This window comes from Peromyscus eremicus, chromosome 3 (genome assembly GCF_949786415.1).
Source record: "Peromyscus eremicus chromosome 3, PerEre_H2_v1, whole genome shotgun sequence".
Lineage (NCBI taxonomy): Eukaryota > Metazoa > Chordata > Mammalia > Rodentia > Cricetidae > Peromyscus > Peromyscus eremicus.
Window position 1 is genome coordinate 102,303,512 of NC_081418.1, and position 63,209 is coordinate 102,366,720.

At 52.3% G+C, this 63,209-nt stretch overlaps 1 protein-coding gene across 2 annotated transcripts; it reads left to right on the forward strand.

Annotated features, from left to right (window-relative positions):
* The first annotated feature begins 5,948 nt into the window (after positions 1 to 5,948).
* Positions 5,949 to 58,453, forward strand: Aldh1l1 (aldehyde dehydrogenase 1 family member L1). 2 transcript variants are annotated; one of them, XM_059258186.1, is made up of 23 exons: positions 5,949 to 6,045; positions 11,406 to 11,555; positions 13,722 to 13,956; positions 14,589 to 14,754; positions 17,219 to 17,320; positions 17,965 to 18,054; positions 18,957 to 19,094; positions 21,428 to 21,553; positions 24,270 to 24,361; positions 28,961 to 29,108; positions 29,931 to 30,050; positions 31,090 to 31,217; positions 34,765 to 34,915; positions 36,357 to 36,427; positions 38,921 to 39,026; positions 39,950 to 40,037; positions 47,103 to 47,196; positions 48,733 to 48,832; positions 50,216 to 50,314; positions 52,778 to 52,943; positions 55,216 to 55,321; positions 56,483 to 56,682; positions 57,211 to 58,453. In XM_059258186.1, the coding sequence occupies exons 2-23, from the start codon at positions 11,429 to 11,431 to the stop codon at positions 57,264 to 57,266; spliced, it is 2,709 nt and encodes a 902-aa protein (XP_059114169.1). In that variant the 5' UTR covers positions 5,949 to 6,045; positions 11,406 to 11,428; the 3' UTR covers positions 57,267 to 58,453. The 2 variants fall into 2 exon arrangements, with proteins under 2 accessions (XP_059114169.1, XP_059114168.1); XM_059258185.1 differs by having other exon boundaries at positions 5,960 to 6,118.
* Positions 58,454 to 63,209: the final 4,756 nt, after the last annotated feature.

Below are 63,209 nucleotides of genomic sequence, written 5' to 3' on the forward strand. Positions count from 1 at the left end.
CCCATAGCTCTGGCATTGGCTGCCATCCTGGGCTCCTGTGCTGGTGCTACATCTCATCTCTACTTGCTAGGTTCCTGCCTCTACCCCTGCATGATTCCGTCACTGTTTCTGCTCTAGGGATGGAGGTACAAGGTCAAATGGATCCTTTATGCTTTTTCTTTTTAAATGCCAAGTGGTTGGTTTGCTTAAGGAAATTAAAGTGATGGTCAGTGGAAATTGAGAACCTAATGTTAGTTACCGAGATGCTTTGCGAATTATCTTACAAAATCGTAAGTATTGCCACTGGGACACAGGGTCCAGTGACACTGTTGCTGGTGACCCCTGACCTTTCCAGCTCCTCCACTGCTGCCTGGTGAACTAGATTTCAAACCTCCCAGCTGACCCGCCCCTCCCTCCATGCACCCTGAACCCTTCTGTCCGTTCCCCTGGCGGAGGTGTCCTCATTTCTTCTTGATTCCGCTCACTGCAGCCCTGCCAAACTTGTGAGGCAGACCCCTCTCCCCTTTAACCCCTGCTGTATACCCCCTCCCATCTTCCCTCTGGGTAGGGGAGGCAGCACCTACCTCTCTATGACAGCCCTCCGGGGTCATCTGCTGGCCTCCTGCTCTCTCGGGCACTGTGATGTCCAGAACAACACGGAGATTTGACCTGGTGTGGATCACAGGCTCTGCCCAAGGCTGCATGGTGTAAGAAGGGCCTTGAACTTCCTGAACATACCTCATCTCTTTAGAAAGAGAGATGTTGTGTTTTCGGGTGGTCACATGGCTGTGGTTCAAGGCAGAGTTACATCGAGGCCTGAGGCTGACACCCCCTTTTACCTTCTATGTCTAAGCACAGGTTGGGCTCTTCCAGGGAGAAATGCAGTGGACCACTGTGACCTCTGAAGAAAAGTTCCAAGGAGCGGGGTGTCAGATATTGTAGCTAAAGTTTTCCTGTGTGCCAGCCTGCTGGTGGTCAGGACAAATCTCTCACCCACCAGTCCTGCAGCCACTCAGACCCAAGTAAACACACAGAGGTTTATATTAGTTACGAACTGTATGGCCATTAGCTCAAGCTTATTACTGACTAGCTCTTACACTTAAATTAACCCATAATTCTTATTTATGTTTAGCCACGTGGCTTGGTACCTTTTCCCAGTTCTGCCTTTACATCTTGCTTCCTCTGTGTCTGGCTGGTGACTCCTGACTCAGCCTTTCCTGTTCCCAGAATTCTCCTCTCTGCTTATCCCGCCTATACTATACTTCCTGCCTGGCTACTGGTCAATCAGCATTTTATTTATTAACCAATCAGAGCAACACATTCACAGCATACAGAGTGATATCCACAGCAAGATGTGGCTCACAAGGTGGGATGTGGGTGTCTGAACAGGAGGTCCCAAGAGAGGAGAACTCTGCCCTCAAAAAGCAAGTTTGTAGCTAGCCAGGCTTGGTGACACGTACCTGAGATTCCACTCTCAGGAAGCTGAGCTAAGGGATCAGTCTCCAGGTTCAGGCTAGCCTGGCTGTACATGGTCTCCACAAAACCAAACAAAGTTTGGGTCACTTACCCTGCTCACCTTGACTTCCCAAGGCCATAGTCCTGGCTAGGTTAATGTTTCCTTGTATTCGGTGAGTTCCAGAACCAGCTGAATCATGCTTATACAACAAAACGAAAAGCTAGTCTGCCCATCTACTCACCTGCGCCCATGCCTCTGAGCCGGACAACCCCTCCTAACTACCTCAGGATTAAGCTGCAGCCCTTCATCCCACTGTCTCCTCATGCCCCCCATTCCCTCCATTCCCTCCATCCCCTTACCCGCAGCCTAGAAACAGGCCAGTACATACCATTCTTCCTGGGGACCTAGTCAAAGGGTCCTGCAGAGAGCTCTAGCCCACCCACACCCCCATGATGCCTCTAACAGAGATGGTGGGTTTAAGAGAAAACAGTGCCTCCCCTGCTCCCATAGAAAGACAGAAAGCAGCGTGGGAGCTGTGACACTGGAGTGTGGTTTACGCTAAGACACACACACCACCCCAATATAACTGCAGGGCACTGCTGGCATGGTGAACTGGGGTGGGGATCATTCAGTGAGTACCATACATGGGTGGCTCTGCCACTCTCTGACCTCAAGTCTGTTTCTCTGCCTGCCTGTGAAGGCCTGGATCCAGAATCCACACAATGTGCCTTCCACCACTTTTCATTTGTTAGAAACAAGTCAGTACACCCAGCCCACACTCATGGGAAGAAATGAGATGCCACAGGCCCTAAAGACCTCACAGGTCCCAAGGCTTTTTAAACTGCCATCGCCTGTGTGTACCAGCCCCAATCATTTTCTTTTTTTTTTTTTTTTAAGATTTATTTATTTATTATGTATACAGAAGAGGGTGCCAGATCTCATTACAAATGATTGTGAGCCACCATGTGGTTGCTGGGAATTGAACTCAGGACCTCTGGAAGAGCAGTCAGTGCTCTTAACCTCTGAGCCATCTCTCCAGCCCAACCCCAATCATTTTCATTCCCCCCCTGGGCAGAATCAACTCACCCAGCTGGGCACTGTGAGGTGAACCACCATCCCAGTTGGGAGGCAGAAGCAGGAAGATCCCCAGTTCAAGGCCAGCCTGAGAAACCTTAACTCAGACATTCACCCCTCCTCACGTCCCCGAAAACCCACTCAACTGGCAGGAAGTGTTGCAGATGCAAACATGGAGTACTTTCCACGGAGGAAGACAGAGAGAGGAGCTCAAAAAGCAGGACGGAGAGCAAGACCGAATCCACCTCATATCCCAAGCCTGCGTCTACTCGAGGCTCAGATACACCCAGCATCTTGGGGCAGTCCCTCAAGCGTGGCTCAGGTACTCTAGTCGTGGGGACAGGCCTAGGACAAGCACTCTGTGCCTCCTGTTCAAAGTGAATGGAGAAGGAGAAAGTGAGTCCTGTGCCCTCTGTGCCATCCTTCATGGCAAGCGGCCCAGGTTTGCGTATCTGAAGATTCCTGCCAGTTGAATTTGGGGAGTCAACAGTGTCTTGCTTTGGTGCTCCTGCTAACCCTGTGCATCCTTGCTGGCCCTTCTCTCCAATATGAGTCTTCTGAAAACTTTGTGTGTCTTTTATGGACCTCATCGGGGCAGCTGATCTCCATTGTCAACTTTATGGGATTTCAGATCTCCATGGAAACAAACCTCTGGGCATGTCTGTGAAGGAGTTTCTAGATTCAAGTTAACTGAAGACCCACCTTAAGTGTGTGTGGGTGGCACCACCCCAGGGGGTGAAGTTCAATATCGCATAAAAAGGAGAGAGCGAGCTGAGCCCAGAATCCATCTCTCTCTACCTCCTGGCTGCAGATGCAATGTGACCTGCTGCCCCGCATTTCTGCCACATGTCTTCACTGTCATAGTGGACCAGGCCCTCAAACCAGGCGCCTTAGTAGGCCCTTCTTATGTGGCTTTTATTGGGCATTTATGTAAATGAAAAAAGTAACATAGAGGTCCCGCCATTACTGCAGGGAACTCTTCTTATGTCCCCCACTTCCATTCAGTGCCTCTAAGAGGATGGCTCCCCTCAGATTTCCTGACACCTCATTGGAACAGTCAACTTCCAGGCTGCTTTTTGGGGATTCCATCACCTGCCCTTCTGCTGACCCCATTCCAGCTTCAGAGTGCCGAGCTCACTAAGACCCTGGCATTTAATCATGTAACCTGCAAGTTTTATGAAGCCCCTTCTATACACAAGCACGCCACTCAGTGTTGGAGAATTTTCAGGAGGCCAGAATCACCTCGGACTCCTGTGGGTGCCACAAGATTGATAAAGCTGCAATTGGAGGATCAAAAAGGAAAATTAGAGGCCCACACCCGACCCAGGCGCTGCAGCTGGGGACAGCTTCCTGAAGACCTGGTAGATTAATGGAAGCATCCTAACTCATGGGGAAAGTAAACAGCATGCAGAAGACATGCATGGGTCCAGAAGGTCGGTTTATATGAGGGACAGTAGGAGCCTGGAGAACAAGGCCACAGGACTCAACCAGGAACCACCATAATCCTGCCTGTCCATGCTGGTACAAGGGCAAAATATATACAATAAATCACTCAACAAACATTTGTTGAGCAGCTACTATGTCCCTGCCCTCAGAGAGCTTACAGTCTGGTTGGAGAGACAGATACAGAGAGGACAGGGAGTGCCAGGGGCATGGTTAGTCCTTTGCAGGCAGTAACTGAGAGTGGCGGGCATGGAGGAGCTCAGGGGGTGCCTTAGGTTGTGTGGAGGGGTACAGCATGGTTGGGCTCAGCACCCAGAGCCTGAGAGTGGCTGGCTGATGAGAGACAGAAGTGCCTGCTATTGCAGTCCAAGGGTCTGCTCAAGGCAGAGCCAGTACAAAGGCTGTGGTTAGAGTGAGCTTGGTGTACTGAAGGGGCAGGGGCTGGAGCTTGGGTAGAAAAGGGTCTCAGAAGTGGTTTGAGTGGTAGGGCAGGCAGTGGAGGGCATGCAGGGAAGGGAGCCTTCAGGGCACAGCTTTGGCCAGGAAGTGATGGGCATGTTACTGGACTCTATTGTTGTAGAATATTACTTTAAGGTCTGTTACTTTTGTTTACGTTGCATTTGTTTGACTCTGTGAAGCTGGGTTACCTTGCCTGTCTAAAACACCTGATGGTCTAAAGGAGTTGAACGGCCAATAGCAAGGCAGGAGAAAGGATAGGCGGGTCTGGCAGGCAGAGAGTATAAATAGAGGGAGAACTCAGGGAGGAAAAGAAGAAAGAGCAAGAGAACAAGGAGAGGAGGACACCAGGGGCCAGCCACCCAGCCACCCAGCCACCCAGCCACCCAGACAGCCACGGAGTAAGAGTGAAAGTAAGATTTACAGAAGTAAGAGAAAGGTAAAAGCCCAGAGACAAAGGGTAGATGGAATAATTCAAGAAAAGCTGGCTAGCAACAAGCCAAGCTAAGGCCGGGCATTCATAAGTAAGAATAAGCCTCAGTGTGTGATTTATTTTGGGAGCTGGGTGGCAGGCCCCCCAAAGAAAAAAAGAGTAAAAGAGCAAAGAGTAAAAAAACAACCAAGAACACTCTGTATTTCTTCTGACTTACCTAAACTGGGAGGACAATGACCCTGCTCAGGGAGGGATCTGTGGCACCTAGACAAGGTGGAAGGGCCCTCAGAGAACTTCTGAGAAGAAAACCTGAAGCTGTGAAGAGATGGGAAGGGCACGGGATTCAGAACCTCAGGCCCACCAGGACGCAGCCCCGAGTCCACAGCTGATGGGTGACCTTGCTTGTCTCAGTCCACAGCACAGGGGTGACACTTGCTTATCACTCTTGGGTGAGGGAAATGACCTAAAGCCCTTTTAACATGCTAGGGGTTATGGATGCCCCGTGTCACCATGAACAGGGGGACCAGGCCATGCAGCCAGGGCTAGCCCTTTGACTCCCCACCCCGCTGGATTTTCCATGGGTTCCTCCCCAGCAGATTAGGCCTGAGACATGCAAGACTACTTGTGGTGGGTCCCGCCTCCTTGCCTCTTCCAGCAGTGCGGTCCGTGCTATCTCCAGTCCCAGGACAGAGGGCTCGCTGAGGTCCCATCGTGCGGTCTGGTCTGCCTGACTCTGGACAGTGGGTGACCAGCTGAGCTCCGGAGACGCTGGGCATGGAACCCAAGCCTGAATTGGGGGTGGGGAGTTCTCCAGCCCAGCTAGGGTACTCAACCCTTTGAGGATGAGCCCGTGGCTGCACGGTGCTTTGTAGGCGTTGGCAGCCCATTTTGCAGAAGGGAAAGCTGGGGCCCTTTGGGTAGCGGGGCACCTGCGAAAGGACCGCCTGTGGGTGTTCGCTAGTCCATTTCCCAAAGCCCTCTTCCCATTCTTGGGACTGGGGAAGGATCCTCTGATTGGTCATATCTGGAGGCCTGGCCTGAGGGCGTCCTGTGATTGGAGAGATCCGGGCTGGGCGGGTCCCCGGTGTCTGCCCCTCCTCTGTGAGTGGAGGAGGCGCGCTGACCCCAACCGCTCCACCGTAGACCGGAGCTTGAGCACGGGTCTGGGAGCTCGCTGCCCCGTGCCGACCCTCGCAGCTAGCAGGTACTGCTGGGTTCCAAGCCCAGGGCTCTGGGCCGGTGACCCTGTTCTCTCTACTCCCCCTCTTTGACCTTGGGTAAGTTTCTTTTTGCTTTTGTTGTTTTGAACACTGCACCCAGAGCCTCTCTGCTGCAGGCAGGCGCTGAACCCCGGAACCATAGCTTCTGCCCTGGGAAGTTTCTTTTTCGTTCCTTTTCTTTTGGAGGGAGGGTTTCCCTGAGTAGCCCTGGCTGTCCTGGAACTAGCTCTCTAGACCAGGCTGGCCTCGAACTCAGAGATATGTCTGCTTCTGCCTCCGGAGAGCTAGAATTAAAGGAGTGCATTACCAAGCTCTGCTCATGCCCTGGGAAGTTTCTGAAGCGCTGCTAAATCTTGGCTTCTAGTCTGTAAAATGGGGGAGGAAGAGACAGGACTGGATTAGACGGGACACAACAGTGTACATCTCCTGAGGTTGCTGGAGAATTCTGGTCCTAGGCAGCTGGTGGTGAGTGTTGGGACTGTCTTCTGTCTAGATAAGTTCTCCATGCCCAGGAGACAGCACAGTCATACTTTCCCTGGGCCCTTGAGACCCAGGGAAGGTGACAGTTCACCCAGGCTTAAGCTGAAGTCTGCAGGCTTGAGAGCCAGGTTGCTCTACCTTTACCCTGTAGCCACACCCAGGATCACGGAAGTGTCTGATTATCTTGGCCCATCCCCTGCTGGGAACCACGGCAAAGACGCTGTCATAGGAGAGGGTCGGCCTTGGGCAGATGTGGGTGAACTATGACCACTACCGGTCTGCTCCCAGGCTGGATTGCAGTAAGCTATAGAACGAAGGGCCCCTGCTGCTGTTCTGCTGTCCTGACCCAGGGGCTGGAAGTGGGGACCCGCAGAGCAGGAACCCTCTGAGTCCCTGAAGGTCTGAGGCCACAGCAGCCCCTGTGCCCCAACACAAGACAGGGCTGGGAGGCGGCAGTCCATATCCTTGGGGCTCGGTAGGACCTCCAGCCCCTCCCAGGTTGTCTCTGTGGCCAAAGGCAAACTTTAAGTGAGGGTCCTCACTTCACGTTCCTCCGTCTACCTCCTTGTCCCTGAACTGTGATGATGGCCAATCTGCAGTGATCCCGACTGCCCCTCTGCAGCCTAAAGTGGGGTTTGGTTTTGTGGACTTGTAATTTACTCCTTTAATATTTCTGTAAATAATGGCTGTTCAGCAGGGGTGGAGGAGGCAGGTGTGGTAGCACAGATCTGAAATCTCTGTGCTCAAGAGGCTGAGGTGGGAGGAGAGATTCCAGGGCAGCCTGTGCTATGTACTGAAACTCCCTTGAAAGAAGACAACAAATACACAGAGGCAAGCACACACACACACACACACACACACACACACACACACACACCACATCATACCACAGACACACCACAGCACATGTGCACACACACACACACACACACACACACACACACACACCACATCATACCACAGACACTGCTTTGGGAAACTGCAGTGAGCTGTTATCTGCTGGAGCATCTTGGCTTACATATTCCCAGCTAGCAACAATTTGCCAATGGCAGTTTCCTAATGGCATGGCCTACGCATTCCAACACGCTGCAATGTAAAACCCACCCGCTGTCCTCTGGTCCTCCCATGGTTTATAAGAGAGACACCGAGTCAGGGCCGAGCCATCTTTCATGTTCCCTGCAGAGAAGTTTCGCTTGCTGCTGTTTTCCCAGAACCTTACCAGTGCTGGGTATCCGTACTATCTTCAGTACCTGTCAGTTTTACAGGAGGAATGTGGACTGTGTTTGTGGACTGTGTTTGCCTCTGTGTTTAGAGAAATGTTCCAATTTCATTAGCTGTGATTGCAACATGTTTTTGTCTGTTGGCTGTAAGTTTTTCCTTTTAGTAAAGTGTGCTTTATATGTGAAAAGTTAGCATGTTTAATCTGCATTCCACTGTTGGAGCCAAGCCTGTAAAGCCCACTGTTCACCAATATTTTCTAACATAGTCCCCCTTCTCTCTCCCTCTTCTCCCTCGTGTCCTCCGCCTTCCCTTCCTCTTCTTTCTTCTCCATTTTTGAAGCAGGCTCTCATTTAGCCCAGGCTGGACTCAAACCCTCTATGTAGCCGAGGATGGCCTTGAACTCCCATCTTCCTGCTTCCAGCCTCCGAGAGCTGTGCTTACCGCCTGCACCAGCACACTTGGACTCTGTGGAGCAGGTGACGGAAACCAGTGCTTCCAGCATGCTAGACAGGCGTTGGATCAACTGAGCTACCTCCTTACCCTTATGTTTTCTTCCTGTACCTGGTGTAAAAATGTTTATTTTGAACCCAGTTGGACTTTTTGGAGCAAAATGTAGGCTGGAGAGCTATATTTGTTTCTTTCAATTAATAATCAACTTTCAGAGTTTGTTTTGGGTTTGTGGAAAAACTGAGGGCAGAGCCAGGTTCCCATATGTTCATTCTGCCCGTGCTTCCTTTGTTAAACATTTACCACACCGTGTGAGCTGATGCCAGTGCTGTGTGATGGCCTCAGATCCATGTTCTGTGTGTAGGCTCTCTCACTGTGTGTGTGTGAGCTTCATGTGTGCGCAGTCTGTAAGACATGTCTCCACTCTTGTAGTCTTAGATGCCATGGGGGGGGGTGTCTCTCCTCAGCCCTGGCAACTGCTCATCCTTCACTGTCTCCCATGCTCTGGGTTGACTTTTCCCAGTGCTGAGCACTTGTGATCATAGTGGATGGCAGCTTTGCAGAGTCTTTCACTCAGAAGTTTGTGGTTACGTTTCCTGAGTATCTTTTCACAGCTTCCTAGCACATGTCCTCTCAATTCTGGCTTATGTTCTATTATCTGAACCCCATCACCACAGAGTTTTTTTTCCATTCACTCACTAATGGGTGTCATGGTTGCTTCCAGGTTTGAACAGTTCTAAGTAATACTGCTGTCAACATTTGCATGTGGGCATTAGTTTTCTGTCCACTTGAAGAAATACCTATGAGAGTGTGTCCTAGTGAGGGTTACTATTGCTGGGATGAAACGCCATCATCAATAGCAACTTGGGGAAGAACGGGTTTATTTGACTTAGGCTTCTTCGTCACTGTTCATCATTGAAGGAAGTCAGGAACTCAGATAGAGCGGCAACTTTGGAGGCAAGAACTGATGCAGAGGCCATGGAGGGGTGCTGCTTACTGACTTGCTCCTTATGGCTTGCTCAGCCTGCTTTCTTATAGAACCCAGGACCACCTGCCCAGGGGTGGCCCCACCCACACTAGGCTGGACCCTCTCCCATCAATAACTAATTAAGAAAATGCCCCATAGTCTTGCCTACAGCCTGATCATATGGAGGTATTTTCTCAGATGAGGCTCCCTCTTTCTTAATACTCTAACTTGTGTCAAGTTGACATAAAACTAGCCAGCACAGAGTGGTTTCTGGAACTGGTGGTTAAAATGAACTTTGCATTAGAACAAGAATGCTGGAGACTGGAAAGGTGGCTCCTGGTCAGGAGCACTTGCTGCTTTTGCAGAGAACCTGAGTTCTGTTTCTAGCACCCAAGCCAGGCAGCTCACAACCTCTTGCAGCAGCCTCAGGGGGATCTGATGCCACCTTCTGGCCTCCATGGGCACTGCAGTTTAATGATTGAGATCTTTAGCTCACATTTTATTTTTTTATTAAGGAAATTTTGTATTCATTTCACATACCAACCACAGATCCCCCTCTCTTCCCTCTTCCCACTCACCAGCTTCCCTTGCCCCAACCCATCCCCCATTCCCTCCTCTGACAAGGTAAGGCCTCCCATGGGGAGTCAGCAGAGCCTGGTACATTCAGTTGAGGCAGGTCCAAGACCATCACCCTGCATCAAGGTGTGCAAGGTGTCCCACCATAGGTAGTGGGCTCAAAAAGCCAGCTCATGTTCCAGGGATGGATCCTGATCTTACTGCCAGGAGGCCCCTTAAGCAGATCAAGCTACACAACTGTCTCACTTATGCAGAGGGCCTAGTCCAATCCCATGGAGGCTCCACAGCTGTTGGTCTAAAGTTCATGAGTTCCCACTGGCGTGGTTTGGTTGTCTCCGTAGGTTTCTCTGTCATGAACTTGATCCCCTTGCTCATAGAATCCTTCTTCTCTCTCTTCAACTGGACTCCTGGCTTAGCTCACATTTTAATTGAGTGTCTTCCCTCCTGACTCAGTCAGGAGGGTCCGTTGTTCACTCTCAGGTCTCCCAGTTTATGGATTCTCATTTTATTTTCTCGATGGAGTTCTTTGAAAGTAGAAATATTAAACTGATTGAAGTAGGACTTAAATTTTCTTTTCATGAGCCCTCCTGGGCTGTGCTTTGAAAGTTATTGATGAATCCAAGGCTGTCCACGTTCCTCTTTTTATCTTTCAGAGGTTTATAACCTCAGGTCTGTGATCCATTTGGACTTGATTTTTATGAAGGTTGTGCAACATTTGAGCCAGCCTGGCCTCTGATGACATGTCCACACACTGACCCCTGAAGGTTCACGCCCACAGGCCAGGGAGGGGAAGGGAAGCAGGCATGGCTTTGGGTCTGAAAGGCACACATGTGAGGCTGACCAAGACAGAGAGGCGCCGCTGCTCCGTGCTGTCGGAGTTCTGGGTGTTTAGTGAACAACAGCATCTCTGGGTCACAGCAGTGTGCTGTGTGTGTGGAAATTCATGAGGCTCCCCTGTGGTTTCTGCACTTCTGAGTGTGAGAAGTCCGCACGGCAGACTTTCCCTACACCATGCAGATGTGGTAAATGGACAGTTTAAGGAAAGATACCAGTAAGTACCTCAGGTTTTACAGACATGAGTGGCAGGAAGGTGCTGAACTTAGTAGCCATTGACCCTGAGTTCTGCTTCATTCCATCCACCCCTCTCCTCAGCCCTTCCCGTTGGTAGCCCCTCCCAACCCCGTCACCCTGTGCTGTGGAGGCTGACATTAAGCAAGGCTCCTTTTTGACCCTCTTGTGGCTTCTGGGTCTCTGCAATAAGCCTGGTGTAGCCTCAAGAGAAGTATGGTGGCTTTCTCACTAACTGTGAGGGAACAGAGGCTAATGTGGCTGGACCAAGGTCCCAGAACTGGTCACTTCCATGGTATATTCTAAAATGTCTCCTAGGACTTACACCAGGTTTGTGACAGTTTGCCGGGATTAATGAAGGGACCCCTAAAGCTACAGTCATCAGAGTCTCCACATTCACAGATGTAAGGGTTACCTGTGTCCATGTCCCCCCGGGGCCCTTGCACAGTGGCAATCTTCCTGAAGCAGCCTGCTGGTCATGGAGCCCCCAGGGTGACCAGGGCAGGGGACATACCTGCTGGAACCTGGATGGTTTCCCCTGACTTCAGAGAGCCCTTTCTGACTCTTCGGCTGCTGCTTCTACAGGTGCCGTCCACCCCTCTGTTGCCATGAAGATCGCGGTAATCGGGCAGAGCCTGTTTGGCCAGGAGGTTTACTGCCAGCTAAGGAAGGAGGGCCATGAGGTGGTGGGTGTCTTCACTATCCCTGACAAGGATGGGAAAGCAGATCCCCTGGGTGAGTAACAGCTTGGGGGCAAGGAGGAGGGTGGAGGGAAGCCCACCTGCTTGGCAGAGGATCCATAGCGAGCAGGTGGTAAAGTGTGGGGTCTCACGGTGCAGCCCTTGCTGGAGAGAACCTACACACCTTCCACTCTGTCCGCACTGATGCCAAGTGGCTGCTGGACTGTCCTGGAATAAAGTGACCACACACACACACACACACACACACACACACACACACACACACACGACTGTGGAGTAGGATCTGTGTCCTGAGCAAGGGCCATGGAGAAGCCCATCTTGTCCTACGTACCTCTATGAACTTCTCTGACCCCAAGCATCTAGGCTCTCAAGGGCACAGGGGACGTGCTTCATGTTGCCATTTCTGGGGCTCTCTTAGCCCGGAGTGCTCAACTCACTGGAATGTTCCTGGTACAGTAAAGTCAATGGAGCTAAGAGATTTCCATTTTAGCATCTTTCTGGTGCTGCTACCTCCTGGGGGAGGAGCCACTTGAGAATCACAGTCCTGGACCCTTGCCTTAGAGCAGGCGCTCAGTACACAGGATGCTGGAGCCTCCATATGGTGAACAGACCCTCCTGCCACTCATCAGCTCTTGTCAGACCCGATGGAGAAGGACTGTAGGGCACGGCTTAACATGGGAAACTGAGGTTAGCAGGGAGGCTCTGAGGGGCCAGCCAGATCCAGGGCAGACCAAGCAGCTGCATTCCGACCCCCTGGACTCTGCTCTAACACTGCTGTGGCCTGCCTGGCCTCAGCCTTGCACCTGACTGCAGCATGATACACATGACCCCACACCATGACATACATGACCCCACAGCATGACATACATGACCCCACAGCATGATACACATGACCCCACAGCATGACATACATGACCCCACAGCATGATATACATGACCCCACAGCCTGAGCTTTGCAAACAGACACTAGCCGTGACTAGACAATTCCTGTTCCCAGCACCAGCCCAAGCCTGGTTGGGACCACAGATGGCTGGCAGGAGTGTCTCACTGGCCACAGTGAGGCTGCTTTGGAAGTATATTCTGACCTCCTCTCCTCACAGCTGGTCACATTGCGTCTGAATCGGGAACAGAGATGCGTCCTGGTGTTCAGCTGGCTTCCTTTTTCACCCCCTTTTTATTTAGCCTGGGACCATACACCTGGGATGGTGTATCTACATTCTGGGGAGTCTCCTCTTTTCAGTTAACACCCTGGAAACACCCTCCTACTGATTCCAAACCCAGTGACCTTGACAATGAAGATCAGCCCTCACATCAGGACATGATGGCAGAAATGAGGATGGATAGCAGGGTCAGGCCAGTCAAGGGAGTTCCCTCGAGAGACTTGCGAAAGATGTTCATAAGTACTGAAGTACTGAAGGCCAAAAAAAGTCCTGCATGGTTGGGGCTGTGCCTTCCAGAGGCAGCTGCTACCACCAGGCTGAGGATAGGAGGGGCTGGGGCCACATAGGAAATGGAGCCTATGATTCAGGCCTGTCAGGAGGCAGGAGGGGCCCGGCAGGCCGGGCTTGGGCTTCTGGACCACAGGTGTGAGGAGCAGAATGTATATACTGCAGACTGGGAACAGGGATTCAGTGGCTGCTCTGGGAAGGGACTCCTGTGGCTGGGGTGAGGCATCGGGCTCGGGTGGTGGCCAGAGGACAGGATCCCCACAGGAAGGACCAAGCCTTTCCCAGCCCTCTTGTTCTCCTCCCTCCTGCCTCTTCACCTCCTCCTGGTGAGGGAACAGTTGACAAGACAGAACTATGGCTCCCAGGGACCCCAGTGTCCAAGACAGAGATCTGAGGAGGAGAGCGAGGGGAAGAGAGGAAAAAGAGAGAAAGACACAGTGTTGGACATGGCTGGGCCTCTGGAGAAGACTGTGAGGACAGTGGCTATTGGGGACCCGTGGGGCCTGAGCAGGGGAGGCACACAGAGGCCTTAGTACTCAGCAGGAGGCAGCATCCAGGCCGGAAAGTCCCTGCCCATCACTCACCCTTGGCTAGCAGTGCCCCACCCGAACCCTGGTAGAACCTTGCTGGGCAGTGGGAACAGGGAGGGAAAGGACACCAAGAACAGGCCAGGAGCCACTTCTCTGGGTAGGCACAGCCGACAGTGTGTGGGTAGCATGGAGAGGACAATTTCTTGCCTGCTCTCCCCGCAGGCCTGGTGGCTGAGAAGGATGGCGTGCCTGTGTTCAAGTTCCCTCGGTGGCGGGCTCGAGGACAGGCTCTGCCCGAGGTGGTGGCCAAATACCAGGCTCTGGGTGCCGAGCTCAACGTACTGCCCTTCTGCAGCCAGTTCATCCCCATGGAAGTCATCAACGCCCCCCAGCACGGCTCCATAATCTACCACCCATCCCTGCTACCCAGACACCGAGGGGCTTCGGCCATCAACTGGTAAGATAGGACCCACTGCATCCGCCTGGCATGTCACCCTCCTCAGCCTGACGCATCTCTCTAGGGTGGTCAAGGGCGTGGCGCAGGTGCCTGCCCTGCTCTGCCGTGTGTCACCCTGAACCACACTGGGGGCATGTTAAGACAGCACGCTTGCCAGGTGGGGGTGGCTCACGCCTTTAATCACAGCACTCAGGAGGCAGATCTCTCTGAGTTTGATGCCAGCCTGGGCTATATAGAGCAAGTCCCAGGATGGCCAGTGCTACATAGAGAAACCCTGTCCTGAAAACAAAAGAGACCACATGCTCTGCAGCAGGGGGGACAGCTCTGCTGGTGTTACACCTGCGACAGGACAGAGGGTGCAAGGGGTGTTGTACTAGGATGTCATGGAGGCTGCCGAGGGCAGGGCTCTGTATGCTCACCCCACCTGTCCCTGTCGTGGGGCTATTCCCTAAGGCAGCACAGCTTTTGGTGGTCATAAACAGTTTCTTTTCTTCCCTTTCCTCTAGGAGCAGGTGTCAGCCCTTCCTGGGGAGGAGGTGGCCTCCTGGAGGGTGGCAGGGGACAAGGGGCAGCTCCCAGGGTGCCCTCTGTGACACTTTCTATCAGACTAACATTTCCCTCCTGCCCTCCAGGACCCTCATTCATGGGGATAAGAAAGGGGGCTTCAGCATCTTCTGGGCTGATGATGGCTTGGACACTGGGGACCTTCTGCTCCAGAAGGAGTGTGAGGTGCTTCCAGATGACACCGTGAGCACCCTGTACAACCGTTTCCTCTTCCCGGAGGGCATCAAAGGGATGGTAAGGCTGGGGGCTGGCCACACCTGCCTTCCCATCTCATGCCTGTCCTGATACAGGTTCTCCATTCTTGGCTCCACTGGCCTTCCCTAGATGTAGGTACTGATCCCTGCTGGCCAGGCACCCCACCCTCAAATTCAGGACTCATGAAAAGGGAACTCTTCAGGGTCTCAAAGAGATGGGGTATGAACCTGAAGGAACTGTGGGCAGAGTGAGCAGAGCCCACCTCAAGAGGGCGTTAGCCCAAAGGGGCATGTTTGGTTGGGGCCGTTGACTAGACAAGACCAGAGGCAGCATCGGGCCAGGTGTTGTTGAGCCCCAAAGCTCCCTCTGTGTCACTGGGTTGTCACACCCCACAATTTGGTCCCTTTACTGTTTAGTTCATTTTATCCTCAGGTCAAGTGCCCTTCATGAGATGAAAGGTCATTGAATCCTAAGTCCAAGTTTTCAGTTCCCTATTCCATGGGGCGGCAAACCCCACTCCTCCAAGATACAAGGGGGAAAGATCAAGGAAGACTCCGATTGGCCAGCTTAGGGTCATGTGGTTTTCCTGACCCAGTCACTGGCCGGGGCAATGGAGTACTCTGATTTGTGGAAGTCTCCGCAAACACCACGACCATCAGAGTGTCGATCGGGGAGGCAAGAAGGAAAAACATGACTCAGTAGCCAGTGTTGAGAGTCTGACCCCGAATAGTTTATTTGAGGCATATTTAAGAACAGCACAATCTGGTGAAAATATTTTCTGGTGCCACATGTAGCCGGTGTCCCCAGGGACGTCCTACAGGCCATGTATATCTGCACAGGCTGCTGCTGTTCTAGCCTGGAGGACACATTAGTGAGAGAGGACCAAAGCCATTGATATTCGGGCCAGGAAGTTTCCAGACAAAAAGCCTTGTCATAGGGCAGTGAGCGAGGTGCCAGTCACCAGACACCACGACAAGCCCCGAGCCATCTGCCCCTCACCTCAGTCCTTTTTCACATCAGCTGCCTTTTCACCTTTAATGTTTTCATTGTGTTAAGCCCTGGTGAGCAAAGCTACCTTGTCAAATACTGAGCCTGAGACAAGAGGATTTCACAATCCATAGCATATGGCTCAGATAGCCATTAGAGTTCGAGTGTCCGTGGCTACCACGGCTCGCATGTGTCTATTTAAATTAATTATGATTAATTTCCATAGGACCGTAGGGACAGGAGGTAGCTCTGTGTAGTACAGTGATTTCTTTGTATGGGGGAGAGCCCATGTTCTATCCCCTGCATTGCACACGCACACACACACACACACACACACACACACACACACACACTCATCTTTGCGGTCCCCAGGTTCCTGGCCATTGTACAGGATTGTGCAAACACAGCCCAGGTTAATCACTATGGCATATTTCACAATGCAGCCCTGCATTATAGTTTCTTATACCCGATTTCTTTTCTTTAAATTTTTTTCTATTTATTTATTTTGTGTGTATGAGTGTTTGCCTGCATGTGTATATGTGAACCATGGACATCAAAAGAGAGCATCAGATTCCCTAGATGGTAATTACAGGAGGTTGTGAGCTGCCACATGAGTGTTGGGAACTGAACCCAGATCCCTTTACAAGAGCAGCCTGAAATAGTACCTTTTCATCAGGACCACCAGCCTGCAAATAATGACACAGAGACTTATTATTAATTATGAAAAGTTGGCCTTTAGCTTAGGCTTTTTCCCAACTAGCTCTTATAACTTAAATTAACCTGTTTCTATTAATCTGCTTTCCGCCACGTGGCTTGCTTACTGCTCCTCTGTACTCGAGTCAACTTGCTTGAGTCTCGCTGGCATCTCTCGGCCTCTCTTCTTCCCAGAGTTCTCTCTCTCTCTCTCTCTCTCTCTCTCTCTCTCTCTCTCTCTCTCTCTCTCTCTCTCTCGGAAGTCCCGCCTCTTCTCTCCTGCCTAGCTATTGGCCATTCAGTTCTTTATCAAACCAACCACGGTGACACGTCTTCACACAGTGGAAACGTATTCTGCAACAGCAGTCGATGCTTATGACTGCTGAGTTACCTCTCGAGCCCCATGACACTGTTTCTTGACAACAACAGCTCCCCTGGGTCCTCCCTCAGGGTGGGTTGCAGGCTCCTCGTCACTCCTCAGTCCCGACCCCAGAGAAGCTCCTTCACTGCAGACGCCCAAGCCCACATCAGGGCTTGGGATCTGTTCTCCTTCAAGACGGTTCTGGACAGCGGCACACAGGCTGTGTGTCTGTTATCCCTGGTGGGGCTTGGCGGTTTCCTCACCTAGAGATCTAGAAGGCCGATGTAAGCTAAGGCCGTGAAGTGTTGCTGATGGTCTGTGTGTCATTCCACCTCCCAAACCCTGTCACCCACACCCTGTGTCCATGCTGTAGGGTTTCTTGGGTCCCCGCAGTGTGAGCACCAGGGCCGGTGTGGGCAGGACCCTGAGGCTGGGGACGCTGACTGTGGAATCTCCTTGCAGGTGCAGGCCGTGCGGCTGATCGCAGAGGGCACAGCCCCCCGTGTCCGCCAGCCTGAGGAAGGAGCCACCTATGAGGGCATTCAGAAGAAGGAGACGGCCAGGGTGAGTAGCAGCCCCAGCTACCCAACATGCCTGTGAGTGGCTGGAGAGCAGTGGCTCAGGGAAGCAGGGTACAGCTGACAGTGATAGAAACAGCCGTGGAGGGTGGGGTCACAGTGGAGCACCTGGACGTGCAGGGAACAAGGTCCTGTTTCTCTTTAAGTAGAAGGAGCAAGCACCACTCCAGGGAGGGAGAAGAACTAGGGCTATGGGCATATACCAGCCATAGTGTCAGCATCTCCAAGACGTTGTCTGGGAGGTTTCTTGGAGCCACAGTGGGTAGCAGTCCCGTGGCTGCCTCTGCTTGGGTCTGGTTGTCTCTGTAAGGAGGTCTGCGTGAGCCCTGTATACATGAAGATGCTGTGGTGGGGCTCTGCAGGATGGGCCTGGGCACTCTTCCTGGGGACTCTGTGGGGGCCTCAGCCACCTTGACAACAGTAGATAGCCTCTTCCCAAAGCCATTCTACAGGCTGTGCAGCCTGGGAGAGACCTGGGGTCAGAGCCCCAAACCAGGGCACCCACTCTGCACTCAGGCCCAGGTCTAGGAGGAAGCCCAGACCCCACCTGCAAGGCTAGGCCCACTGTGCTACAGTCCTCAGGGGACTTCAAAAGGCTAGCTGAGGATACAACAACTTTGGTCCCTACAGATCAACTGGGACCAGCCAGCAGAGGCCATCCACAACTGGATCCGTGGGAATGACAAGGTGCCAGGTGCCTGGACAGAGGCCTGTGGGCAGGTATGTTCCCATGAGGTTGGTGTTCAGCGGGAGATGCTGTATGCTGCCACCCTGCCAGCTGGAAAGCTGCCCACTAGGTTTGAAATGCTTGAGACATTCTATAGCCCTAATTCTACCTCCTCCCAAATACTCCCTCCTCCAGGACTAGGAGATCCTGGACCATTCAGAGCTAAAATACGATGTCTGCAGCCATTGGTGGCCCAAGGCACCTGCTGCAGCCCTGGACCTGCTGAATTGGTTGTTGAGTAGCTTGAACCTCACCCCTGTGTTCTCAGATGCCATAGGCCAGGCTTTGACTTTGCCCCAGGGGAGAGACAACTTACTTTGAGCTAGACTGGCCAGCAGCTGGACTTAGGATAGGGAGGTGCAGGTTTTATGCACCCCTCAAGGTCAGCCTGATGTCCACACGATCGGCTGTCCAGTTCCCTGACCCAGCTCTTCACTTCCTGCACTGACACCCGACCCTTTGCTCTGGTGGATGTATCTGCAGCAGCGGCCAGCAGCTACCAAGGGTCAGTGGCCTCATGGTGTACCTTGAAAAGGTTTTCCTGGGGGTCTGTGCTCCTGAGGTCTGAGGCACTGAGTCAGTGCAAAGGTCTCAAGGATGCCTGAGGCTTAAGGTATCCAGGTCCTCAGGTTTTCTGGGTCTCATCTGTGGCCCCAAAGACTGGGTCTAGGACCTACTCAGCCTTCTGTGTAGATCACAGTTCCTCCAGGTCTCTCTGTTCCCCGCAGAGGCTAGTCTTAGGCCCAGTCAGCCTTGCACACTCTAGGGTCACAGCAGCCTCCCCGCCCCACCTGCCGGTACCACTTAGCCTTCTCAGCCCTATGGAGCTGTAGCTAGGCTTCAGGCAGCAGGGCCTCGTCTTACCTGTTGTCTCTTGGCTTCTCTGACTCCACAGAAGCTGACATTTTTCAACTCGACACTCAACACTTCTGGCCTGGTGGCCCAGGGAGAGCCTTTGCCCATCCCAGGAGCCCATCGTCCAGGCCTGGTCACCAAAGCAGGACTCATCCTGTTCGGGAATGATGATAAAATGGTAAGGTGACAGGACACTGTTGTGAGTCACTTGCCTGTGTCACGGGGTCAAGGTCACCCACACTACTGTCCTTGGGATAAGACCCTACAGGAAGACCCAAGGCTGCCCTGGAAGAAACAGGAAGAACCAAGAGTCAAGGGAACAGCCCCAATCTGAGCACAGGCTCTGTGGGGTGGGGCTGTGCTTTCTATGACAGGCTGGACACCCCATGTGACAGAAGGCCTTTTGAGTAGCCCTGGCCTTGGACTTTGCATGTGTTATCAAGACCAGGTCTTTAAATCCCTGGGCCTCAGTTTCCCTCTCACTGAATGGGGATGGCATCGTGACTGGGTACAGACAGCTGCTGGGCTCTGGTGGATATGATTGGACTTTGCACATCAGAATAGTAGCTGAATTGAATGGAGCGTACTTAGGCACCACCCACTGTTTCAAAACAACAAAAAGACACCACATTTCATCTTCCAGACAGCCCCATGAGATAATTATGAATATTATTTGCATATTCTAGAGGAACAAACTACAATGCAAAGACTTAAAAAGTTTGCCCAAGGTCACTCGAGCTAGTCAGTAGCAGAGCTGGGCTTCAGAGCCTACATTCTGGCTCTGAGGCTGTTGTGGCCCTGAGACCCTGTTCACAGGAGATGCTGGGCTGAGGAGAGGCAGGGTCTCCAACACTTAGCAACCTTGACAGTGTGGGTGGGGTAGCGTGGAGTGTGCAGAACTGTGCTGAGCTATGTGGCTCTCTCTCAGCATTTACATGCCGTGTTATGCCTCCAGAGAGGCCAAGGCTGTGTGACAGCTTCTGTTTAAAGAGGATGGGCATTCAGATGTGCATGATGGATATGTCTAGACTGATGCTCTCCTTCATGTTGAGGTCCCTAGAAATAGCATCTAAGAGGGTAATTCTCCTGCAAATGATTATTCAGAAACATTCTGGGAAAACCCATGAGGCTGTGAGGGGCAGGCTCAGCAGTCATGAGGTCAGGGATGGGCTTGTCTGATCTGTCTCTGAGGATACATTGACTTTGCCTCGGCCCTGCACGTGTACACATCAGCCAGCATCTGTTGTTCTTGTCCTTGGGGTAGTGTGGAGTCCGTGGCCTCTCCGGTCACAGGTGCTTTCCCATCCAGTGCAGGAACTGGGGAGTGTGCAGTATGCTGCCTGTGGCCAGTGCCTTTGCAGCAGCTGAGGCTGGTATTCACGTTCAGGAGGGGCAGGTTCCAGGGCCCTGGCTGCTTCTGCCACTCTAGCCATACAAACATCAGAGCACAGAAGCCTTCAGGAAGCATGTCTCAGGCTTGCTTGCTGGGTCTAGCTGCACTTCTGTTTGCCGAAGGTTCTAGAACATCTCCTAATAGTCTGTATCCAGCTCTGGTTGCCTGGACTATAACAGGTACAGAATGTGGCTCTAAAATATTCTTATATCTACCTCAGATTTACCAGATTTTATAATGTATTGTATGAGCTATTTGAACCCTGTTAGCTCATAAATAATTATTTGACAAATCTTAAAAGCGGAGAAACAAGATAAATAATTTTTGATGAGCTGGCAGCAGGCTGGCATGTCTCCATTGAAGGGTGACTCCATGGGCTTTGCACACGCTCCACAAGCTCCACAGAGCCAGAGCCAGGCTCTGTCTGGAGTGCTGTCCACAAGAGTACAGGCGATAGATAGGCTTATGGGACTCTCCTTGTATCCTTCTTCTCTCCCCCTGCATCCCAGACAGACATTTGTCCTCTAGATGTTTCTGTGGGCTTCTGGGAGTGATCACATGATTAATGATCCATCTTTTACTCAGTTGACTTTCACAATAGTTCTGCAGCTATTTTTTTTTTTTCTGATAAGAAGCTGTCCTTTTAATAAAAATAACATCACTCAACCAAAGAAAGCACCTGGCCTGTGGCACTCAGTGATGAGGGCCTGCCTGACATGAGGGAGACCCTGGGTGTCTGTCTCTGTCTCTCTTTCTGTCTCTCTCTGTCTCTGTCTCTCTCTGTCTCTGTCTCTCTCTCTCTCTCTCTCTCTCTCTCTGTCTCTGTCTCTCTCTCTCTCTCTCACACACACACACACACACTTGCACACATGCACTGCACACACAGAATCTAGGAAGCAGGCACAGTGTGGTAGGTGATGGACAATTAGGATAAAGGGCAGGCACAGGCTGTGTGGCTTCTACCATGTCCCTAGGACAGTGTGTCTCAGCTCCAAACACTCCTGTCATTTACCTGGGCTCCCTGCTCCCTCTTGGCAATGAGGGTTGGAAGGAGAGTGTGAATGCCCTACTCAGATCCCCACCCTGCCGTGGTCCTACTGAAGTTCTCTCTTTTGCAGCTGCTGGTGAAGAACATCCAGCTGGAGGATGGCAAGATGATGCCAGCCTCCCAGTTCTTCAAAGGGTCTGCCAGCAGTGCCCTGGAGCTGACAGAGGCAGAGCTAGCCACTGCAGAGGCTGTGCGGGTAAGAGACACCTCCAGTGGGACCACCCAGTCAAAAGGTTGTTCGCTGCACATGTGTTTTGTGTGTTCACATTCCCTGGAGTTGGGAATATGTGCTGGCCTTGGAGACGGCATTGGCTTTGTCCACTTTCTGATGTCCCTGGGCCCCTGGGATCTGGGTCCCCTGAATCTGGCTCTTTAGGGACTCACTCCCAACAATTAACAAATGAAACTGTCAGCTTTGTAATAAAAGAGGTAGGGGCTTAACCCCATCACTGGTGATCAGTGTGTGGTCTGGAACTGGCCCAAAGGGTACCAATACAGTAACACCCAAACGGTGATCAGCATAAGATTCATAGTCAGGTTCCCCTCCACCTCAGTCCCTACATGGTCTAGAGATAGCTTCCTTCTCTGAGCTTGGTTGTCTAGCCAGAAACTGGGTCAGTGGCCACTTCCCAGGGTGTGTTCTTGGCCCTTCACACTCTGTCTTTCTGTCCCTAGAGCCATGTGTGGTACTGAGCCTTGTGAGCACATGACACTGAAGGGTTTCGGTTGAGTCATCCATTCAGTCAGGGGTTCAAGGACAGCTGCTCCCCTGCCTGTGAGGGCTCTATCCAGATAAACCCATGTTGGACATTGAACCTACGCTAAGTGTGCAGAGCTCAGCAGCAGCACGTGCAGTGGAGCATGGTTGGTGTGACCATGGGGCTGCCTGGGAGTTACAGCTCACCCCGCTCCAGGCATTGAGAGAGGATCCCACCATATGGGTAGCCTAGAAAAAAGCCTCGAATGCTGAATTCCACGAGCTTCACAGCACGAGGAACCCATGTGTCTCCCTTCCCTAACATGTACTGCCCTCACACCACGTGAAGAAGAGAGTGGTGAGTCTTCACAAGCTAAGGGACTTAGGAACACTTGCTGAGCTCCTCTTGATTGCCAGGCGGTGGGTGGGAGGGCCGGGTGAAGCTGCCGTACATGTAGAGCTCTCATGGTACAGATGGTGAGACAGCTTTGGGAGACACTCTGCACAGAACGGGGCTGTGAGACAAGGCCTCAGAGCTGGGGTCGGTGTTAGATGTAGGAAGCTGAGAGCTGGGTACAGAGAAAAGAGCTGGAGAAACTTTAGAGCAGAGGAGTGTAAGTGCAGGGACGCCACAGGTGCAGGGATGCCACAGGTGCGGGGATGCCACAGGTGCGGGGATGCCACAGGTGTGAGGACCCCACAGGTGCAGGGACCCACAGGCGCAGGGACGCCACAGGTGCAGGGACCCCACAGGTGCAGGGACGCCACAGGTGCAGGGACGCCACAGGTGCAGGGACCCCACAGGTGCAGGGATGCCACAGGTGTGAGGACCCCACAGGTGCAGGGACCCCACAGGTGCGGGGTGCCACAGGTGCGGGGACACCACAGGTGTGAGGACCCCACAGGTATGAGGACCCCACAGGTGTGAGGACCCTACAGGAGCAGAGACCCCACAGGTGCAGGGACCCCACAGGTGTGAGGACCCCACAGGTGCAGGGACCCCATAGGTGCGGGGACCCCACAGGTGCAGGGACCCCACAGGTGTGAGGACCCCACAGGTGCAGGGACCCCATAGGTGCGGGGACCCCACAGGTGTGAGGACCCCACAGGTGCAGGGACCCCATAGGTGCGGGGACCCCACAGGTGTGAGGACCCCACAGGTGCAGGAACACCACAGGTGCGGGGACCCCACAGGTGCGGGGACCCCACAGGTGTGGGGACAGCTGTCTTTGAGGAAGTTACCACTGCCATAACCCAGGAACAAGAGAAAGAGCTGCATGAGGTGGGCAGGGTCAAGTCACAGCTGGGACCCATGGTGTTTTAGCACTGAAGAGCAAGATTCTACAAGAGACAGACATGAAGTGCTATGTGGACAGCAGAGAGCCAGCGTCTTCCCTAGGAATTCTGGGCACTGTAAATGTCTGGGAGGGAAAGGAGGAGGGAAAGAGGAGCTCCACATCACTAGCTTTAACATGAAACCAAGCAAACAAAGACATTTTCAGAATATTCCTGAAGCTGCTGTGACTCTGGCCCTGCCTTTGAGCCTGCCTGGGGTTCCTGGGCCAGCTGAACCAACAGGCTCCGGGCCAAAGATGCTTGCTTACGATGACTACCATGGAGGCCTGTGTGAGGGGGTGGAAGTCCTCCTGGTGGATGTTGTGATTGGGCAGTTCAGTCTGGCATCTGTTAGGAACAGCCATCCTACAGGACCACTGGTTGGCCTTCTGTAAATGAGAAGTAAATGAGAGCTGGCCGCTGGGCTGGTGGCCCTGACATCTCACTTGCCCAGTAGGCCCGTCGTTGCTTCTGTTACACCTCATAGGTCCCAGGTCAGAGGAGAGCTAGCCAGTATCTCAGAGCAGACAAGATTCAGGTTCACGAGGCCCTCACTGTGAGCGGCCTTCGTGTCACAAGCATCCCATGCTGCCATATCAGTGCTGTGCTGGGGATACCAGGACACTGACAGCCGCACCAAGGCCAGGCATGAGCCTTTCTGATACCCACCCATCTTCTCCTGCCTGCACTATTCTGGGAGACCAATCACGTGGCAGGAGGCCAGCAGCCTAGTGTCATGGTGGCCAGAGCTGTGGCCCACTCTGGGCCCTAGAGTAGATACAGTGCCTTGAAGACCATGAAGGTAGAACCCTTAGCCAGCAGTGAAAATGGCACCCTACTTCACCAAGCACCTCTGACCATCATGGCCTTTGTCTTCCAGAGCTCTTGGATGCGAATCCTGCCCAACGTCCCAAAGGTAGAAGACTCTACAGACTTCTTCAAGTCGGGGGCTGCATCAGTAGATGTTGTGAGGTGAGGCCAGGGGCACCGAGGTCTCTTCCAAGTATCCACTGTGTGCCCACCGAGGCCACTGTTGTTTGTCCTCATGTATCATGCGTGAGGAGATCAGAAAGGGCCCTATGGGCAGATAGGAACCGCTGTCGAGTCTGGGCTCAAACATCTAGCCCCAAGGGGGGTCTCTCATCCCAGAAGGGCTGCTGATGCCCAGCTGTCACTGCTGACCCTTGGCTGATTCAGCTGGCTATGGCAGATCCATAGACTTGGGCTCACATATAGTGGCCATCCCAAGCCAAGGGTGGAGACAGAGAGCTGCCCCCTTCTCCCCCCAAAAGGAGGATGTGAACATAATCCCAGGCTCACAGTCACCTGTGTACACACTACTGTGTGTGTGTGTGTGTGTGTGTGTGTGTGTGTGTGTGTGTGTGTGTGTTCAAGGGTATGGTAGCTAGGGAGGGGAGGTGCAATTGCTGCTTCGAACACTAGGGTGCAGTATACACACCACAAGTGGCACCCACCCTCCGTGACCAGCGGAGGATCTGCACTTGGACTCTTGCCTGTCCTTTGACTTTGCTGTAGTGGCCCTGCTTGTTGTTCAACAGTGGCACGTTCTGACTATAATGAAAGGAGGGAAGCAGGATGCATGACTGTGCCCTTGCTTGCGAGGAAGAGTAACTTGAGGCTCTGGAGGTGGTAGCACACTGGTAATCCTGGCACCATGCAGCAGTGGGGTGGGAGCAGGAGGATTGAGATTTCAAAGCCAGTCTTGGCAACGTAACAAGTTCAAGCTGGCCTATGCTGCGTGAGCCCCAGAACAGTAAGGTGATCCAAATTGGCTTAAGGAACCCAGAAAAATGACGCAGTAGTTCAAGGCACTGGCTGCTCTTGCAGAGGACCTGGGTTCAGTCCCCAGAACCCACATGGTGACTCACAGGCATCTGTAACTCCACTTCCAGGGGATCCACTGTCCCCTTCTGAAGTCACCAGGCACATACATGGTGCACATACAGACAGACACTCGTAGACATAAAATAAAAACAGATCTTTAAAAATAAAACAAGAAAACAACAGCAAATCCGCAGTTAGTGTTCTTGAGTGACCACAGAGGCTCGCATTGCATCCCACTGCCACCATCTCTTACCCGGACGCTGGTTCATTTTCAGGCAGGATTTGTCTTCGTGGTGATAATACAGCTGCATGGTCATGGCGGTCTGGTCCTGTATCTTGCTAGAGTCCCAGTGAAATGGGCATTTGCTTTCATGGCGGCTTCAACACATTTCAAATGTTAATTTTATTGGCTCTATGCAGTCATACACCCCAGTAAGAGCCCCATTATAGGCCAGGGAGAGGCACAGGTTGATTGGCCAAGGCTGGATCGTGTGCCTACCACTCCCTGGGGGCAAGAGTTGAGTTGACTGCCTTCTTCCTGCAGTTGAGAAATGCAGACGCTTTTGTGAAAAGGAGATACAGAAACAGCGCTGTCTGTCACCTTCAGGGAGGAGTTGCTTATCTTGAAGAATGCTCCAAGGAAGATGAAGAGCTTAAGTGGGGAAAAGCTTGTGCACAGAAAGGAAGTAGGGGGTGGTGTTCAATGCTGTGTGCATAGACGTCTCCAGGAAGCACCATCTGGGCTCCTCCATTACTTCCTTCATGGAAGCCATTGCTAGTGAGTGGGGGGCATGGCTAGTGAGTGGAGGGCATGGCTAGGGAGTGGGGGGCATGTCTAGGGAGTGGGGGGCATGGCTAGTGAGTGGAGGAGCATGGCTAGGGAGTGGAGGAGCATGGCTAGGGAGTGGGGGGGCATGGCTAAGGAGTGGGGGAGCATGGCTAGGGAGTGGGGGGCATGGCTAGGGAGTAGGGGGCATGGCTAGGGAGTGGGGGAGCATGGCTAGAGAGTGGGGAGCATGGTTAGTGAGTGGAGGAGCATGGTTAGTGAGTGGAGGAGCATGGCTAAGGAGTGGGGGGGCATGGCTAGGGAGTGGGGGAGCATGGCTAGGGAGTGGGGGGCATGGCTAGGGAGTAGGGGGCATGGCTAGGGAGTGGGGGAGCATGGCTAGAGAGTGGGGAGCATGGTTAGTGAGTGGAGGAGCATGGTTAGTGAGTGGAGGAGCATGGCTAAGGAGTGGGGGGGCATGGCTAGGGAGTGGAGGAGCATGGCTAGGGAGTGGAGGAGGGGCATGGCTAGGGAGTGGGGGAGCATGGCTAGGGAGTGGGGGGCATGGCTAGGGAGTAGGGGGCATGGCTAGGGAGTGGGGAGCATGGTTAGTGAGTGGAGGAGCATGGTTAGTGAGTGGAGGAGCATGGTTAGTGAGTGGAGGAGCATGGCTAGGGAGTGGAGGAGCATGGCTAGGGAGTGGAGGAGGGGCATGGGTAGGGAGTGGGGGAGCATGGCTAGGGAGTGGGGGGCATGGCTAGGGAGTGGGGGGCATGGCTAGGGAGTGGAGGAGGGGCATGGGTAGGGAGTGGGGGCATGGCTAGGGAGTGGGGGACATAGGCACAGATGAGAGACAACTCTAGAGGTTTCCCTGTCTCTGAAGCCTGCACTCCGGGGAAAGGTGGGGCCACTGGAGTCTTCCAAAAGAAAGTTCTGGGTAGGAATGGGACAGAGGGGTGAAGAAGACTATATGTCATGAGAAGTGGGCCATATGCCAGACCCATTTTCTGGGTAACAGGTCATCCCCTAACCATGGTTTAAACTGACACCACTTATTTGCCTCCTGATCCCTGGTTCAGAAGTTTGTCCTGGGTTCAGCTGGTTTGGACAGGCTTGACCAGCATCACAGGGTTCATGAACAGGTCAGCTAGGGATGCCCACAGAGACCAGTCCTCACTTGTTCCTGGGCTGGTGACAGGAAGGCATCAGAAGAAGTGTGAAGTGTTTATGGAGACAGGGTTTAGTGTGGACGCATCATGTCCCACCATGTTCTGCCAGTTGAAGTGTGTCCCAGGACCTGTGCAGCTTCAAGGGGTAGGAAACCAACCCCCTAATGGTAGGAGATTCCATCAATCAGTGGAGGGAACCAACCCCCTAATGGTAGGAGATTCCATCAATCAATGGAGGGGTGGAGCCTCAATGAAGGGGCAGAACACAAGTGAAGGGGTGGGGCTTCAGCACTGCCTGGTCTGCCCCATAGTCTAGTACATGTTTTAGGGATGAATTGGGTCCCTGTGCTTGTCAGAGTTGGGAGTCTTGTGTCTTGTGGAAGATTTTGTGTGTGTGTTTTTAAGGGGATTTGGACTTACAGTCCTGTAGATTTGACTTTTTGTTCCTCTGTTGTCTTGGTCAGGATTTCTATTGCTGTGATAAACACCATGACGAAAAGCAGCTTGGGGAGGGAAGGGTTTATTTGGCTTACAGGTCATATTCTATCACTGAAGGAATCCCAAGCAGGAACTCGAGGCAGGAACTGAAGCAGAGGCCATGAGGGACTGCTGCTTACTGGCTTCCTTTCCACGGCTTGCTCAGCCTTATAACACCCAGGGCCTCCTGCCCAGGGGTGGCACTGCCCACTGTGGGCTGGGTTCTCTCACATCAATCCTTGATCAAGAAAATAACCCACACAGACTTGCCTACGGGCCAATCTGATGGAGGAATTTTCTCAGTTGAGGTTCCTCTTCCCAATAACTAATGTATTAGTTACTTTTCTGTTGCTGTGATAAAAACACCATGACCAAAGCAACTTATAGAAGGAGGGTTTATTTTGGGCTTTCGGTTCCGGAGGAATAATAGTCCGTGGTGGCCCAACAGAGGCAATGGTGGCAATAACAACGGAGAGCTCACATCCCACACCACAAAGCCACACTGCCTAGCCCTCCCCGAATAGTTCCACCAGCTGGGGCCAAGCGTTCAAATGCCTGGGACGATTGGGAGGCATCTCATTCAAACCACACCCAACTGTAGCTTGTGTCAAATTGACAAAAACAAACAAACAAAGAACTAACCAGCAACCGTGATGCTGGGGACTGAACCCGAGGCCTAAACTAGATAGCGCACTCGCCCCACCCCCAGCTGCGTCCTAGCCCAGGCCTTTTCTTTTTAAACACTCCCCTAAGTGTGTCACTCTGACTCCTTGTGGCTCACATGTCCAACACCTCACCGGGTCTGCATCTGCCCCATGCTGCGGCTCTGGTGAAATATCCCCCTAGGCTTCAGCCTGCTTCTAACTGGGCTTTGCTTTCTGAGGATTGGGTGTGGAAAGTTCTCTAAATAGTCTGATCCACAGTCCTTTATTGTATATTTGATTTGGACACACGTTCTCCCAAACTATGTCCTTTGAAGGTTATTAATCATCTATTACTTATCAGCTGCCATTCAGTGTGCTGTCTGATATAGGAACAACAAAATTTGAGAAAGGCTGCTCTATTATTGTTTCTGTTTTGTGGATGGTAAAATCAAAGGCTCAGATGAGTCAGCCCTTTGTTCAACATCCATGGTTAGGTACCCGACCGAGTGAGAGTTTGAAACCAAGACCTTCTGCATCCAGAGCCTGCGTCCCCACCCTAGTTCCGGGCTCATGAGCCTTGCCAGGTGACTCTTCAGATCACCTCCTCTCACACAGGATCCACAGGGTCCGCTGAGCCTCGGCCCTGGCCACCATCTTCTCTTCCCCTCAGGCTGGTGGAGGAAGTGAAGGAGCTGTGTGATGGGCTGGAGTTAGAGAATGAAGACGTTTACATGGCTACCACCTTCGGGGACTTCATCCAGCTCCTAGTGAGGAAGCTGAGAGGGGAAGACGAAGAGAGCGAGTGTGTCATTAACTATGTGAGTGCTGCCCTGGGCCTATAGACCCGCTGTGACATCACGGGGCACTGGAGCACCAGGAAGCCAGGAGTCTGGTGACCACCCTCCAGTCTCACCAGCCCTGGTAACGTTTTCCACAGACAGTATTGCTGTCCAGTGCATAAAGCATGGACAAAGCCTACATCCCGAAGCTCCAGAGGGGGTAGAGAAGAGAGGCTTCTGTGCCCAGTGAGGAGGATGGTCAACCCTGTGTGTGCAGCTTCACAAAGGGCAGTGCCACAGTGACTGTCAATCTGTTTGTGAAAAAGATCTTCAGCAGCCTCCCTTAGGGTAGCTGGGCAGCCTAGCACCCCCAGAGGAGTGGGTTTCTGGGTCCTTGGTTCACCTGGTGGTTTGGAATAAAAGCAGAGAAAGTGCAGGTGGCCAAGGCGGATGCCAGGACAGTGGACAAACAGCCAGTGAACAGATTTCAGGATGGGACTGGTGTTCGTGGGACTCGTGGGTTCAGAGTGAAGAAGACAATGTGGGAGTGGAAACCTGCTTGAGGGTGAGAGGACCTTGCGACCCATAGCCAGCTACCACCTAGATCCCCCACACACACACACACACATACACACACCTAGCCCAGGGTCACCCGAGGATCTGGCAGAGCTGGGCCTCCAGCCCTGACACCGCCTGAGTCTGTACCTCGACTCTCCTTACCACTCAGTGACCCCACTGTCCAGGACAGCCCCTGGAGCCTCAGCCTTCATGTGGCTGTACGTCCTTGTGTGTCCCTGGGCATGTACCTGTCGCAGATGCCTGTGTGTGAGACATCCATCACCACTGAGCCTTCCTTCCCAGGTGGAAAGGGCGGTGAACAAGCTGACTCTCCAAATGCCCCACCAGCTCTTCATCGGGGGCGAGTTCGTGGATGCTGAGGCTTCCAAGACCTATGACACCATCAACCCAACGGACGGAAGTGTGAGTGCGGGCGGCAGCTCGTCCTTCCCACCCTCCTCCAGCCCGGCTTCAGAGGGCACGGGCCAGGGCCTGTGCCTGGATGTGTGTGTCTTTGTTACGGACATGAAGGGTTCCAGCCTAGCCACAGGAACAGGGGAGAACACAGGGGAGAACAGGGCAACGAGGGGAGGGTGAGAGGAGGCAGGGAAGCACTGAAGAACCAGAATATGCTTTAGAGACCCAGGATGCTTAAGAGCCACGGTTCCCTCCTCACTGCAGCCTCCTGCGTGAGGGCCGCCAGCAGCCAAGTCTTCCTCAAATATAACCCTGTGTTTGCCAAACGCGCTTGACTGTGACTCTCTCACGTCATGACCCAGTGCGTGTGCTACATCACACAAAAGACCACACACCTGAGGGTCTCCGAGATGAGACCCGGCGCAGGGATGACCTTCCATCTGCTGGTACCCACTCATTCCCACAGAAAATAGAGCAGCTTAAAATGGGTCATCTGGGGGAAGTTGACGGAGGGAAATCCCAAGGGGCAGTCAGGATGGATGGTGTTCCCAGGATGCCAACCTTGCAGGTGTGACATGGTCAGGCCCCGAGGCCTTGGGTGGGGAGGGCAAGCCTGTTCATGGTAGTGTACAAGGAGAGGCTGCCTCACTCCGCTGTCCAGCCCCTCTGACTCCCCTTGGCTACAGTCACGTCCCACAGGACCTATCAGACCAGGAATGGGACTGAGGCATGGATACAGACTCCCAAGCCTTTCTGGCTCAGCTCACAGAGCCAGTGGATCTCGGCTTCCAGTGTGAACAGCACTAGACTGCCTGGGCTCCTCAGATGCAGCTGGGCTGTCAGCCCCTTTGGGCTTCATTTGAATGTGAGAGGGATGTGCAGAGACCTCCTCATGGCCCCACCCTCCTTTGCTGATTCCTCCCTAGCCACAAGTGGCAGCGCTTGCCCTCGGTGCCAGCCTATATGGTGGGGACCCTGCCTCCAGGTGGCCTGGGGATGAGGTGGGGAGCCAAGGGAGGCTGTCATGTCTGTGTTCTTTCCACAGGTCATCTGCCAGGTGTCCCTGGCCCAGGTGAGTGATGTTGACAAGGCAGTGGCGGCAGCGAAGGAGGCCTTTGAGAACGGACTGTGGGGGAAGATTAACGCACGTGACCGGGGCCGGCTCCTGTACAGGTGAGTTAGGAAACACCTGCTGCCCTCCCCACCTTCAGCTAGGAGTAGGGCCTGGGAAAGACCCTACAGAGAGCTCTGTGCCTGGGTCCCGCCATGGGAAGTGGTCTGGGCACTGCAGCCTGAGGCTTGGATGTTTTGTGGAAGGGTTGGAGAGGCGGGCGAGGTGTCCACAGCTAGTTGTGGCCTTAGAGGAAAGCTGCTGGGGGCAGTGAAGAGCAGCAGAGGTGAGGCTGGGCTCCAGGGGGGCCACAGGCTGGGGTGCCTGAGAGGCATGGCTCAGATGGGAACCAGAAGGACTGGGGCCTCCTGCCAGCAGGGGACCAAAGCGGAGATGTGCCGGTCCAGTCTGCTTCTCACTGTCAGCCAGGCTCCTAGCAGCTGAGACCGCCTGGTGTCAGCTCCTCTTTCAGGATTTAAAAAAACCGTTGTTATTATTATAGTGTGTGTGTGTGTGTGTGTGTGTGTGTGTGTGTGTGTGTGTGTGGTGTGTGGTGTGTATGTATGTATGTGATGTGTGTGGTGTTGTATGATGTGTGTGGTGTATGGTGTGTTGTGTTGTGTATGTGTGTGGTGTGTATGTGTGTGCATACTTATGCCACAGTGTACACATGGAGGTCAGAGAACAGCTTTCCAGAGTCAGGTCTCTCCTACCTTGGGTTCCAGAGATCAAACTCAGATTGTGGGTCTTGGAAGCAAAGGCTTTTAGCCACTGAGCCGTCTTGCTAGCCCACATCTTCCTCTTAATAATGTGTTTTAGTAAGAGGAAGGGGCCTCTCCCTGTAGTGCCAGTGAAAAGTCTTGGATTTCTGGTTGCTTGAGCTTGTGACCAAAGGATGAGAGTATGAGGAGCCTGGATGACCCTAGAGCCATGGGCCATGGTGTAGGGGACACAGCAGTCCCCCTTGATGCAAAACATATCTCTCATTTCCCAAGGGGCAAGAGAGCTAACAGGAGTGATCCTTAGGAACATGGGGCCAGATGCCCCAAATAACATGTCCCAACATGAAAGCAGTTCCATGAATCTTTAAAAGTGCGCGTGTGTGTGTGTGTGTGTGTGTGTGTGTGTGTGTGTGTGTGTGTGGTGTATGTGCATGTTCATGTGTGTGACATGTTTGTGGGTGGAGGTCAGAGGGCAACATCAAGTGTTAGTCCTGGTCTTATACATTGTTTGAGACAGGGTCTCTTGTTATTTCGTGGTTGCATATGCCAGGCTAGCTGGCTCTTGAGCTCCTTGGAACTCTCCTGCCTCTGCCTCCTATCTCACCACAGGCTTGCTGGGATCTGAACTAAGGTCCTCACAATCGTACTTATGCACTGAGCCCTTAATAAGGTTTTACAGCTATAGCCTAACAGAAAGCCATAAATCAAGACATTTAAAAAAAATACAGAAAAAGAGTTAGACAAATGGCTCAGCCATTAAAAGCACATGCTGCTCTTGCAGAAGACCCAAGTTCAGTTCCCAGCACCCACTTAGCAGCTCATAACTACCTGTAATTCTAATTCCGGGGGTCTGATGCCCTATTCTGGCCTCTGGAGGCACTGCACACACGGTGCACATACATACCTACAGACAAACATACACATAAAATAAAAATAAGTAAATCTTACAAGAACAAAACCCACAGCAGTAGAAGCACCAGGCAGAGGGCGGGGGCAGAGCAAAGGGGAAAATCTCTGCAGTACATCCCAGATGCTGTCTGAAGACATCCCTAGTTTTGGGGTTGATGGAAGCCAATGGTCTGATAAATTCATACATTTCAAAAGGTTTCACCTGAGAGTCACAGAGATGTTAGCTCAGATACAGAGGTGGACAGTGAGTGGCTAACAAGGGGACCAAAATTAGTCTGTGACAGTTTGACTTGGGATCTACAGCATTTCAACCTTCCACAACCACACATTCTAATCAATCGATCTGCCTTGGAAAATCTTCAGTCTGGCATGGCTTTTCCCTGGCCCTGGGAATTTCAGTTCACACTCTGAATTGGGAGCATTATTTCCAGAAGCAGGAGGTAATGGGAAGATGAGCCAAACAGACCCGGAGGAAGCCAGTTGAATCTGCCTGCCTTTTTCCTCAGTGTCCTGAGAAGACCCTGAACAGTGTGGAGCCCAGTTTTGATGCTGGCCTGCCCAGGTTTGTCTGGTGACAGGCGGGAGAGCATGGCTCTGCTCCTGAAGCCAGAGATTCCAGGCGGCACAGCAGTGGGGAGCCAGAGAGAGCCCTGGGTGGCATGCAGAATAGCATGGACTGTGGAGTTGGGACAGACGAGGCTGAGGAGGTCAGCCTGGATGAGGTTTCCAGACTCCCTAAAGAAGCCATAGGTTTTAGGGAAGAGTCAGCTAGTGACCCCATGGTTCCTAGACCTGGCAATGGTCTCAGCTGTGAAACGCTAGACAACTGGAAGCATCCTCCCTGAGATGATCTGCTGCCACCTGGTGGCCATTGTTATAATAAACCCTGATTCCTCACCATGACAGTGCCAGCCCCAAGAGGAAATCATTACTCTTGTGGCATTATAAACATCTCCAGCGGTCCCTGATGTATGTGTGCCCAACTCAGCTCAGCTCAGCATGCCTGAGACAGGCAGAACAGTCCTTCTGGAGAAGTAGCTGCAGAGTATCCCCAGGCTTGGTGTGTACCCCGGCAAAGGTCCTGAGGTCGGAGGCCTGGGTCACCTGAGTAACAGACAAGGCCAGCAGGAAGGGGTAGGAAGCTGGAGCCCTGAAGGGAACTTGGTTTGAGATCTCAGGGCAACCCTACCACACGTGGATTGTGGCTGTGTCCTAAGTGAAGAGGATGACTGTGGGGTGCCCTGGAGGGTGTCCGTGTCTTTGTTAGGAGCAGCCGAGGCCTGTGTGCAGAAGGCACAGGGTGGGAATTGACCAGCCAGCTTCAGTCATCTATTTGAACTTGGACTCTGGTGCCTCTGCAAGATTGAAGTCTGCTCCCTTAGCAGGAAACCCTCCTGACAGTAAAGGGACACCATTATCCAGGCTGCCTGTAGTGACCATCAGAAGCAGGATAACCAGATGCTGATGAGCATAGACTCACAGTAGCCTGAAAAGCGCTTTCCCTACATGTGTCTCCTACGTATAGGGCTGGGGCCACTTCTCAGCCACTAGACCTCAGCCTCAGGGACATGACTGAGGTGAGCTATCCATCAGGTTGGATGTACTTTCTCTCTTTTGAAGCTATCCAAAAACAGGAAGGATGGCCTCTCAGGACAGTGGCCTCTTGGCTGCTAGCCATGGACAAGAGAACACCTCCTCAGAGCAACTTCATGGGGACATTGTAAAGGTGTCAACCCATAGGTCTCCCAGGAAGAGAGGGGAAAGGATGGGGACAGAGGGGGTCATTCTCACACCCATCCAGAAAGGTAGACCTTATTGTCCCATCTGTAAGATGGGAAAAGTGAGGCCAGCATATCCGAATGACAGTTCTGGTAGTGGAGAGTGGAGTCCTCCTCTCCATAAGGAATGGCATTGAAAGAGCAAGTAAGACCATGGCCAGCCTAAGCCAGTCTCCTGTCCCTGTCTTGTCATCGGCCAGGTTGGCAGATCTCATGGAACAGCACCAGGAAGAGCTAGCCACCATCGAGGCCCTGGACGCAGGTGCGGTCTACACACTGGCCCTGAAGACGCACGTGGGCATGTCCATCCAGACTTTCCGCTACTTTGCTGGCTGGTGTGACAAAATCCAGGTGGGGCTTGGACTCCCATCTCCCATGTGTGCATTCACTTGTGGGCAGGCAGGTTCCTGGGGAGGTGACTGGAAGGGTGGTGCCCTGCCAGGCATGCTGCCAAACAGCTACCACAGTGGCAGCTTAAAATATTGGTAACTCAAGACTCTGCAGGTGGGAGTCCGGCAGGCTTGGCCAGTTCTGTGCCAGGGTCTCACAGTATGCCTCAGCTTCCTGTCGCAGTAAGAAATACCTAGGGAGTCAACTTGTAAAAGGAATGGGTGAATGTTGGCCCAGGGTTTGGAGGGTCCCCACGCACAGTCTGTTGACTCCATTGCTCCTGGGTGTGTCAGCACACATCGTGGTACAAAAGTGAGTGACAGAGTAAAATGGCTCATGTCACAGCAGGCGAGCCTTACAAAGAAAATGAGGGGGAGACAGGGGCGTGGAATGGCTCCTTGAAGGACACCCCCAAGACCTAACCTCCACCCACTAGGCCCCACTCCGTAAGAACTTCTCTACCTCCCAGTAGTACCCTTTTGGGGAATGAGTCATTAGCGTGCAGGCTTTGGGGGGGACCCTCGAAGTCCAGCTATGACAAGTGCATGGCCTGGCTGGGCCTCACCTTGAGGCTCTGAGGGAGCCTTGTCTCCAGGACCATTCAAGTGTTGCCAGAGTCCAGTTCTTGGTGTTGCAGGGCCCATGTCTGTGCTGGTTGCAGGCAAGGGCCTCTCTCCCTAGTCCTCGCTCGAGGCCTCCACCTCCCAGTGACAACATGTCATCTGTGAATTTTGGGTCTCTGCCTCTGTCTTATAGCTGTGGAATGTGGTCCTGGGGTGCCTATGGTGCCTCTAGGCCCATGCATGGTCCTCCCTACCTCCTAAGGTCCACTGTGAGATCATGTACATACCCTGCCTTGGGATCAAGTGCACAATCTTGGAAGGTTCCCCAGGGAGCGGCGGGCTCAAGGCTCTTCTCCCCACTAGGGGTTGAGAACTCTGAAGCATGGTGGCCATGTGCGAGGTGGGCTGTCAGTCACCATGCCCCATTCTGCCTCCTGTGACTTCTCTGGAGCCACCTCTTCCTGGGCCCCCTGGGCCACCTCAGCACTAATGGGTCTAGGGGCAGCCTGGCCTCCAGAAGCCTCCTCATCCTTTCTCTGCCCAGATATCAGAGCAAGAGGCCTTGTCTCTGCCAAGACCAGCCTCATGCCCAAGGGCTGTGCCCGACATGGAACTCGCTTTGCTCCTCCTGCTTGTCCAAACTGACATCGCTGAACTCCTGCCATGTCCCTGTCAAGTGTAGGCTGGCAGCTTTGGCCTCCTACCCAGCTCATCATGGGACAGGCAGTCCCTGAACAAGACCCTGCTTCTCCTGGGTCTCCTACAGGGACTGCCTGACCAAGGAGAAAGGATGGGAATGCCCCCACCCCACCCCAGTGACACTGCTATGTTTCTTCTAGGGTGCCACTATCCCCATCAACCAAGCTAGACCCAACCGCAACCTGACCTTGACCAAGAAGGAACCTGTGGGGTGAGTGACAAGGCACAGTGACACACAGAGACAAGGTGTGTTCTGGGACACCACACACCTGCCCGCAGCTTGTGACATCCCTGTGCATATCCGTGGGTAGCTATTCCATTCACGTCTAAAGTACCTACTCTGTCGGGCACTGCTGTGGCCACTGTCTTTTATTCAAATGTACAGTAACTGTCAATCAGAGCCATGATGATAAATGGGGGTGGGAGGGTCTACATCCAAAATGAACTATGTTATACAAATGAGTCGGTGTTAGCTAGAGGGACAGCGCCAGCAGAATGTACCTATAACTAAGGAGCCAGGTGGCTTGGCCTCCACCATCAGAGGCTCCATAGCCACATGGTCACCTGCAAGCTGGAAGTCCAGGGAGACAAGAGCCACTCAGTCTGAGAAGCTGGAAGGCTCAGAACAAGAGTCACACATGGCACAGCCCCCCAGCCCGGTGGATGCAGCCACCCACATTCAGGGAGTGGCTTCCCTGCTCAGTTCCCAGAGACTCCTCCAAGTATGACTTAACCAGTTTCCTAAGTGTTTCTCACTCCAGTCAAATGCAGAGCCAGGGTGAACCATGGTGAGGGTGCAGGGCAGAGCTCAGGCGGGGGAATGCAAAAGCGGGCTGCGGAGGAAGCCTGGCCCTCAGCACCTCATCTCACACATAGAGGACCCCAAGGCATAGAGGAAAAGAGAAAGCATGGTGGGTCATCTTGACCATAAGTATTGGGAATCCTCATGTCACAAGCACAGGGAATCTCTCACAGGCGTGGGGGCGACTTTAGGAGCCTGCATATGGCTTTATAGGAGCAGGGGCTCCATCAAAAACTGTCGTGGTCTTAACACGTTCTCTTGAAGCTCTGAAGTGGGAGGGATAGAGGGAGGGAGGGAGGGAGGGGGGTAGGTAGGACTCAGATACTGCTAGGCAGCTGGTACCACTGGGAGAACCAAAGGCAAGAGGCCTCCCACTGAGAGTAGCCACTAAGAATCGCCACAGCCTGCATGGCTTAGAGGTTGACCTCACTTGGGTGACAGGAAATGAAGAAATGCTGGCATACATACAGAAAAGCTGGGATTGGGCGGGCCTTGTGTTCTGATGGAGACATGTCAACAGCAAACCAGAAGCTCAGTGTATTTATTCTATACATCTGAATTGAGGAGGGGGTTATTCTATACAGCTGAATAAGAAGGCAGGGTTAGCTAATCTCAGTAGTAGGAGGGGAGGCCTCCGTAGGGGAGCAGCCTCAGGCTGTAAATATCCTAGTGCGGGAAGTTGTCATTGACATTTGCGCACACGCTGTCGACATCTGCACACAGATGAGGGGAAGGCCTTGTCGTCCCCATGGGTCTGAGGCACATGGCCACTTGGCCCCATTGCTTCACGCCTGTGGTTGCCCAGCATCATAGCAAAAGCCCAGGGCATAGGAAGCTGCTCACCTCACGGCAGCCAAGGCCCCTTCTGCACATGGGGACATAAGCAATCCAAATTTGTGTGGCATGCCAGTGGCTGCTGACAGCCTTTGGCATTTCTTACAGAATTGTCACCCTGGCTCCGTCTTTATGGCCATGTCACATTCCCTTTGTGATTCTGGGTGTGTAGGTTTGTGGAGGGGGACATAATTCATCCTGTACCAGGGGAGCTCTTCTGACATTTCCCTTCTTTGGATCCCCTAAAATCCCACTTCTTCCCATGGCCACCATCCAGCAGCCTCAGGCTCTGCTCTCTGCTACCCACCTAGACCCTCTATTATGCTGGGTGTCTGTTGGACAAAGGGATGCAGATTCCTAACTCCAGTGCCTTCCACCACTCCCAGGGTAATGTGCAGGCTCTCTGTTGGCCCTGTTCCACGCAGGCTCTGGCTGACACTTACCATGCCTCCCTTCAGATGCCTCACGGTCATGCTGTCCACTGGCCTCTGCATGTGCTTTCTCAGTACCTGGGCCTAATTAAGAAGCCTGCTTTCTGGTCCCCCAATGGTAGAGATGGTGACATAGGAACCAAGGGAGGCAGATCCACAGAGGACTAAGCTGTGGCCAACATACCTGCTCCCCCCTCCCCAAGTCTGTGCTACCACTGATCTGAGTGTGAGGCTCACACGCCAAGCCAGAGGTTCCCGGGGTGACTGACCTCACCAGGCTTCCCACACAGACGCCATCTTTTCCTCCTGCAGGATTGGCCTCCAGCCTGACACTTAGAAGGACCCTGTCCCAGGCCCTGCTGACCTATGACGCTTTCATGACCTCCTAGCCTGAGTGTACACCTATGTCTGCTCACTGTACCTGCCCCCTGCTTCCCTTCTTCCCTAGGCAGCTCCCCTCAGACACTGACCTCCCCCCCTCCCCCCAGCTAGTCCATACTGCAGCATGGAAGGGATGGGCTACATCAGCAGGACCATTGCCTTTCCTGGAATTCCTGGCTTTGATAGCGACCGTTGGCGGGTCCACTCTGGGCAGCTTGGCTGAGGAGGAACAAATGCCCTCTGCTTTTGTTTGCAGGGTCTGTGGCATTGTCATCCCCTGGAACTACCCCCTAATGATGCTATCCTGGAAGACCGCAGCCTGCTTGGCTGCTGGGAACACTGTGGTAATCAAGCCTGCCCAGGTAAGCACATACTCTCTGGACCAGCCTGTGGCCTATGAAGGGAATGGGGAACTCACTCTGTCAGGAGACAGGGGACCCTTTGCCTACTCCACACTGCTGTTAGGAGCTAGCCCTCAAAGCCCAGCTTGCCATGGACGAAGACACATGTCAGGGATGAGCACTAGATGGCTGAGCAGACTGTGCCCAGTTACCAGTAGTGGAGACCTGGAGGCTAAGCTGGTGTGTGTCACTGTTCAGTGGGCAGAGGACAAACTTTACACAGAAATATGAAATGACCTAACCTTGATTGGAAGAAACCACTGCACCATCAGTTTACAGGCACCAGAAGGAGGGGTGGATGTTAGGAACTAGAAGGGCTGGAAAATGGCCTCCCTTTTGGTTTCCAGAAGTGGAGCAGTATGCAGAGTTACACAGAGGTGCGGAGAGCTGGTCACCAGGGCCCCTGTGGCAGTACAGTTTCTCCAGGGGCCCCTCGTAGGTTGATGCCTGCAGTTCTCTGAGCAGAGGCTGGTCTCATGCTGAGGGGCTGCTGAGGGTCACCTTGCTGGGGAAGCTGAGCCTCTGAGGATGGGCCTGCTAGCTTGGGTCTGAAACTGCAGCTTCAGGGCTAAGTGTAAACACACTAGAAGAGACGAGCATGGGGTGGAAAACATCCAGGCCTGGCTGAGGAGCTGCTAGTAGGAGACTGCAGCATACTAGAGGCTTACAAGACCTCATTCCTGGGAGATGTTGGGGATGCTAGCTGGGTGGGCAGTGCCTGTGGTTGGCCACAGACATGGCCTCCCTGTGGTCATCCTCCTGTTCCACACACTGCTCCCTCTTCCTGATTCGGACAGCTCGCTTCTGGGAGAAGCCTGTGAAGGGAGCTGCACCCTGCATCCAAACTCCTCCACACTCAGACTTCCTCCCTATTCCTCCTTCAGGTGACCCCACTCACAGCCTTGAAGTTTGCCGAGCTGACGCTGAAGGCTGGCATTCCCAAGGGCGTGGTCAACATCCTCCCTGGATCCGGTAAGGATTGGGGTGGAGAAAGATCTGGGGCTCACAGCATCCAGGTACACACATGGCCAGAGTAACATGGGGAGGACAGTAAGCATGATGAGCCTGTGGTGGCGGAGGACACACTCTGGGGAGACACAGCACCTGGAAGGGTCTTAACTCCCTCAATGCTTTCTGTTTTGTTCTTGCCTACACTCTGGGTAATCATGTGGCTTGGGAATTATCTGCCCTTGGACATATATGAGAATTCATCTGTAGAACATTCTAGGCTTAGAGCACTTGGGAATGCAGTATTACATTGGCCTCTTAGTTTAGTGGTCTATTTTGTAGGCACAATTGTATCATGAAGATTCAAAATCTGTTAGCAGAGTTGTGTATGATACTCTTTTATCATTTTGTCTCCTTTTATTGTGATTTCCTTTGTCTTTCCCTGTAATTAGTACCTTCTACTTAAGGTCTGGTCTGGTGTTGATAGAGATGCCTATGATTTCATGACCTTTCTTACCTGCAGGTTTACTTTAAACCTGTTCGTACCTTTGAATCTTTTTTTTTTTTTTTTTTGGTTTTTCGAGACAGGGTTTCTCTGTGTAGCTTTGCGCCTTTTCCTGGAACTCACTTGGTAGCCCAGGCTGGCCTCAAACTCACAGAGATCCGCCTGGCTCTGCCTCCCGAGTGCTAGGATTAAAGGTGTGCGCCACCAACGCCCGGCTGTACCTTTGAATCTTAAACATGCTCCATAGGATAGTATATGTGATCAAATCTTGGGGCTGTTGCTCTTTTTTCCAGTCTTGCATTCTTTTATCCTTTAAAACAAGATTTGTTTTTATTTTATGTGTATGAGTGTTTACCTGCATGTATGTTATGCAACATGTGTGTGCAGTGCCTATAGAGGCCAGAAGAAGGTATTGGATCCCCTGGAACTGGAGTTATAGACAATTGTGAGCTACCATATAGGTGCTAGGAATCAAACCCAGGTCTTGTGAAGAGCAGCAAGTATTCTTAATTGCTGAACCATCTCTCCAGCCCTGTTCTTTGCTTTTTGATAGATAGTTTAATCCATTTACATTTAATGTTACTTTGCTACAGTTGGATTTGACATTTTACATTTTACTTTCTGCCTTCTGTCAATCTCTCTCTTACTGCTTTATTGAATGATGTCATATTTTAGGTTTTTTTAAAATATGGAATCGTGCTGTGTTACTAAAGGTGGTCTCAAAACTCCTAGACTCAAGTGGTCTTCCTGCCTCAGTCTCTTGAGTGCTGGAACTATAGGTTTGAACCATTGTACCTGACTGACATTTTAGTTAATGATTTTTTTTGTTCCGTGTATGTGTGTGTGTGTGTGTGTGTGTGTACATACATATAAGTACATACACACATGTGTGTGTGTTTGTTAAACTTTTTTTTTAATTTAAAAAAAAAGTAAGACTTGCACATTTATTTTTCTTTTTGTTTTGGGTCTCACTGTATAATCCTGATTAGCTTGGAACTCACTGTTTAGACCAGGCTGGCCTGGAACTCATAGATATTGCCTGACTCTGCTTCCTGAGTGCTGGAATTAATTATTTTTTGATTATGTGTTTCTGTGTGTATCGGTGTGTGGGTATGTGCATATGAGTACAGGTGCCCGTGGAGGCCATAGGTATGGAATCTCCCTGTAGCTGGAGTTAATGGCAGTTGTGAGCCGCTAGGCCCTGGTTCTGGGAACTGAACTTGGGTCCTCTGCAAGAGAACAAGTGCTCTTACCTTAACCACTGAGCCCTCTCTCTAGCCCGTTAAATGTTTTTTACTTCTCTGTTAGCAGCTACTCTATGACTTATCATTTACTCCTTAATTCATGGAAATCTGCTTTATACTGATTCTGGGGAAACAAAGTCACTATGTAGCTCTTTGACCTCATTCTGTGCTGTTACCTTGTGTGTAGACACATTTGTATCACTAGTGAAGTTCTAAGGCAACTGACAGAGATACCGATATTACCTTCCATCATTCCATGTCTGATGATGAAGTTGGAGGGGGCCTAGCTGCTGCTAGTTCCTATCTGTCCCTTTTTTCTCTCTCCTGGATCTGAGGTGGTCTGCCACGCCCTTTCTCTAGTTACTTCCCGCTTCTGTAACTGGTATCTAAACCAGCACATTTCTATCTGTTTTAGGTGCAACAATGAAACTGTAGAGATGCTTTGTGTGGTTGCTTTTAAATCAGTAAAAGATGACCGAGAAATGACGTGTGCATCATACTATTTGAGTAACCGTATTCTCGGTTCTTGCCCCCACCCCACCCCGTGAATCCTAACCACTGACAGGTACTGGCTCTAAACCACTTCTTTCATCTCTGGGAGCTTCCTTCAGTATTTCTTCTGTTTCCACAATTCTCTCAGTTGTTGTCTGTGTGGTGATACCCTTCATTTCCTCCACTGTTTGAAGACTTAGATGGCTTTGCTAGGCATGAAATGCTTGGCTACAAATTGGGCTTTTTGCAGTATTTTCAGTGTGTCACCCCCACATGCCTTCCCTGTCACCCATGTTCCTTCACTCACTCCATGTGCCTCTGGCCTCTGGTTTCTGATGAGAATCAGCTGTTAGTCTGACTGGGGTTCCTGTGTGTCTGACAGGTCATTCCCTCCTCATTGCTTTCCAAGGCTGCTTCTTTCCTTGTGTCTCAGCATTTCTGCCCTGTGTGTCGGTGTGTGGATCTCATGGTGTCCATTCCTTTCTTTCTTTTTTGTTTTTTCAAGACAAGATTTCTCTGTGTAGCTCTGGCTGTCCTGGAAATTGCCCTGTGGACTAGAGATCCACCTGCCTCTCCCTCCCGAGTGCTGTGATTAAAGGCATGTGCCAGCCATGTCCATTTCTTATTAGAAACTCTCAGCTTATTAGACGTACAGATGAGTGTTTTTCTCAAAAGTGTTCAGCCATATTCATGACCATTGTTTTGTGCCTTTTCCTTCCTCGTCTCCTCTTGGTATTCCTGTGACGTGTGTGTTGCTGTAACTAACAGTGCCCTGCTTCCCCAGAGGCTCTGGCCTTTTTTTTTTTTTTTTTTTTTTTTTTTGGTTTTTCGAGACAGGGTTTCTCTGTGTAGCTTTGTGCCTCTCCTGGAACTCACTTGGTAGCCCAGGCTGGCCTCGAACTCACAGAGATCCTCCTGGCTGTGCCTCCCGAGTGCTGGGATTAAAGGCGTGCGCCACCACCGCCCGGCTCTGGCCATTTTTTTATCAACTGTAGCTAGAGAGCTTTTCTCTGCGGGTCCCACCATGTCCTGCCAGTCCCGGAGCCCACTTATAAAATAAACACACAGACTCTTACATTATTTAAACTGCTTGGCCATTAGCTCAGGCCTATCACTGTCTAGCTCTCACTCTTATACTCAGCCCATTTCTATTAATCTTTACTTTGCCACGTGGCTCGTGGCTTACTGGTACCTTACATCTTCCTTGTCCTGGTGGTGGCTCCAGCCAGTCTCTCACTCCGCCTTCCTGTTCCCTCAATTCTCCTCTCTGTTAGTCCCGCCTATACTTCCTATCTGGCTACCGGCCAATCAGTGTTTATTTATACAGAGCGATATCCACAGCAATCAACCCCTTTTGTCCTCTGTTCTTTAGATTAGGCCGTCTCTGTTGATTCGCTTCCACCTCGACTGGTTCTTCTGTCAACTCATCTGCTGTCGAGCCCTTTAGGTTTCTCGTGTGCTTTGCTCTGTGGCTCACCTGCCCTTCCTTGGTGACGCACCTCGGTTGTTTCTTTGCATGACTTTTTCTTTCTTTCTATTTTTCTTTTTCTTTCTTTTTTGCTGAAAGTAAACATTTTAAGCAATGTTTTGTAGGAAGTTTGAATATTGGTTTCCCTCCTTTTTCAAAGCTTGTTTTTCTTCGCTTGCTTGTTTAGTGGCTTCAGTAGACACTGTCGAAAGCTTGTAGCTGTGATGTCATTTCTTACAGGGTTGAGCTGGAGCCTGGCAGCCACAGCCTCCTGGCAGGAGAGCAGTCTCGGCAGGGTTCACGTGACTCGGTTTCTTTGGCTGCTGTTCAGTCATCTTCCTTTGTCAGTGTCACTTAGCTATTTAGCCCATTGATTGCAGGCTAGGGGCTCATCCTGTAAAATTATATGTGTGTGTGTGTGTGTGTGTGTATAGATATATGTATACACACACACACACACACACACACACACACACACACACACGGGTCTTTGTATATATGTCAGTGTACCATGTGCATGCTTGGTGCCCAAGGAGGCCAGAGGAGGGCATCAGATCTTCTGGAACTGGAATTACAGACAGTTGTGAGCCACCATGTGGGTGCTGGAATCAAACCTGAGTCAGCCAGTACTCTTAACCATCTCTTTAGCCCCTGCTCATCATTTTTTGACAGAACCCCATGGCAATAAACTATCCTACAACTTTAAGCCCTTTGAAGGAGTTATGTTGTTGTTGTTTTGTGTGTTTGTTTTTCTAGACAGGGTTTCTCTGTGTAGTCCTGGAACTTGTTCTGTAGACCAGGCTGGTCTTGAACTCAGAGATCTGCCTGCCTTCCCAAGTACTGGGATTAAAGGCATGCGCCACCACCACCTAACTAAAGGAGTAATTTTTTTAAAGATTTAATTTATTATGTTTCATTATGTGTGTGGAGGGTATATGCCCAGGAGTGTAGGTGCCTGTGGAGGTCCGAAACTGTGTATTCCCCTGAAGCTGGAGTTACAGATGGTTGTGAGACACCCAACTGGGTGCCGGGAATCCACCTCAGGTCCTCTGAAAAAGCAACTGGTGCTCTCACTTGCTGAACCATGTCTCCAGCTGTGGAGGGGTCATTTTTAATGCCAGCCTTTGGAGTTTGCAGGGCTTCTCCCTCGTCCCCTTGGGTGTCATGTGACCCACAGTTTCCTACCTCCTGGAGCCCCTGCTCCTTCTAAGAGATGGACCCTCACATCCCTGTTGTTGAGAGCGCCCTTCAGGTTGGTTTCCTTCAGCAGTGCTCGAGTTCTCTGTTCTTACAGACAGCTTTCCTGCGGGTCAAGTCTCTGAGCCACGGCTTCAGACGCCAGATCCTGTGAGGGAACAGGGCAGGGTAGATGATGTTCGGGGGCTTCACTTTTAAAAGGGCTTCAGGAAGAGGAGAGCCACAACCCCTGAGCCATGGCTGCCAAGTGGCCGACCTGCCAGTGAAACACGGCATGTGGAAGTCAGAGAGCAATTTAAGGAACCGTTTCTTCCCTTCCGCCACTCGAGTACCAGGAGCTGAGCTTAGTGGCCAGGCCTGGCAGCAGGCTCCTCTGTCCACTGAGCTATCTCTCCGGCTCTGTCGTCTTGTGGTTTTATCATTCTTGAGTATGAGATCACCACAATTCCAACGTCTCTTTAATGCTATAAACACAGAGCAATTCCAGAATGTGCCAAGTATGTTTTTTAAAGACTGTTGTTCCTACAATTTCTCATTGCCTGTGTTACCATCAAAGTACACAGACATGATGGCTGTGGGAAGGCCCCAGAACTAGGGCATTTTATTGATGACATTGTGGGCTGGCACCAACTGTAGGCTCAGTGCTTGGTAGGCTGAGCCAGGAGGTTTACTTTGAGTTTGAGACCACCCTGGGCTACCCAGCAAGACCTTGCCATGGCAATGTTATTTTATGCTTGCTTCTTTCTGTGTAGTTGGGCAGGAATCTCTGCTCAGCTGTTGCCTGGTTTTTAGTGGGTCATTTGTTTTCTTACTGTGGCGGGTTTTTTTTTTTAATACTTTTGCATATTTTGGATATGAGTCCTTTGTCACATACGCCATTGCAAACATTTTCTCCTCTAAGCAGTGATTTAACAGTGGTGTCAAACTGGAATTAGCATCAAGGTCAGCAACTCCCAGGTTCTCCCCTTGGATAAGCTTGCTGCATGGAGCGGCCGATTTACCATAGTAGAGCCCTGGGATTGGGGGCAGGGACCAGGGCTGGTGAAGCTTACAAGCACCTCTTCAAAGGCATTGAACTTGAGAGGCCCTAAACCACCCAAGCATGAGGCTGAGTAGGCTAGGGATGACAGATGCTTCTAGATTCCAGGGAGTTTGGCAGGGGATGCAGATTGAAGAGGTGACGTATCTAAGGGTGGCCTTTGGAGGTCTGGCCATGATCAGCTGAGGAAGCCCTGTAAATTGAGAAGTGTGAGCCTAGGGCCAAGCTAGCCCTGGGTTTTTACAGGTTACATAAATGACCGAGATGAGAAGGAACAGTCAGGAATGAGAACATGAGAGCAGAAACCATGTCAAAAAAGAACCTGGGGGCTCGAGGGAGGGGTTTCTATTGAGCCCGAGAAAAGACAGCTGCAGGGCAACTCATCCTATGGTCTCACTGTATCAGGGACAGGGGGATATCAAAGACTTGGCCATTGGCCAGGCTGAGGGGTATGAAGGAGGGAGGTGTAGTGTGGGGCGGGCTGGAACTCAGCAGTGCAAGCGACTCAGACCAGCAGCATCCTAAGGGTGGGCTTTTGAGTCTGTGATGCTCCACCATGGACCACACCAAGTGTTGACTCTGACATTTAAAAGCCACTGAATTTAGGTGACCTCCAGTCATCTCTGATTCCCACACTTTATGCAAAGTGTGGGAAACTTCCGGTACTGCCATGACGAAGTGCTGAGCCTGGGCCTTCCTCATCAGACAGCTGTGGTTATGGTCCTAGGGTCTGCAAGGCCAAGAGCCAGGAGTTGGGTGGGTGGTATCCTCCATTGCCTCTCTCCCTGCCTTGTATCTGTGCCCTCACATGGTCATCCTCTGTGTAGATCTGTGCCCTGATTTCCTTTTCTTATTTATAAGGACAATGGTCACATAGGGTAAGGTCCATCCTGTGACCACTTTAGAGCTCCTGCCTCCAGATGCACTCACATTCAGAGGCACAGGGGTTAGTGCTTTAGTGTTAGCATTTGGAGGGACATATTTCAGTCCATAGCAGGACAAGGCCCCATGATCCTCCATCATGGTTCGCCATGTAGAGAGCATGATGTAGCACCCTCTAGTGGGTGTGTGAGGGATTGGTAGCTGTGCCTTGCTTGCCCTGACCCTGGAGACTATCTTGCCTTCCTCACCTCTCCTACCACAGGCTCGCTGGTTGGCCAGAGACTCTCAGACCACCCTGACGTGAGGAAAATAGGGTTCACAGGTTCCACAGAGGTGGGAAAACACATCATGAAAAGGTAGGTGGGGTATGGGGAGAGAGGTCATTCAGGCTGTGGTGTCTGGGTATAGATGATGTATCCGATAAGCTGGGTCCTGCTTCTTGAATTTTGGTGGGCATAGCCACCCCCAGCAGCTATGTTAATACAGATGCTGAGTTCTCCACAAACCCTTGAGAGGCCTGTCGGGCTGCCCAGTAGAGGCCACACAACCCAGCAGGGTTCTAGTACCATGTCACCTCCTACCCAGCAGTGCCAGAAGTCAGCAGATCTGACTTGAGATTGCATGACTATGAACAAGACACTGATTTGTTTTGTTTTGTTTTGTTTTGTTTTTCGAGACAGGGTTTCTCTGTGTAGCTTTGCGCCTTTCCTGGTACTCACTTGGTAGCCCAGGCTGGCCTCGAACTCACAGAGATCCGCCTGGCTCTGCCTCCCGAGTGCTGGGATTAAAGGCATGCGCCACCACCGCCTGGCTAAGACACCGATTTTAAAGCCTCAGCATATACTAGAATGTATTTATTCATAACTTTTATACTGATTACAAGCTGACCTGGCAGTGTTTTTGATGAGTTAGATTAAATGGAATCTATTATAATTGGCTTTCTGTATCCATGGTTTCCACATGGCAAATTCAAACAGTTGCGGATTGGAAATATTTGAAGAAAATCAATTTTGCCTATGCTGAATGTATAAAATCTGTATCTTACAATTGCCTAGCCAATGCGAGTATTCACAGCATGCTTCCATGGTGTTAGGCCTTGATATCATGTAGAGAGAGCTGTGGGTGAAGTAGATGAGTGTAGCTTCTGTGCATATACATTGTTGTCCAGACAGAGCCTCAGCATGAGGGCATTGGTATCCACAAGGCTCCTCTGAGTCACCCGTGGGCTGTGCTGGGACAGGGGAGCCCATACCCTTGGGTGGCCCAGAGCAAGAAGACCTCTTCTCCCAGGCCATGTTTGGTGCTTACTTGAGGGTGGCACCACTGAAGTCTTGCCCATGAACACATGTCTGTGGTTCCCAGCATCCTTCTGCTTGGTCACTAAAACCCTGAGCTATCCCTCTTTGGCTACAGCTGCTCCAGCCGAGGGATGATTCTCTTTAGGATGTACTCGATCTGCATTTCTGGAGCACCAGCTATGTGCTAGGCACTGGGATGTCATAGAATCCCGACTTAAAAAAAAATAATATATGCTACTTTGGGGAGGCCTGCCTTCTCACAGATGGAGTCATTCATAAATACACAGTGGAACACACACAGCATCTGGTAGACACAGGGAGGTAGGGGTTTTATATGGGAGGATCAGAAAATGGCCCTAAGAAGGGGACAGAATGGATCAGAGGAGGCCACCAGTGTGTCTGAAGGGACAGGCCTGGCCTGAGTGTGACAGGAACAGGAGTGAGCCCAGTGGTAGAAGGGGTGGGTTGTGGGGAGAAGGTGGGTCTGGTTTACTCTTTGGAGTCCAGTGCACTCTGGACTTGCCTTGTCCACCATCTGCAAGCCCCTGTGCTCCAGGCCCCCTGACACTAGCCCAAGGCCTCTGTTCCCTGCAGCTGTGCCCTGAGTAATGTGAAGAAAGTCTCCCTGGAGCTGGGCGGGAAGTCGCCCCTTATCATCTTTGCGGACTGTGACCTCAACAAGGCTGTGCAGATGGTGAGGCTGGGCGTGGGACAGGGCGGGGGTGGGAACAGGTGGGCGGAAGAGTGCGAGGCACTGGGCCAGAGGCAGAGGGACGGGTGTGGAGGATCTCTCAGCTCCCATGGTTAGCCTAACCCGGTATAGCCATCCATGATGTCACCACAAGAATAGGTGGCATAGCAAGAGGTGCCCTTGGGGCAAGGATGGCATGTGCTAACTGTCATACCATTGAACTAGCCACATGAATTGGGAAGATGAACAGGCTGCCTGTCTTGGCATGTGTGGAAAGCCAAGTATCCCTGGATTTCTCGAGCATGACCCCACTGGCAGTCCCCACTCTCCCAATGACCCTGTGCACACATGCCTGGCCCTCCACCTATGCTCTGGGCAGCCACAGGCTGGGCCTGAGCACACCCATGTGCACAGGGCCAGAAAAGTACCCATCTCTGGTGGTCTCTTGATTGGCACGAATGGGGACTCAGGACGGTGACTGCATGTGGCACGTGCCATGGAAGTGGTTCTTGCCGTTGGTGCCGTCACTCCTATGCTTTGGTCCCCTCCCCACTCCCGTGAGAGCAAATTAGTCAGGCCCATTAAACCAGGTCTCCAACTATCTTAGCAGCATGGCTAAGCCTCATTCTGCCTTGGAGGAGGGCATGACACCCAACAGGGTCCTAAGAGGGAGTGCAGCTTTGCTCGATGGGAAGCTGAGGGAGGCCAGGACCTTCCTCATTCATGTCCCCCATGAGCCCGACAGTCCAGGATTTGGCTCAGTTCAAAGTGCTGCTGCTGCTGAGCCCCGAACACAGCTGGAGGCCAGTGGCAACTGTTGAGCTGTATCATGCAGACCAGGAGAGCTGGACTGGACTCTGCACTCCACCCTTGGCCTCCTGCTGTAGGCTTCTTGGCTCTTAGAGTGTTCTAGGAGCTTTCTTGCACTCTCTCAGGGCCTTCCCTAGAACTAGGGCTGTCCCTCTCTTCCCCTGCTAACATGCAGTCTGGTACCTCTCCAGTCGGGTCCCAAGAAAACCTGGTACCTTTTGGGCCACCCAGTGAGCCTACCCATGGGCTGGGGTGTCCACGCAGGCTCAAGCTCACCCCATATATTGTTCTCTGTTGTTTGTCGTGTGAACAGCATCCTTACGTGGCATTGGGAATGAGGTCTCTGTGTGGCTACCATGTGGCCTCGTGTCCTCACCTCCCACTGCCACCTCCCGCCTCTACAGGCTGAGGATTGCACAGGACATGTGTGGCCAGTGCTGATCAAGCCTGGCCCATGGGAGGAAGGCAGGATGCAGGCACACCCCGTCTACCCTGAGAAGGGTTAACAGTCCTGGTGGACAGTGGGGCAGAAGCACTTGGAGATCTGTGACCTGGCATTTCTGCGCTTCTCTGAAGGGCATGAGCTCCGTTTTCTTCAACAAAGGAGAGAACTGCATTGCAGCGGGCCGGCTGTTCGTGGAGGACTCCATCCACAACCAGTTTGTGCAGAAAGTGGTAAGTCCCAGGCTGGAGTCTGAGCTGGAGGGGCAGGCTGCAAGGGAGGCGGTAGTGCTGAGTGAGGGGTGCCTGGGTTCCTCTCACCGAGTCCCACCCACCGGAGGATCCTTGGGGGACTCTCTTGAGTCTTTAGCTCAAATTGACATAACCGAAGGGCCTGTGGGCTGAGGGTACCTCAGTGGCCTAGTGCTTTCCCAGGCTTTGGCCCCATCCTCAGCACCACCAAAAAGGAGCATTCTCCGAAAGCAGAGCCTAGGATGAGGACTAAGTGTACAGGATTCACAAGGGCTGACCCCCCTTAGGTGAGGCCGTAGGAGGGACCAGGAGAGGACAGGACATGGCCTCCAGACCCCTAGCAGCATCCTGGAGCAGGAAATACCCTGTGCAGGTGCCCAGAACCAAGAGGCTAGGTCTTGCCCCAGCTCCAGCGTTGGGCAGTGGTTGCTGCAAGCTGGCCATGGAGTGAGGAGGGCAGCTTCTGCCAGCTCCCAAGACTGTCAGCTTCTGGGGACCTGACAGGTGCCAACCAGCAGCTCCCGCTAGAGTTACTGGGTAACTTAACAAAACCTCAAAGGGCAGACTGAGGCTGGCTTCAGGGACAAGCAGGCCTTCTTGGCGCTGTAGGGCTGTCTTGTTTGTTTGTTTATTTGTTTGTCTGTTTGTGGTGCTGGAGCCCAGGGCTTTGGCTAGTGAGATGATTGCTCTGCCGCTGAGCCCAGCCCCAGCCAGGAATATCTTTAATTATTGACTTTTGGGGTTCTCAGTGGCTTGGCTTCATTGTGACCAGCCTCACCATGTGAGGTTGACATCGGTAGACCGACACTTCCCTAACCAGAGAGGAAAAAACTCCAACTGTTGGAATAAAGTTATGGAGGACACAGGTTGGCCCAGCCAGAGCCCCCACCCATCCTCAATCTAGACAGTGGTGTCAAGGCGATGGCATCTGAGGCTGGAGGTGTCCCTGGGGCAACTGTAAGCCCACCCTGGGTCCTGGAGATCAGGCAGGAACCCAACGGAAATGTGCAGGGATGCTGAGAGGTAGCGATGGTGAGTCTACCTGTCGCTTTATGTACACTGTGGCTAGGACACCCTGAGAAAAGGATGGGGTGACGTGGCCATTTAGGAGCATTTCCTGAGGGGAAGGTCTGTGTTACAGAATACCTGAGATAAATGATCCATATGGAAGAAAGGTTCGTCCTAGCTCACAGTTTTGGGGTACATGATGCTTGGCCCCATTGCGTCAGGCCTGTGGTGAGGCAGAGGATCATGGTAGAGCGTGCACTACAGAGCGAAAACACTCACTTCATGGCTCTGGGAAGCAGAAGAGAAGAAGGGGCCTGGGTCCCACTATCTCCTTCAAGGGAACAACTCCAGCGACCTTACTCCCTCCTGCTGTGTCCCATCTCCTAAAGGTCCCACCACATCCCAACAGCACCCCCAAGCCTGGCAACCATGCCTTCAACACATGGGCCTTGGGAGGACACTGGGGCCAAACCAGAATAGTCAGGAATGGGTCTGAGTATGAAGGTGACAAGGACAGGAAAGGACCGAGCAGCTTTGCTGTGTGACAGATGACATCCAACACCCAGTGGCTGAGCTTACCTGGCTCACAGTCCATCCAGACTAGGGTGAGCCCTGAACTGAGTGAGGATGAGACAGATTTGCTCGATCCTAAGACTCCAGGTCAGGAACCTGGGAGCCAGGCCGTACAAGATAGGGACTGGGTCTGCTCTCCCAGAGGCCGACAGATCTGCCTTATGGGCAGTTGATTCTGTCCAACTGTGTTTCCTTTCTTCATCCTACACCCTGACTCACTTTTTAAGAAAAGATTATTTTATGTAGATACATGTTTCTCCTGCATGTGTACAGTACGTGCTTGGTGTCTGCAGAGGTCAGAAGATGGCATGATTCCCCTGGAGTTACAGATGATTGTGAGCCTCTGTGTGTGTCTGGGAACCAAGCCTGGTCCTCTGGAAGAGCAGCCAGTGCTTTTAACCCATGAGCCATCTCTCCAGCCCCTAACTCTATGTCCTCCTAGCATCCAAGCTCCAGAGTCACTAGATCACCTCCTCTGTCACTGCCTGGTGACACCCAGGCAGCATCTTTAAGCTACAAAGCTCAACTCACTTTGAAGCTGGCTGAAGCAGAGGGAAGGCTTCCCAGGGGAGGCCACTCTCAAAGGATTTGTTGAAGCAGAGGAAAATGAAAGCAGAACTGGGTAGACTTGAGCCTCGGAACTCTGCTCTCTGTTCAGTGCTCCTCTGTCTGTCACTGAGACTACTGTAGTAGATAGGTTTGGAGTCGGGCTGAGGAAGCCCCGTTAGCTGGGAAATGGCTTCCACACCTTCTTCAGAGCCCTGTGGTCAGTATAAAACTGGAAAGGTGGGAGATGTCCCAGTACTGACCGTCGTGAGTCACTGTGGTGACACTGAGCAGGACCTGACTGAGGACTTCCTGCAGGTGGAGGAGGTGGGGAAGATGAAAATCGGCAACCCCCTGGACAGAGACACCAACCACGGCCCGCAGAACCACGAGGCCCACCTGAGGAAGCTGGTGGAGTATTGCCAGCGCGGTGTGAAGGAAGGGGCCACGCTGGTCTGTGGTGGGAATCAAGTCCCAAGGCCAGGTCAGTCAGAGTTCTCCATCTCACTTGGGTAAACTGAGGCAGCAAATACTAAGCCTCTGGTTTCCAGCCCAGCCCTAAGTGAACATAGCTGAAAGCCTATGTGGTCAGGATCCAGGCCTCCAGCTCAAATTGGGACCTTGGATGTAACAGGCTGTTTGGTCACCCTCTAGACCCAGGTGTGGAACTGAAAAGATGAGGAGTCCAGAACATTCCCCAGTGCCGGCACAATCTGCTGTGCAGGGTGTTGCTATTGGCGTCACTCTACCATGGTGTCAGTCCCCTCCGAATGGAGGCCAAGGTTCTCCCTCCTGGCAAAGTTTCTCTTCTGAACAGTTGTTTTGTGGGGTTGTGTGACTTCTGGGGAGACATGAATTAATGCCTACTCACCCCAGTGAGGGCACCAGTGACCACCCCAAAGAGACAGTCCTACCCATGTCTACTTAGGGAGCCAGTATGAGTAGTTCAAAAGCAGTGGCACCAGAACCTGGGTGGCAACTCCCCAAAGCTGCGTCCTGAAACAGCCCCACACAACTTGGATGCAGCTCGGCTGCCATCTCGTCCCCCTTTTCACGGCTTAGGGAGCAGGTGTCAGGGGCCTGATGTATCTTGTGTCACTTTCGTGGGTGTTTAGAGGCCTCCGTCCTCCCTCCAGGAGTGTTTCAGCTCAGAGGAAATAGCTAGGCAGCAGGTGGAAATGCCACAGTGTCCCTCCAGTGATGGCCAGCTCCCTTAGCTAGGAGTGAGCCTTTGCCTGGGGCGGGCAGTCCTTGAGATGGTGCAGATCTTCATGGACACATGGCTCAGGTCACCCATCCAGAGCTCTTGACATAGCCAGCGTTAGATACTTCCACCTGAATGGCCCCAGGCGCTTGGCTTCAACATCAGCTCACAACACCATCATCTTAGTTACTTTTCTATTGCTGTGAAGACACTATGACCAAGGCAACTTACTGAAGAATTTATTGGGGGCTTACAGACTCAGAGGGCAAGTCCATGGCCATCATGCGGGGGCCATGGCAGCAGGCAGGCCTAGCTCTGGAGCAATAGCTGAGAGCTCACATCTTGAGATAACATCTATGAGCTAACTGGGAATGGCATGAGCTTTTGAAACCTTACAGCCTGCTCCCAAATACACGCCTCCTCCAAGAAGGCCACACCTCCTAATCCTTCCCAAGCAGTTCCACCAGCTGGGGACCAAGCATTCAAATACATGAGCCTACAGGGCCCATTCTCATTGAAACCAGCAGTGTCTGACCGCAGACACACTTACTTCTCTGGAATCTGCTTAGTTCTTCTAGCCACTCAAAATGGGAAAGCAGAAGCCACATGGATGGAGCCTTGGGCTGCCTACCCACAATACCACAGCTCCACATCCTGCCTGCCTTTTACACTCTGTAAGGAACCCCACACAGAAAAGGCTTTCATTGACTGCTAGAATGGAAGAGGGGAAGAAAGGACACACCCCTCTTTCTGGCCCCTTGATTTTAATTCCCTCCTGGTTCTGTTAAGTCTGGCACCTCATTTATACCTTGGCTCTCCTGCATCCCTGCCATCTTCTGCTTCTCATCCTGCCAAGTGTCCCCGTGAGCCACTGACCTTTTGTTTATTCACCTGCTGGGAGCTCTTGGGTTCCAGTGCTCAGCAGTGCCCTCCTGCTTCAGGGGCAAGTTCCCTGACTGCCTCCCTGGCCTCATTTGTGAACAGTGTGACTTGTCCTTAACCCCCACCCATCATCTCTTGTACTCTCTCTAGATGCTTCTAATCTTCTGCCATCTGTATTTGCTGCTCCTCAGCTTGGCAAATGGCTCCCCAGTGTCCCACCCAGAGAACAACTTATCATTTAGCTGAAATGGCGTTCAAGCACAAACTTCCCTATATCACCAACGTGGGAGTTCCTTAAGGCTGGGGACAGTATGGCAAGCCATAGCAGGGGGTGGATGGCAAAGTTTGGGGTAAACACTGTTCACAGAGCAGGGAGAGGGATCCAATGGGGCCCGTGCAGCCCCCAGGAATATGGGGGCAGCACATCTGCTCTCTGAACGATTGAGTGGAGAATTTTCTAGATCCAAATCAAGAACAGGACAGATCAGGGCTGACACTTCTTGACCATTTCTACCTGGAAGGCAGAGGATGAGGCACCTGGGTCTATAGTGCCCCTATTAGAACCAGAGCTGAACAGAGAGCTATGTGAGCCAGGCCCTGGCCAGCGTAGGGAGGAGACAGTCAGGGACCTATACCTCCTACATGCCTCAGGCTGCTGTCTCCCCTACAGGCTTCTTCTTCCAGCCAACAGTCTTCACAAACGTGGAGGATCACATGTACATCGCTAAGGAGGAGTCCTTCGGGCCCATCATGATCATCTCTCGGTTTGCCGATGGGTATGTGATCCACCGCATGGATTTCTCAGGGCTTTTTCTCTGTGTGCCTGGAGTCTTGACATCAGCTCTAAGAGATGGTCCATGAGAAGGAAACTGAGTCAGTGAAGAACCTGTACACAATGCCTGGGCTGCCTGCAGAGGCCTCTTGAAGCACATGGGGTTCCCTTTGCCCTCCCTCCCCTGGGCCACAATGGCCTCCAGGCCCAGATGAGCGAAGGGCAATTTCTTTGTATGTCCCTGCTTCCTTGTGTCTGCCCTCTATCTCTCTGGTATTACTTACAGCCTGCCAGGTCCTGTTCTCATGGTGTCCTGCTGAGTACCAATCTGACCCTAACCAAATGGCCTGGGACAACTGTGGCATTGGGTCTTACTCAGGAATGAGCCCATGCGTCAAGTTGGTTGGATGGAGCTAGCCTGTCTCAGCTCTGTGCTATATCTGGCCTTGCCTGGTACAAAGGAAGTAGCTATGTTCACCTGGGCTTGGGCTATCTCTCCTTGGCAGTCTCAGGTCACTGGCCTGGAGCCTGGGTCCCACGGAAGCCAGCTGGAGGCAGCAAGGATCCTCAGGAGCTAGCCTCAGAACACAGCCTTTGGCCCAGGCCATCAGGTTAAAGAAAAGGAAGGGGCCACTCACAGTGGAGGGACTGTAGCTCTGTGGACACATTTGACGAGTCACACCTTCTCCTGACTCATTTTTCAGGCAAAATGACACCTTCGTCTTCACCTCCTCCAACAGATTATCATCATGTGACTACAGTCACCAGCTTATGCTGACTGCATTAGACTTCACTGTCTCTGCCAAGCAGACACAACCCCAGCTCTTAGGTCTGATGTCTGCTGAATGTCCAGTCCACCTCTGCCCAAAGCTGCCTTTCTGGGCCCCCTTCCTGCATGAGGAGGCCCCATGCCCAGCTCTGTTCTGTGAAATACATATGCCCCTGTTCCCCCTAGTCTCTGCTCTCCTCTCTGCTGCCCCCTTCTCCAGTCTTGCTCTGATCTCAGCACAGTTTTTTTCCTTTTAGGGTCTCATGACTGAGGAGCAAGGGGTTAGCAGATTCTGGGGAAGCAGATTCTGATTTTGCCATGTCCCATTGCCATGTCCCAAGTCCAAAAACTGGTGCTTGGAGCATGCCTCAGGGAGTCCTTGGATTTCCCCCGCAGGGATGTGGATGCCGTGCTGTCTCGGGCCAATGCCACAGAGTTTGGCCTAGCCTCTGGTGTCTTCACCCGGGATATCAACAAGGCTTTGTATGTCAGTGACAAACTCCAGGCTGGCACTGTGTTCGTCAACACATACAACAAGACTGATGTGGCCGCACCCTTCGGAGGATTCAAACAGTCGGGATTTGGCAAAGATCTGGGTAACCAAACCCTGTCAGTGGGTCTGCTTTCATGTATTCATTCAGCAGACTCCTGTCAAAGGTCACCAAGTGCCAGGTTCTGTCCCTAGTGGCACATTGAACCAGATAGCTGGTAGCTGCTCAGTTCTTGCTGGGAGGGGGACACTCTTGGGGCTGAGACTGCAGGCCGCAGTGGAAAGAATATATACAAGAGGTTCCAGTCACAGGGTGGGCAGGAAGATACTTCTTAGCTCCTGATAGTGAGCAGGGCACCCATCCCACCTCCTCTACCACCACAATGTAGTAGGGGCCAGGACAGGTTCTAGAGTGGCTGCCCCAGACTGGTTCTGCATTCCCCTGCCTGCACTGGAGCCTAAGCCCGTAGCTTACTACAGGGATGGCCTGGGTTGGGTATGTGATTTCCCCAGGGCCTTGGTTTCTCATCTGTGGAGAGAGCCGGGCTGCTCACAGGTGTGTTCATCTCAGGGATACCCCGAGAGGAGCCATGCACAGCCTTAGCATGTCCCAGCAGCATGTGCTTTCTTGCAGGAGAGGCCGCCCTGAATGAGTACCTGCGGGTCAAGACCGTGACTTTTGAGTACTGAAGCCAGGTCTCCACGGTGCTTCTCCTGTATCCTGTTGGCCTCTCCCCTCAGGGACCCCGGCCCCTGTCTGGTAGCTCAGAACCCTCCTGTCCACAGCACCACTCCCTGAAGTCTCTGGAGCTATCAGCCTGCGCCCCTGCTGGCGACAGGACACCCTCAGAAGTGGCTCCAGTGGAGTGGGCAGCCATGTCCAGGATGAATAAAGATGTGAGCAGGGACAGCTTGTACTTTGTGTCGCCGCTCTGTCTGGGTGTCCCGGATGGTCCCAGAAGGAACAGTTACCTTGTGTCTGGGGCATATAGCATCACTTGGCCTTCAGAGAATGAAACTCTTTAGTGGCTACCAGGAGGAAATGCGTGTGTCAGCACATGCCTCCAAAGGCAAGAGCTGAGGTCCATGCGAGAGGCTCTGGAGAAGGGTAACTCCCCAGAAACAGCAAGTGGGACTTGCAGGGCAAGCCCTGGGCCATGAAGCAGGCCAGCCTCCTCTGTAAGGACCCCGGTCCTCTCCAGACACTCAGTGGACTTGAGCAGTCATGATGGCAGCCTGGGGCTTCGCCCTGCCTGACATCTAAGACCTGGGCAGCACCCCGTCTTCTACCAACTGTATTCCTTGTCATCTTATACCACCCCACCCCAGCCAGGACATAGCCCCTGCAAGTCTTCTGCTCCCTGTGTGCTCACCTGGGGATGCCCGAGGCCCTCTGCCCTGTATCCTCATCCTAGAGGTCCCCCACACCACAGACTTGCCATTGCCTTGGTTTACCCTTCATGTTCGTTTCATTCTTGGCCCCGACAACCACTACCACCTCTCTCTGGCTCTGCCTTTCTGAGTCCAAAAGTTTTTAAAGCCTTCTCTGCCCTTCCTCAACTCCCCCGGCCAAGCAGGGAGTGACCTAGACCAGCCTATTTTTGTGGGGGAAAGATTTCAAGCAGGCCTATGTGGTATCCTGGCCTTCCTCCACATCCCCACCCATCTCCTTCCTAAGCACAGCACAAGCCTCATAGTGGCATTTTGGTCAGTGGGAAGCCGCATGCCTGACATTGGTCCCAGAAGATGGCAGTGGATTTAAGAACTCCTACCACCTATGATGTCATAAGGGGTGTGATGTAAACACGTCACTCCTGTACCTGCGGTGGAGCTGTGGAAACCCCACTGCATGGCTGCTGGAGTGTGAAATTGCAGCCGTTCACAGTAGCGCTCCCACTGGCCATGTATTTACTAAGATAATCAGCGTCGGTATACTCACTTAAAGAAAAAGATTTATTTATTTTTTGTCTGTGTGTTTGCGTGCACGTACACACATGCGTGCAGGTACCAGAAGAGCTCAGAAGAGGGTGTCAGATAAACCGGAGTGGCAGGCAGTTGTAGGCTGACAGACACGGGTGGTGGGGATCAGGTAACCCACAAAGCAGCAAGCTCTCAGTCCTGCGCCGTCTCTCCAGCACGTGCACTCACTCTGTGACGTGCACGGTGACAGCATGGCCTGACAGCACAGTTCCTGGAGCTTATCCCAGTCTCAAAGTGACACAGGACAGTAGATTGTGTGGCCCCCACATGTGATCACGGGTGGCGGCAATGGTAACCACAAGAGCTGGCTGTAGCCTCTCAGAGGTCTTCTTACAGGTCTGTGAAAGATGTGTGGCTCCCTCTGTGAGGCTTGTTCTGAGCCCCGTGTGTGTGTGTGTGTGTGTGTGTGTGTGTGTGTGTGTGTGTGTGTGTAGTTGGGGGTGCTTGGAGAGTTTCCTGCTTCCCCTGCAGGGTCCCCTCCCCCTGCTCCGGGCATGTCCAGCCTTGCTTCCTGATGCCCACGGAAGGGAAAGGTGTGCTTTTACAACACTGTTCATTTTGAAGTGGGATAAGGACACACCGCTGTGCCCATTTTTAAGGGTGTAGCTTAACGGCACTAAATACCACCCCGTCATTTCCAACCACACCTCCCTCCTGTCCCTGAACCCTATTTTCCTCACATCAGGGGGGTCTGAGAGTCTCTGGCCACCCAGCGAGCCTGCGGTAGGAGGGGTGAAGAAGTCAAGGTGGGCTCTGGGGTCTGGGCAAGGCACAGCCACCTGTCCCTCACATGTCCACCAGAGGGTGCTACATTGTGCTCCTTACATGGTGCCCCATGATGGGGGCTCTTCGGGCCTTGCCCTGCTATGACTGAAATATGTCCCTCCAAATGCTAACGCTGAATACTAACCCCCGTGACTCTGAATGTGAGGCACCTGGAGGCAGGGGCTTCTCATGCTCAGGAAAGGCAAGCTGAGTCTGTGAGCCCAGAGTTCACATTCAGCAGGGGTGGAAACAGAAACATCCCAAAGTCTGCAGCCTTTACCACATGCCCCACAGCCATCTAAAAGTCTTCTTGGGGTAGGGATAGCTCAGTGGGAAAGCAGTCATCTAGGTGAGAGAGGTTCTCGGTTCTGTCAGCGTACATGTGCACGTGTTGTGTGTACACATACGTGTATTGTATGTGTTCCATGTAACATTTAAAATATGTTACAGGGTTTAACATCCTGTAGTGGTTTGAAAGAAAATGTCTCCCAGAAGGAGTGGCACTAATGGGAGGTGTGGCCTTGTTGTCACATTTCTTTCTTTGACCAACTTGCTTGCTCAGGACAAGACAGCCTTATTCACTGAAAGCCATGGTTTTAGGTTCAGGCCAGACTTTAAATCCCTGCTCTGAGCCGGGTGGTGGGCTTTGAGGTCTCCTATGCTCAAATTACACCCAGTGAGACAGATCACTTCCTGTTGCCTGCATGTCAAGATGTAGGACTCTCAGCTACCTCTCCAGCACCATGTCTGCCTGCCCACCTCCATGTCCTACCATTATGTTAGTGACCTAAACCTCTGACACTGTAAGCCACCCCAATTAAATGTTCTCCTTTATAAGAGTTGCCGTGGTCATGGTGTCTCTTCACAGCAGTAGAAACCCTAACGAAGACACTTCCTGTTCTGGCATTTCTTCTTTTCATATTCTGCTGCCTCCAAACATGAGGTAATTCAGGCCCTTTGCAGTGTCCTGAGGGGAAAGATTGGTGTGCTGTGAGGAGACCCTATGTACTGGCTCTCCCGGCTGCCCTGGACACTCTCCCCTTGCCAGCTCCTTGTGTGCAGTCAGCTAAACCTATCTTTAGTGTCAGCTCAGTCTCCTCAAGGGCTTGGGTCAGGCCTGAGAGAAGGAGGTGTCTAGCTGCCCGAGTGCTGTCCCTGAAGACTGCAGCAAGTCAGAGCTCCAGGCAGCAGCAATAACTCTGTGCGAGCTGAGCTGTCCCCGCTGTGGCCCCACAAGCTGACCAGCCTGCTCCTGACTTGCACCCTCCTCCTCCAGACGGACACAGCAGCAGTGCTGGACCACTGCAGAGTCCACTGAGAAGTACTGTAAGTCTTTCATTGTCCCTGAAGGGTAGGCAGTTCGGGGCCAGTCCAGGACCCACAGGGAGAGGCTTCCTAATGAGTCAAGAGCGTACCTAACCTTCCAAATCTGGCACTGCCAGATACTTGCTGGTGGTCAAGCCTCGGTTTCCTGCCCGAAAACAGCAACTGCAATGCCCTTCCTGCCCACTCCAGCCTTTCATGGTGATGTGGGCCACCACTGTGTCACTAGGTGCCATGGTCCAAGTGCTATGACCATTGCAGCATGGAAATTTTGCTCATGCAAATTACTAGTTGGTTCCCAGTGACAGCTTTGCCTTCCTGGTAGCACTCGGCCACATGCACAGCTGTCAGGAAGGGCTGGGGTGGGGGTAGGGTGTGGTAAGCTTCTTCAGACTTGGCCTAACCCAGTGCTAGTCAGCGCCTCTTGTGGGGCTGGTCTCAGCTGTCTGCGGAGATCCCCGGGAGACCAGCTGACCTGACAGGACAACAGTGAAGACAGACTTCCCCATGTGTATAACGAAGGCCAGGGATGGCATTGTGCCCTAGATGGGCAGGCTTGCAGGGTGGAGGGGGCATCCTAAGCTAGCTCTTGGCTATCAGGAGGGGAGTGGTGAGGGGCCACCCTGAGTGGACTTAAAGCATCTTCTAAATAATCGGAAAGCAAATTTTGTTTGGGGGAATTTTCTTCCCATTTCATATGTGAAATTAATATTTTAAATGTATTTGAAAGAAGATGACAGGTGTGGTGTTATATAGCTCTAATCCCTGCACTCAGGAGTCCAGCTCAGGTTTTGTGGGTTTGAGGCCAGCCTGGTTTACATAGCAAGTTCCAGGCCAGCCAACACTACATAGTGAGACCTTATTTCAAAATAAAAAAGAGAGATAATCCACAGGATAGTCGGGATGTGTGTGTGTGTGTGTGTGTGTGTGTGTGTGTGTGTGTGTGTGTGTTTATGCACGTGTGTGTCTGTCTCTGTAGGTGTGTCTGTGTGATGTCTTTGTGTGTGTGTCTGTGTGTGGGACCCTGAGTATCCTAGGCAACCACTCTGATACTGAGTCCCATCTCAGCCCTGAGCCATCACCATCTAACAGGAACTGGACAATCAAGAGCCAGCTCCTTCACCCATCCATTTCTTTCACCAACTCACTTGCTCAGAACAGACAGCATTATCCACAGAAAGCCATGGCTTTAGGCTCAGACCAGACTTTAAATCCCTGCTCTGCCAAGGCAGTGTATGTAGCCTGGGCAAGTGGGCACCTCTAGCTTCTTGGCTCCCTGACCCACGAAAGGACATCAGCTCTGCACAGCCCAGGCTGGATGAGGGCGAGTGGCTGGCAGAGGACCCTGTAGAGTCCTGGAAAGTGTGCTTTCTTCTTTGTCAATGCTTATTTATTTGCCGATGTCCCCAAACCTTTCAGAGGCCATGCTGACACCTGCTGTGCTCCTGCCTGCCTCTGGCTACCTCTGTCCTCAGTGACTCTGGAGGGTGGCATCCCCCAGGAGCACCAGTTGCACGTGAGGACTGCGGGGTGCTGGACTTTATGTATCCTGATGTCTGCTCCTTCCTGTGAGATACCTCTGAGTTCCCCAGAAACCCCCAGAGTAGCTCGGGGAGCTCACCGTGTTGGCCTGTTTGTAGTGAACCTCCTGATTTCCTTTTCCTGCCCCCCTTACTCTCTCACAGGGCTTTCTGGGTCAGCCTTCAAGCAAAGGGTTTGCACTGGAGTCCTGTCTCAGGGAGGAGGGGTTGAGATCCAATGTTCCCTCCAAGACCGTGACACCAGTTACTTGGGTTCTTGCCACGCTAGCCCCGCCTCCCTCTGGTTCTGCCACCTCCCTACAGTCCTTCAATCTGGGGACCAAACCCTTGTTAAACTCTTATGAAACCTCCAAATCTATGGGCCAAAATAAACCCTTTTCTCCGTATAAGTGCATATTGTTTACAGTAAGAGAAAGCAGACCAGCATGGATCCAAGATCGAGGTGCAGTTGGCTGCTTAGAATCCAGCCAGGGCTCAGGATTCCTGAACCAGCAGAGAGCAGTAAGTGGGGGCACAGAACGGTTTGTAGGAGTTGGTGTCCACTGATGCTCCCCACTGCTGGGTCTTCCAGGGCTGTGTCAGCCTGGGCAGCCCACAGCTACCCCCACAGGTAAAGAGGATCCGTCCCCTATCAGCCCTTACCCCTTTTACAGCGGTCAGAAGTCATTTCTGAGTCAACCAGAGACTCCTGCAGAGGACTGGGAATTACCACTCGGTAAGAGTGAAAAGCATCACAGGACAGAACTTCATGACACACACCCAAGTGTTTAAAGGTGAAACATCTAGAAATGTCAGGTTGAAAACAAAACAGGCAGATGTGGACCCTGAGGAAAGCTGGTCCTTGCACTGCGCTACTATAGGCCAGTGGCATTTAGCTTCGCCGCGCAACCCCGCCCCTGACCATGGCCTGGTCCAACTCATAGTCCTCCCAAGTCCCGCAGATCCCCCTCGGCCCCTCCCCCAAGCGGCCCCGCCTCTGAGGCGTGTCATTGACGCTTTCGGCACCCAGGGAGCATCCCTGCAC

Bases quoted from the DNA above. Each gene is read 5' to 3' on its own strand.
- Aldh1l1 (XM_059258186.1), top strand. From the start codon at position 11,429: ATGAAGATCGCGGTAATCGGGCAGAGCCTGTTTGGCCAGGAGGTTTAC. The intron at 21,554-24,269 runs GTAAGAGACACC...TTTGTCTTCCAG, and splicing joins CCACTGCAGAGGCTGTGCGG to AGCTCTTGGATGCGAATCCT. The intron at 31,218-34,764 runs GTGAGTTAGGAA...GTCATCGGCCAG, and splicing joins CGGGGCCGGCTCCTGTACAG to GTTGGCAGATCTCATGGAAC.